The sequence below is a fragment of the Crocuta crocuta genome, unplaced genomic scaffold (genome assembly GCF_008692635.1).
Source record: "Crocuta crocuta isolate KB4526 unplaced genomic scaffold, BGI_CrCroc_1.0 scaffold369, whole genome shotgun sequence".
NCBI lineage: Eukaryota > Metazoa > Chordata > Mammalia > Carnivora > Hyaenidae > Crocuta > Crocuta crocuta.
This window is the reverse complement of record NW_027529441.1, coordinates 4,100,193-4,172,281: the sequence shown is the minus strand read 5'-3', so window position 1 is coordinate 4,172,281 and position 72,089 is coordinate 4,100,193.

Below are 72,089 nucleotides of genomic sequence, written 5' to 3'. Positions count from 1 at the left end.
ACCTTCCATAGCTCTGTAAGTGCTGAGCAGGGATTTTTTTTCTGTTACAAGGGCTTTCCAATTTGATTTAAGTAGATATTTAGAAATACTGGTTGAAAGATGAATGGGTAAAAGCAGGAAAAAAAAAGAAAGGATTAAAAGAACGAAATATGTTTGAATATTTTCCATGATGATATACATTCTTTAATTTTTTTCAGGTTGGAAGGTGGTAATTTTAATTATTATTAATAATAACAAATAATAATATGATAATCACACCCACTCACTAAATCTTAAAAGTTTACAAAAATGCCCTAAGTGGGCTTAGTCACTTTTTTTTTTAAACAAATAGTTTATTGTCAAGTTGGCTTCCATATAACACCCAATGCTCATCCCCACAAGTGCCCTCATCCATGCCCATCTCCCCCCTCCCCCCCACACCCATCAATATACATTCTTTTTTTTAAAAAAGAATTTGAGATTTGAAATAGCCAAACTCATTTGGAATTTCTAATGTAAATAACTTCATCATCATGCTGGATAGTTGAAAAATCAAGGTAGAAAATGACACCTTTTGTTGATACTAATAAAGTTTGGGAAGCATCTTCTTTAGTATACCTTGAAATTATTTTAAAAATAATTTCATGTGGAGAAATGTTTTCAGAATAAATACATAGGTAGACATAACATGTAATAAAATAAAAGTAATTTGCTTCATGTTACTTACTCATGTCCTTAAATTCATGTTCTTAGATTCTTAAATTTTTACTGCAAAACTACCAGATGCAGAAAGCTCATTACAGTATAAAATTGTTTATTATCTGTCCCCATGACCTCTCCTGCTTTAACTTTGACTACACATACATTTTCAGGGAGAATTAATTCCCTTTCGCCTTCCACTTGCTTTCTCTCAACTCATAAGTGCTTTCTATAGCTTCTTTTTAACCTCAAAAACTCAATTTATAAATCACTTCTTCGTATAACTTCTACCAGCTGTCACTTGCACCCTCCCTTCCAGCCCAGCTACCTTAGGTTTACCTTTGTATTGATTCCCACAGGGTATTAGGAAGAACACTCAGGCTGAAGACACCATTCTCCTCTCCTCTTTGCTTTCTCAGCCTTCTTTCTCCAAGGTAGAGATTCTGATGCAGTGTTCAGACCCCAGGACATGTGGTTGGTGTCTAAGCAAGCACTTCCCTCTGGAGAAAGCCGTCTTCTTTCATCTCATTTCCAAGCTCCATACTACATTCTTTGGAGATTGCAAATGGTAGTAGCATTATGACTATAAACAGGGAAGGAAAGAGGCACTACGGACTTCTTGGGCCCAAGTCATAAGCAGTAATTTGATTTCTAGAACAGTTTTACATGGTGCATTCTTCATGAGTCAATTAATGTGGTCTCATTTGCTAATATTCTTGCATATGTAGCTTCTCAAGTATTCAGGGAAAGAGAGAGGGAAACGTGATTCTCAGGGTATATTTAGATTATTTCTTAGGTCTTCTCAGTTAAGGCGAGCTAAATCCATTTACTGCATTATATCAATATGCCTTTCAGTATCACAATTTTTCTTACTTTATTCATAAAAATTTATAAATTATAATTTATAAGTCCAGTATAATTCTAAGGTCTAGCACTGAACCAAGAGCTTAGTGAGTATGCAATAAAAGTTGGTTGAAAAATTGAACAAATAAATAACAATATTCTGTGAATGTAGATGCTTTTAAATAGTGTCATGATCTCTTGTCTTTTTTGGGGGGAGTGTTGGTGGTATTTGATGATTTTCATTTTAGTTAGAATCTTCCCAGAAGAATTTTTGTTTTAGACTTTGTGGCAAGAGTATCTTTATCCTAGCCTATCTTCCAAAGGCAGCCATGTGTTCAAGTAAAGTAACAGAGGTCCTTTCAAACATGAGAAATATTTCAAACATGAGAAATATTATTTTTAAATAGATGGCTTCCATGTAAAGCTGAGTAAGTTTGAAGTACCTGAAATGACTTGTAATTCAAATAATGGGCTATGGGACTTGCATATTATTTCTCTGTGTCCATAATTCTCAGTCTAATGTTTAAACATGTTATAAACAGTTGAATTTTTTTTTAGGTTACATGTCTCTTGGTTGGTTGAGAATGTTTTCTGCTTTTTTTTTAAAATTAAAAAAATTTTTTTTTTTCTGAGAGAGAGAGAGACAGTGTGAGCAGGGGAGGGGCAGAGAGAGAGGGAGACTCAGAATCTGAAACAGCCTCTAGGCTCTGAGCTGGCTGTCGGCACAGAGCCTGATGCGGGGCTCAAACCCACAAACCATGAGATCATGACCTGAGCCGAAGTCAGTTGCTTAACTGACTGAGCCACCCAGGTGCCCCGATTGTTTTCTGCTTTTACTAAACTTTGAAAGTGAACACAGGATTGTGTTGCCGGATTTAGGTTTGGATGAATCTCAGCTCTATGCTATATAAGTTTGTCATGTGTATAATGGACTAGGGATATCTGCTTAATACAGTAATTTGAATAATTAAATTATATTATTGATTACAGTTCTAAAGCATAGTTCCTCAACTATTGTAAACATTTAAAGTGTGCTGTTGCACAATTATCATACTGGTGAATTAGTCACTTGGTAATTAAAAAGCAGGAGTAGTAGATATTTTTCATCAAAATGGAATGCAAATATTGATCTAAATTTTTTTATTATAATGATGAAGATTCAATAAATTAACTGTCACTGAAATTCCTAGGGGAAAACACTTAGGTCTAACTAGAACTTGAATTCTAGCTCTGTCTTCTGGAGGGCAAACAACAAAGGCATACTGCATCTCTGAATCTTTCTTCTTTGTCATTTTCCATGTGACCATTGGAAACCCACCTTAATGTGTAAAAGAAGAATTCAACAAAGAAATCTATAATTCATTTAAAATGAATATACTTTACAGACAAGATTTAAAATCCTATATCTGGATCATATACATCCCTTAACAGTGCTATAAATGCACCTGGGTTCCCTTTACCAAGTACATCTGTATGAAATGAAACTAATGGAGTGATGGTAATTATTGCCCAATCTATACCACTTCCTCTCAAAGCAATGGCCTCTTATGAGGTAAGGTCAATAGATGGAATCAAATTGATCACATAAGTATCTTGGAAAGCTTTTATTTTTCTCTTTACCTAGTCTAAGTCTGACTGCAGTAGCTATAAATGACATTTCCATAGAGCATGTCCATGACCTGTGAGCCTCCAACCCTCTTATACAAGGTGAAGTTCAGAAAGTATACCTCCTCTCTCTTGCTTTCCTGCTATATAACCTTCCTAACACCCACATTGTTTCTGGTTATTTCTCTTCAGCATATCCTAGACTTAACTTGTCAATTGTCTTATTATCACCTTTTCCCCAATTTCTTGGTTGATTTAGGCTGTCCATTACTTTCCATGAGCACAATTAATACTTAGAAGTATTTTCTTGTTTTAAATCAATCAGGAACCTAATATTGACTGGGGTTTTTTTTTTTGTTTTGTTTTTTTGCTTTTTTTTTTCCACCCTAAAAAGCAACTATAACTTTACCTCAAAAACTAGGTACATAGTCTTAGGGGCACCTTGGTGGCTCAGTCGGCTAAGCGTCTGACTTCAGCTCAGGTCATGATCTCATGGTTCATGAGTTTGAGCCCTGCATCAGGCTCTGTGCTGACAGCTTGGAGCCTGGAGCCTGCTTTGGATTCTGTTTCTCCCTCTCTTTCTGCCCCTCCCCCGCTCATGCTCTCTCTCTCTCTCTCTCAAAAGAAAATGAACATTAAATTTTTTTTTTTAATTAGGTACACAGTCTCCATACAAATGGTGTCATTGTTTGGCCCTGTTTTACTAATTCCAATACACAATTAAGTAATAGCTTCTAATTTTTAAAATACATTACCACTTCCAGCCTGCTAATCTCAAGAAACATGCTAATATTTTCCTTCCCTTCAAAAAGTTTAGGGACTCTAAAAATGTTTATTGATTTTAAAGAATCAGTACTAACTACTGTTGTATCAGAGATAAGATATTTAAATGTCCGCTAAGCCCGTTCAAGAGCCTTGTTCTTGTTGAATTTTAGTTCTGTGATTTATGCACATAGTTCCTGCTAAAACTTAGAGATCTAGCAGTCCTGTGTGTCTGTGCTCACGCCTCTATTGTGTGTCTTGGACATATATATCCCTCCTGAGTGCATTATTTTGTTTGCTTCCTTGCTTATACTAAACTATGATGCTCTTGCCACCGAGTCCAAGGCAGCTTAAGATCAAGCCGAGGTTTTAGCAACACATGGACTTGGTAGGGTAAAAGGAAATGGTGAATATGGTGCTAACCTTGCACGTATCAATTCTGCTTATATTCAACTGCCCAAACTTAGCTATAAGGGAACTCAGGAAATTTTGGTCTTTACTCTGTGTTGTCAAAGGCCGAGCTAAGAATAGTTTATTCTCTTCAGAAAAACGAGAACAGATATTGGGTGTGACTATTCCTGCCATCTTCCTTTTTTTTTTTTGGCTACCTCGCCAACTCATCATACCCTTCTTTTCAGTTACAAAATATGTACCTCATCTTCCATGGGAGACCACTCGTAAGTTCTATATAATCACTCAACCAGAGTGAATTCCAGCACTTCACAGTGATGTCAAGTGGAACTGGGGTTGGTTTGGTTGTTCATGGCCAGTAGCCTGAAACCTAAAATACAGGTTATTTCCAAGTGCTCTCTTTTGACACAAAACCAATAGCAAAGAGGAAGTCATACCTGGATAACCAAAATGAACTTCCTGTTTAGAAAAGGGTAGAGTCCAAACGTAGGGTATTCATTGAGCCACAGAAATGATCAAATGCAGCTGGGCACAAACTGAGACAACCTCTGACCTGGCCACACAGTGAACTGCTTGATCAAACTGAGGTTCTGTTCTGTTACAGGTTGAATTGTTTTCCCCTAAAAAAAATATGTTGGAGTTCTATCTCCCAGTACCTTTATTTTGAAATAGAATCATTAAAGATAAGGTCATACTGAAGCAGAGTGGGCCCGTAATCCAATAGATCGGTTTCCTTATAAGAAAAGGAAAGAGACGCAAACATATATACAAGGAGTATGTCATATGGAGACAGAGGATCAGAGTGATGCGTTTGTAATCCAAGGAATGGCAAAGATTGCTACCAAACCACCAGAAGCTCAGAAGAGGTGAGGAAAACTTTTACAGGTTTCAGAGAGAACATAGCCCTGCAAACATCTTGATTTCAGACTGCTAGCCTTCAGACCTGGAGACAATAAATTTCTGTTGTTTTAAGCCACCCAGTTTGTCATACTTTGTTATAGCAGCCCTAGAAAACTAGTACATGTTCTAGGAGAGTTTCCTTTGTATTCTTCAATCTCCATGGCTACATAGGAAGTGAGCATTGGAAAGTACGCCCGTTGGCCCAATTTTTATAGCAAGCTTCCTGATAAATCAAAGGCAGGAGTTCAAGAGCTACTTTGGAAGCTGCATTACTACAGGTTGTGGTCACTCCAGTGATGGCTTAAATGAAAGGCAAGGGCCATGCAGACACCGTTGGCTATTGAGCCTTGCTATGCTGGAGAAAATACAGTTATAGAATTGATGAACAACAGTTGATTTAAAAAAAATTGATGGCATAGTTGTTCACAGTCCTTGGGAGGCAGTGTAGATGTTCCCCGNCTCCAGTGATGGCTTAAATGAAAGGCAAGGGCCATGCAGACACCGTTGGCTATTGAGCCTTGCTATGCTGGAGAAAATACAGTTATAGAATTGATGAACAACAGTTGATTTAAAAAAAATTGATGGCATTTGTTCACAGTCCTTGGGAGGCAGTGTAGATGTTCCCCAAACAGTAATGTTAGGAGCATTGATTAGTAAATATTGAAAATATCACTGTGTTTTAGATGCTTTTACCAATTGCCACAAATTCCCATGGAAATGTCCTAGACTAGTTCTGGAGTTCTCTCTTGTCCAGCAAGAGAACAGGATGCAGGATTAAAAAGGTAAGAGAGGCTAATGTCTGGGAGAAGACAAGAGCTCTGAGTAAGAATCTTTGCTCCATTTTTTATTAGGATCAGAAGACTTACAAGCATGATGTGCGTGCACAGAGAGACCATGAAACTGTGAACATTAACTCATGGGCATGGGAAAAATTGGGGTTTGGAGATATGTGCTGTTAGGGGTTTGGGTCAACATAAACAAAGTTCTGGTGCCTGGTCGAAGGTCCTTTACAGCAAATATGAGGCCCCACCTCTGTTTACCTAAACTTGCCTAGGAGACAAGAAAGGTAGAACATGCTACCTCAGGGTCAACAGGGCACCTTTCTTTTGCTAATTAGCTCTGCTCTGGGCAACCGGTCTGTAGCTCTGTTTACTTGTTTGCCTAATTTGGTCCTTCCTTCCTATGAAAGCAGCTTTCTGCTATTGTACCAAGTTGAGGGACATTTCTGCCTTGAATACCTAATCTTGTTTACCTCATCTTGGATATTTTCATCCTGAGATTCTCTATTCCTATACTTTTGTCTTATATTGGGGGCCTTTGTCTCATTTACCTAATCTTGTTTACTCAAACTTGGGTGTGTACATCCTATGGCTTTCTAATTCTTTATGCCTTGTTAACCCATCAGTTCAGGCTCAGAGAATTCCTAAGCTTATTCCCCACAGAAAAGATGAACACAAGCTCAAGTAAACTATAGAGAGAAGTAACAAGAAATATGATTCTGATACAGAAGATATTCTATACATACAACTTGAAGTAAAAATGAACTGAGAGACCAGTTATCTGCAGCCCACCCAAACTGGAAATCCAACAACTTCTACTATATCATAAACTAAAGCAGGTATAATAGAAGTAACTTTCACTTTAGCGAAAGACAACTCTGGGCCCAATCTTTCTCAGTGTGTCTCTGTTTTGCTTGTTTCAGTGGGCTTACTTTCTTTACACTTTCTTGAGATGCCTCTTCTAAAAAGGCATGTGATTCCTTGCCATCTGGCTTACACTCATAATTTGTACTTGCAATTTTTTTCTTATCTTTCCTCAGCCAGCATTTTTTTCTCTTCTCTATCATTCAGTTAGCAGACAAACATGCTACAATATTTTCTATCTTCTTTAAAAAGTATAAATTAAAAACCTACTTTGCTTCACATTTGTCTCCCCTACCACCCCACTTTGGTCCCCCTCCTTTATAGCATAACTTCTCAACAAAAATAACAAAATGCATATTTCCTGTCTTCCCTTCCTCTCCTCCTGTTCTCTTTTGACCTTGTTCCATGTAGGTTTTGGCATCTACTGCTCTCTTTAACTATTATTTTCATGGTCACGAATGAGATCAAAGCTACCAAATTCCATGGTCAAGTCTTAATCTTTCTCTTACTTTTCCAATCACTAAATTTGGACAGAGTTAACCACCCTTCAGAAGAAATCACCAGTCCTCATTCTTTAAAAGCCTTTACATTGATAAATTCCACATGTAGTTTTCTGCCTGCTTTCTCTCCCATAATCTCTAGATGATTAGAGCCAATACCCCGATATAATTCTGTTTGGGTATGTAATTATCATTTTAATCTTTGTCTGAAATAGAATTCTTCATTCTTGGCACACCACCAAAGAGAAAACTCAACAAAAACAAACAAAATCTTCTTTTTTCCAAGGGTTTCTGTATTGGTCTGGATTTGTTAGAGAAACATAACAATAGGATAGATAGGTAGATAGATGAGTAGATGATAGATAGATAAATCTTATAGCAATTAGCTCACATGATTATGGTGACTTAAAAGTTCTAAGATTTATATGTGGCGAACTAGACACCTATGTCAGCCAATGGTGTAGTTCTAGTCTGAGTAGGAAGGCCTGAGAAGCAAGGGAGCTGGTGATATAAATTGATGGTGTAAACTCTTTTTTTTAAATATTTTATTTATTTTTGAGAGAGAGATAGAGACAGCATGAGCAAGGGAGGGTCAGAGAGAGAGGGAGATACAGAATCCAAAGCAGGCTCCAGGCTCTGAGCTAGTTGTCAGCACAGAGCCCGATGCGGGGTTCGAACCCACAAACCGTGAGATCATGACCTGAGCTGAAGCCGGACGTTTAACTGACTGAGCCACCCAGGCACCCCGATGGTGTAAACTCTTAAGATAGCAGGTTAAGACCCAAGTTGAGCCAATTTTTCAGTTTGAGTTCAAAGGCAGAAAAAGACTGAGATACCAGCGCAAACAGGCAGGAGAAATTCTCTCTCTTTCTCTTTTTTAAAAAAATTAAGTTTACTTATTTATTTTGAGAGAGATGGAGACAGTATGAATGGAGAAGGGGCAGAAAGAGGGAAGACAGAGATTCCCAAGCAGTCTCCACACCAGTAGCATGGAGCCCTAAGTGGGGCTCGAACCTATGAAACCATGAGATTATGACCAGAGCCAAAACCAAACGTCAGATGCTCAACTGACTGAGCCACCCAGGTGCCCCAGAAGTTCTCTCTTATTGAGCCACTTTGCTCTACTCAGATCTTCAGCTGATTGGTTGAGACCTACCCAGATTAGAATTGTTGTTTTTTTTAATGCAGTCTACTAATTCCAATGTTGATCTCCTTCAGAAACATCCTCACAGTCACTCTCAGAATAATTGTTGGTTAAAATATCTAGGTACTCTATGGCCCAGTCAGACTGATGCATAAAGTTAACCATCATAGTTTTAAGCACAGCAAATGGCACTACTAAGCTTCCAGTTATTCGTGTCAAAACACGTGAAGTTAACCTTGACTTTCTTCTTTTTGTACTCCTTGCATGCACTCTATCAAAAATCCTGTGATTTCAATCTTCAAAATAGGTTCAGAATCCAACCACCACTATCTATTTCCCTGTTATTATCCCAGTCTGAATTAACATCATTTGTCACCTAAGATGCTGATATAGACTTCAAACTGGGCTTCTTGCTTCAGCTTCAATTCTTGTCCTTCTAGAACTTATTCTCCACATAGTAGTGAGCTCTCCAAAAGTACAAACCAGGTCATTCCACCTTTAGGAACATATCCCTTCATTGGCCTCCCATAACACAAGGAAGAAAATCCAAAACATCACATTAATTTACAAAGTTCTCCAAAACCTAACCTCTTGCTCACCCTCTGGTCTCACTTCTCTCCATCATGCCTCTTGCTCACCATACTATAGCTGGATTATTGTATGTTTCTTAAATATGCCTTTCCTGGGTGTAAGTTTCACTGAAACATTCTAATAGCAGCCCCCCTTTATTCATTCAGCTTTCTATTCAAATGTCACTTCCCCAAAGAGACTTTCCTGACTATCAGCCCAACTTACACCCTCATCACTCCTTATACCTTCCTGCTTTATATTTCTTCAGAGCATTTAACAATGATTGACTTTTTATCACACGATTAGTAGTTGTGGGCCATTGTTGACTCCATTATTACAATGTAAGGACAAAAAATGAATCTGTCTCTGTTATCTGTGGTATGTGTGCGTGTGCGTGTGTGTGTGTGTGTGTGTGTGTGTGTGTAGTAGGTGCTTAGTATATATTTTTTCCCATAATATGATGTGATGCATTACAAGAGTGGGGAATGGTTCGGATGGCTATCAGCAGAGGCAACTCTATCCCTTTCCCCTAGAAACCAAAGAAATGGGAACAAAACTATTACCACTAATTTATCAATAATGGTATTTCTATTTTGCCTTATAATACACACAAAATTCACCTAAAGTTCTAGAATGACTGGGTCAGGAGGGATTTTGAAATCAGCACTATTTGCTGCCCAAAACAAACCTTTTGACTCTGATTCATATATTGTTACTGGAAGTAAAATCACTGTTTCTTTCTCATTCTTCCGTGTGTGTGTGTGTGTGTGTGTGTGTGTGTGTGTGTGTGTGCACTATGACTCCATTGCTTTATTGGTTTTCCCTTCTACCTGGTCTAGGTCAGAACTACTCCACTCATGTTCAGAAGCTTCAATCACTATAAATTACAAAGTAAAAGAAAGTCTGTCTATTCAGTCCCAGATGACTCCTTGAGACTTAGACAATTTTGAAAAATCCCTAAACAGAAACGTTTAAAGTCTGCATAAAAAGGTATAGGAAACTAATCTATGTGCACCGAATCTGGTCCTTTAAAAAGTCCTGTCACTCATTCTTAGGAGCTTAAAAACATATTTGTCTTATAACTAATGGCATTATAATGACCATTTAAGTATCTTTTCCAAAACCGAAAGCTGCTGCACCATAACCTTGTCTCCACCACTGTAAACAATTGGCCAGTGACAGTTCTATCACAAAAGCAATAAGTAGAAGCACCGTTTCTACCCCCACTTTTGTAACCATCCAAGCCTTCTCAGCTTTTAGTGCCTTCTGTACCTTATTTCCCCAAATCTCCTTCCAATAATCCCATTTATAGCATCAGCCTGGAGGTAATCATCTAAGTCCAATTTCCATCTTTGTGTGACTGCAAACACTATAGTAACAGCCATGTGCCTCCTCTGTCTCCCATAGTATGTCCGGCACCTACCACAATACATGCACAGAGCCGGTGCTTACAAATTATAGAAGACTTCTTACCTGTCTCCTACTTCTCAGTTGCAGAAGACTGAGAGTAAAACCTGGGGGCTAATAAACTGTGACAGGAAATTCTAGAACTTTTGATAGCAATGCCTCCATTAGTTTAAGCACCATAACATGCTATTGAATGTGAGTGTGCTGGAGAAAAGCAATATAAAACACATACATTGAAATTGACCCTAGGGGGCTACCTATTGTGTGCCTTGAGATGGTGCCTGCCCACTAATTTCCAAGGCTGACCTTTGTTACTCTGAGCCCTAGGGGAGATAGCATTTCAAATTTGATCAAAAGCCCAAGGATAAGCCTTATAATCCTTTGCCATTGGGAATAATTACATGGATAAGCATGAGCCCTCCTTTTTACTACAAACTCTTTTAAAAATTGGGAAAAAATTATTATTTTCATATAATTTTGATCCTTAAATGTATTGTTAATGTTTGCTAATTTTACTATGAGTAAATCTACCCTTTGTGTCTCCAGGCTCCTGTCACCTTAGGAATTGTCTGTGTTCCCACCCTTCACCCCAGGAGGGAAGGTCAGAGAATAGCGAGGGGTAATAGCTGATTTAGAGGAAACCCTTAGCCACTTCCTATGTTACTATTCAATTAGCAAGGAAAAGCCAGCTTTAACGTCATCATTTGTGCCTTGACCCAGTGACTGTCCATTAAGCTGCGGAAGGGCAAAGCCTATCAGTAGCTTAGCAACCACCACATTTTCCTTCCCACTTGAGGTGAGCAGCTTTTCAGAAGCAATTCCGGCCCAATTGACGTCCATCTGGCTGAGTAGTTTCCTTCCTCTACTGAAATAGGAAGATCCTACAATTATCCGCTTACCGCTGGTCTAGATGTCAGGGTTTATACTCATTAAAGAAATCTTATCCAATTGGATGCATTTCAAGAAAAGAACACAATTCCCAAATTAGAGAATCTATAAAATATTGTTTCATTGTTCACTATCTTCCCCGCCCCCCATCCATGGTTCTTTAGTCTGCTTGCCCCTTTTTCTACAGGCTGCCTTTCCTTTCCACTTTCTAAGAGAGAGGCAAACAGATGAAAAAGAAGCAATAAAAGTACGTGAATTGAAATATCCCAATTTTTTTTCTTCTGCAGAGAAGTGCAAGATACCCTGAGTTATCTTTATAATACAACGGATGAAGAAAATTTCAAGGCAACATTTGCAGGTAAATGAACTGACCCAAATGGACTAAGGCATTACCCTAAAAGAAGATGACCAGGCATTATTCTAGAAAATACTAGAAATAGCATAGGTTTCAAAGCAGTTGTGCAACTTTTGCAAAGCAGTTAAAGCAAATATATTGAACTAATTCTCACTTTTCAGAAAAAAAGCTTTTGAGAAACATTGATTTAATTTGATCTCAGAAAATGCTGTATTATACCTGAACTTTTTTCCCCCTCATTGGGAGTAAAATGCTGTTCCCTGAAACAGATGGAAAATAAGCTTTTTGTTAGATAACAAACTTCAAAAGCAACAGAATTATTAGAAGATTGTGCTGTGATTTTAAGCATATTCTAAGTTGAGGGGAAAAATTTAGTCTAGTAACTGACCAAAAAAACAAGTTTTGTGTTGACTAGTGATTTGCAAGCAAGCAAATAGAGGTAAGTTTTACCAAACCTCCATACTGTAATGTTGCAGAACTTGTCTGAATTGTCTAACCTGTCAGATCCTGACTCCAGAAAGTAGGCAGCCACATCTTTGCTTACAAATAAGATTTAGAATATATAAACAGTGGTGAACTGTTTGTGAATTGTGGCAGATGTTAAAATGTAGACCCTTCCAAGCAAATTAGTTGAAAAACACTCCATCAAAAACAAAAGTCTTTACTGCGATGTTTTGCTTTTCATTCCTAGAGAAATGGTACCTTGGTCAATTAAAATTTTTCTCCCTACATAAAATATAACAGTGTTTAGTACATGGTCAGATTGTTTGACCTCATTTCCTGCTTCCCTGTTTTATAACAAAATCCCAAAGAACAGGAATGAGAGATGAAGTAAAGTAAAAAACGAGATGACATAAAAGTTGATCATAATTTTAGGCAAATGGGGTTCAATCCATTGACAAGTTAAAATTGTTTGTCTGAGTGAAAGAAAAGAGGAGATTTTATCTACTGGCTTATATCCCTCATTGGTCAAGAATAGCTCCAAAATTGGGCACCTGGGTGGCTCAATTGGTTAAGCATCCAACTTTACGTGAGACTAGGTCATGATCTCACGGTTCATGAGTTTGAGCCCAACATCCCGTCTGTGCTGACAGCTCAGAGCCTGAAGCCTGCTTCAGATTCTGTGTCTCCCTCTCTCTCAATCTCTGTCCCTCCCCAGCTCATACTCTGACTCTCTCTCTCAAAAATAAACATTAAAAAAAAAAGGAATAGCTCCAAAAGATGTTAACTTTACCAAATATCTAGATTTGCTTAAGCACCTGGGCCAAGAAGATTCTCCTCACCCTGTCAGAGAAGCCTGGGAAAGAAACAAAGAGAATCTTAGCAAGGGCAAATCAAGAGGCCTTTACAGTAAACACAAGAAGTGTCCTACACATTCCATCTGTTTTCAACTCTGATCCACCTAATGAGCTCCATTACATCAAATCCATCCCAGACCAATGGGGAAAGGACCAATCACACTCTGTTGTAAAGCCTGAACATTGAAGAGTTAGCAGAATAAACTCTGCTTAGACCTCAGTTGCTTTGCATTTGCTCAGCTGTGATTGCTGCCTTCAGCATTGGAAATAAAAGTATATGGAATGCCCTGGTGAATGCTTTGGGTTCAAAAGGTAATCCTTCTTCCCTCATTTGTAGTAGCAACCCTAGCTCTTTTTGGTATTTGGACTGCATTACCCCCCAGGGATCTATCAACTCCTCTTCCTGTCTGCTCCTTCCCGGTGTGATGTGGCCCAGGTCTACCCTGTGGATCAATGGATCCCCTCTGTGTGGGATGCGGTTTCCTCAACAGGACATTTTGATCTTTTTTATGTGTCATCATACACATAAAAGTCCCCAGTTATTCAATCAAACACTAATCTATGTGTTTTGGGGAAGTTTTTTTTATAGATATGAATAAAGTACATAATTAGTTGGCTTTTTCTTTCAGGTTTTATTTATCTTGAGAGAGAAAAAGAACATATGAGTGAGGGAGGGGCATAAAGAGGGGGAGACAGAGAATCCCAAGCAAGGTCTGTGCTGTCAGTGCCGAGCTGGATATGGGGCTCGATCTCAAGGAACATGGGATCATAACCTAAGCCGATACCTGAGCTGTATGAAGAGTCAGATGCTTAATGGACTGAGACACAGAGGCACCTGAATAATTAGTTGGCTTTAAGTAAGAGAGATTGTTTTAGATAATTTAGGGTGGCCTGAATCAATCACGTGAAATGTCTTATGAGCAGAGCTGAGGTTTTGTTGAGGCAGAAAAAAAATCTGCCTGTGGATAGNATCAATCACGTGAAATGTCTTATGAGCAGAGCTGAGGTTTTGTTGAGGCAGAAAAAAAAAAAATAGCTGCAGATGGTGCTTGGGAGTTCCAGCCTGCTTTTCCTGGTGATCTGCCCTCCAAATTTCTAACTTTTAGACTTGCCTTGCCAGCCCCCACAATTATATAAGCCAATTCATTGCAAACACTCTCTTTCTCTCTCTCCTAGAAACATGTTTTGTTTTTCCTATGGCTTTTGGTTCTCTTAAATCTTGACTAAGCCAAGTTGTGTCTCTTCCTGTCTCTGAATTGCCAACTGCCCTGGTGCATTGTTTTAAAGAATCAGCCTAGGCAAACCTGTGATTTGTCACAATTTGTATTTGGAGCTCTTTCCCATGCTCTATAAATATCATCAGCTTTCATTCCCATCTATCCCACACATTTTGACCTATATTATAGCACATTTTTCACAATTCTTGCCGAGATAATCAGCTCGACATGTAACAGACAGAATGTTAACTAGAAGAACTTCAAGTGTATGTAACAGATTTTCACTAAAAAATTTACTAAACAAGATTTCTAAGGAATAAAATTAAAATGATTGGATGAGGGGCGCCTGGGTGGCTTAGTCGGTTAAGCGTCCGACTTTCGCTTAGGTCATGATCTCGCGGTTCGTGGGTTCGAGCCCCGCGTCGGGCTCTGTGCTGACTGCCAGCTCGGAGCCTGGAGCCTGTTTCAGAGTCTGTGACTCCCTCTCTCTCTGACCCTCCCCTGCTCACGCTGTCTCTCTCTCTCTCTCTCCTAGAAATAAATAAAACATTAAAAAAAATTAAAAAAAAAGTTTAAAATGATTGGATGACAGGCGGTAGGTTTGGTATTTTTATTTTAGCCATTTCTTTTTCCAGATTCAATAAGGAATTAATTAAATATCCCTTTGGAACCAAAACCACTTTAGTGAGTAATGGCACTTCAAACTAAAATTAAGCATTTTAAAATTGAAACATCCCATGGGTTAAATATTTTCTACTGAAATATGATCAGCTACTGGCAAAGCCTAACTGTTTCTCTCCTAAGACCCATAATTAAATGATAGGTCTCAAGCTAATGGTATTGATGTAAATGAAGAATATTTTTATAAATTCTATAGGCCTTTAGTGTCACCAAATGACAGAAAATGGAGTACTTCAAATGTTGCTAATTGATTTAACATGGTCAAGCTATGTATAAGTTGAAATCAGTATGAAGGAATATCTTTTATTAAATCCTAATGTTTTTTATCTATTTACTATAAACAATACATTTATAATTTTTAAATATATACACTTGTATGTTGTCAAAAACCAAACTCTGTGCTTCGGAGCCAAAATGTAAAGGAAAGACGGGAGTTTGGGATAAGAAAGAACAATGGTTTTATCGCTTTGCCGGGCGAAGGATGCTGTAGCAGGTTATGGCCTTCAGAATACCGCAAGGCTTCCTGGAGGAAAGGGTTGGGGCATTTTATAGGGAAATACAGGCTCTAGCTGGTTTCCACAGTAATTATGTATGTGCTGCCAGCCTCATTAGTCCTTTTCAGGGTGGTACCGGCTTCCTGAAACAAAAGGCAAAGAAGGGTGGAGGGAAGGTTTGCAGAACAGAAAGAAAAGGTTACTTTAAAATCCAGCTTTGCTGAAGCATTAGTGTAGCCATTTTGATTTTTGTCCAACTTTATGCTTTCATATATAATCGCCCAAATGAAACTGAATTACTCTCAAAGAACAGAGATAATATCTATATTGGCAACAAACAGTTCTTCATATATTAATGGCTTAACCGAGCAGAAGTTGATGTTTTACTCATGCCCTATTCACCGGGAGGGTTAGCAGGTCACCCAGGCTACATGAGGTCCTGCATGATGGAGGCCTCACCATCTCGAACATGTGGCCTCACTGTAACTTACATCATTTATCTCATCATCTTATAACTATGCCATCTTCAACATACAGACTTGCTATAACCTCAGGGTAGGAGAGAAAATAGAGGATCATGTATAAATTTTCAGTACAGTGTGGTTCATGTCACTCTTACTTATATTTCGTTGGCTAGAAACAGTCACATAACTCGATTCAAGGGGACTATAAAATGACAGTGGGCAATTGGAGTGCTTGTTGAGAACCACTTCCTCTGTTATAGTCTACTCTTCGTTTGAAGACTCTATTTAAAAAAGAAAAGACTATTTTTAACAGTAGTTTTATGTTTACAGCAAAATTGAGAAGAAAGTGTAAAGGTATCCCATGTACTCCCTGCCACCACACACGCACCAGCTCCCCAACTTTCAACATCTCCCTCCAGAATGGTACATTTGTCAAAGCTGATGATCCCACACTGACACATCACGATCATTTGAAGTCCACAGTTTACATCAGGATTTACTCTTGGTGTTGTAAATTTTATGGGTTTTGCAAATACATAATGACATGCATCCATCACTGTATATCATAACAGAACGTATTTACTGTCCTAAAAATCCTCTGTGCTCTGCCTATTCATCCCCCTAACTGATCATTTTAGTCTCCAGTTTTGTCTATTGCAGAAAGTCCTATAGTTGTAGTCTTATAGTATATAGCCTTCTCAGATTGGCTTATTTTAACTAGTAATATGCATTTAAGTTTCTTCCATATCTTTTCATGGCTTAATAGTTCATGTGTGTGTGTGTGTGTGTGTGTGTGTGTGTCTGTCTGTCTGAATAATTCATTTTCTGGATATGCACAGTGTATCCATTCACCTGCTAAAGGATATCTTGGTTGTTTCTAAGTTTGGGAAATTATGAATAAAGTTTCTATAAACATCCATACATATGGGTTTGTATGGACATATGTGTCCAACTTCTTTGGGTAAACATCAAGCTGGTGCAATTGGATCATATGGTAAGAGTATTCTTAGTTTTACCCAAAACCGAGTCTCCAGAGTAGCTATTCAGTTTTGCATTCCCACCTGCCATGAATAAAAGTTCCTGTTACTCTACCTTCTCTCCAGCATTTGATATCATCGGTGATCAGGAATTTGGCTCTTCTAATAGATGTGTAGTAGTACCTTGCTGTTGCTTTAATTTACATTTCCCTGATGACAATGATGTGGAGCCTCTTATCATATGCTTACTTGCTTATATTTCTTCTTTGGTGAGATGTCTGTTAAAGTCTTTGGCCCATTTTTAAATCTAGAGCCTATTCCTACAAATTTCAATATTCCTTTGTTCTCTATTCCCACATGCAGAACTCAAGTAACTCAAGTAACTCAAGTAACTACTTCCAAGGAAGTATCCCCTAGGTCTTACCAGTCATTATCCTCAGCTTAAACTGCAGATTCCTAGTTGATACATAGTAAATTAACAAGTGAATGGAAACTCAAGGTCAAACAATTCAGATAATTACACTATTTTAGTGTCTCTAAGGATAAAAAAAAATATAACAGCTGTAAGATTTCAAGATATATTATGAATAACTGAAGTTATTTATAGGTTTACGGTAAATAAGCAGTAAAATAGACTTCAAGTCTAAAACTTACGCCAATTAAAAGATTTTCAGAATAATTCTTTAGAAAGTTACAATTAATGAAGAATAAATAACCTCAATAATACCAGGAGTTAAGAATAAAATATTAACAAAGGCACCTGGGTGGCTCAGTCGGTTAAGAATAAAATATTAACAGAGTGAGATACAAAAATTATAATAAGTTGGCAGAAATAAGAAATCTCTCCAAGTTCCCTAACACTGATGATATGATGATTAGACTGCAAGATAATATTTAAATTAACTTATTTAGCGTTATTTTTCCTTCATATTCTGACGTTCATGAAATAAAACGTAGCTAGTAAAATAGGCTACTTTATGGTACTTAAAGTTTTTTGTTGCTGTTTGTTTTGGTATCTCAACAATCAAAATGGAATAAATGACTAAATTAACTATTGTTTCCATATACTCACACGACGTGAGCTGTTCAACAGTCATTTTTGTCTGTGGGATTTCTTTAACATTGAAGGTGAGGAAGAATAGCAGGATAACCATTGAGTAATATTCTAAATTAGTAAAATAAATAGCACTGATTCATCTTTTGACTCTTAGAAGCCCTATCTGGAAACAGTGCCATATAATGGAAAATGTACATGAAAACTGCTTTAATTCATTTTTTCACTTTTCTTTTTTTTTTCAGAATGAGAGGGGTTAATAAATCCATCAATAAACACAAATTATCAATTCACCCAAATTACTGAATATAATGCAAATGCATGGTGCATTACTATTTTCAAAGTATTCAATATCCGTGTATAAGAACAAAATGTAAGAAAGATATTATTTTATGCATTTTCAATTAAAATTAGACACTAGTGTTAAAAACAAAATTTAACTGAACAAATTTGAAGATCTAATTGGCTTTGTTAGACAATTCAGGCAGCATTTTGTCTTAAAAGCAGAGGAGAGCCCCAGCAGTTATACAGAATGGAAAGTTTTTATAGGTTTTATGGGAAGGAGGATGGAGTAAGAAAGTTATTAGCAAGAGAAAAGAAAGAATTGCTGAAGGACTGATCATCTTCCCTTTCTGGGAAGGGCAGGAGGTCTTATTATGCATATTACCTCATCTTCCTTTGAAGGATGGGGAAAGTCTTTGGAACAGATTACCTCCCTAAGGCTGATAAGAAACTTCCTGACTGACTGGTTAAGACTACCTTTCTGGGGAAAGTTGAAACTGCCATTAAATTAGGTATTAAGCCTGGGTTTGGTGACTTCCCTTAAGTGATGCCATTTTGGGCCTGTGGCTTCTTTCTAACACTTTTTAACTATTATCACTATATATACACTATATATGTGTGTGTGTGTGTGTGTGTGTATACATATATACACAAACAAATGTACTATATAGAGGTACTTTAGACATATCACTTAGAATTAGAGACTGAATTCAATAAAGACTGAATTTGAACATACTTTGTCCATCTGAAAGTTACGTTGAGATTCCCTAGTATGCTTCTCAACTCTATATTATGTTTCATAAAAAGTACATTTATTTAATATATTTGGTGTTCGTACTGTAGACATCGCTAATCAATTTGATTCTTTGTTAGAAAAGTAAGACTAAGGTTTAGAAACAGCCATGTGTATACCGCTTAACTTCCATCGATTTAACTTCTGTGCAGTTAACTTCTGTCAGCCCATGGGACTGCCCTTTGTACTGACACATGGGAAATGAATGCCAGTGGTTCCAAAGTTGTGTGAATAAAATTAATACTCCAAGGCTGAGTTAAGCCTCGGGATAAAACTCTGTAAGGAGTAAATGCTGCTTACCTGGTTTTACCCCCTATAGGCATGGATAATGGAAATGTAGGTATTTGGTAAGACTTGTGTAGTTCCTTCACACCTTCATACAATTTCCTTGCACAGGATCAAGTATTTATTAACTTTGGAGATCAAAGAGGAATTTTTCTTTTCTTTCCTTTCCCTTTTCCTTTCCTTTTCTTTTCTTTTTCCCTTTTCTTTTCTTTTCTTTTCTTTTCGAGAGAGAGGAGAGAGAGATTGAGAATGAGAACATGAGAGATGGGGATAGAGGATCAGAAGCTGGCACCGAGCTCACAGCAAGTGAGTCCTATGTGGGGCTTGAATTCATGAACTATGAGATCATGACCTGAGATGAACTTGGACACTCAACCAGCAGAATCACTCAGGTGCCCTTCAAAGGGGAATTTATGACCATGACTAAGCACATTTAAGAAAGACTGACCTCCCTATTCTATTTTAAAAAAAAAAAGGAAATAATGAAACAAACTCAAGATAGATAGATCAACACATATATAATGACTAAATAATTTTTTCATATAGTGCTATAATTTCTTATCATAATGCCATAGAGTTTGGTGAAGGGAACAGTCTACATGTTTGGTCAAGATTCTCTACTGTGGATTTCAGTTTGTTCTTGTCCCAGAAAATCTGGTCTGTGGGTCTGTGGTCTGTGCTAGGTTGAGCACATTCCTTTCTTTTTCTTTTCCTTTTCTTCTTCTTCTTTCTCCCTCTTTCTCCCTCTCTCTCTTTCTCCCTTTCTCTCTTCCTTCCCTTCCTTCCTTCCTTCCTTCCTTCCTTCCTTCCTTCCTTCCTTCCTTCCTTCCTTTCTTCCTTCCTTTCTTCCTTTTTCTTTCTTTCTTTCTTTCCTTTTTCTTTCTTTCCAGAGCCTCATCACTGAGATACAATCACTGCATATGTTTGTTCAGAGCTCAGACCAGAAGTGTTCATCCATCACTAACCTGAGAAGCACCCGCTTTGCGCACCTGGCTGAAGCACACTTTTTCTCTGTTTCACGATTGCAGGCACTTTCTTGGTTTACTTTCTACACTGAATGGTGCTTTATGCTAACTTGTAGGTTGTCTTCCTCTTTCTCAGAGGACACCTTATTAGAAAGGTCACTGATGCTTACGCCATCTAAAGCAAATCTCTATTATTAACTGGGTCCTTTGTAAGATTCCTTCATGTCACATCACAGTGAATATTTGTTTTGTTTATGTGATGTGCCTCTGTGTTTTTGTCTATTTTGTCAGTTAGAATTTTGGTACCATGAGGGCAGGGAGTTTTTCTGTCATACTATTATCCCAACACCTAACACTGTCTGACATACACTGTAGGTTCAATAAATCATCTGCTGATTAATTGATTATATCATTGTTGATGTAACTTTATGTAGAAATGTTCAGTGAGCTGGCCAACTTAGTGTGTTGGCATTGTTTGTAAGCCACTCTTGATTTTCTGTGGGACTTTAGTAAATCACAGTGAGGTTTTCAAGGGAGCAGGGGTTTTCCACCATCATATCAATATTGGACTTTTGTTGAAGGCAAATGTAACCTGCCAGGGAATATGATCAAAATGCAATTATCTGAAGGAGTCAAGGTGTACTGCAGACCACTCCAATCACCGCCAGGGGCCACGCCAGTAAAGGGAATCTGGGAAGGGCAGTAATAGTGCTGACTACCATCCATTTGGTTGAATCAATAATATAATTCAAGAGGTAATTTAACAAATACTCATTAACTGTATATCTTCAGGGTACTTTTGAGACTGAGAACTTATGAGTAGTTTAATTAAAGCAAATTGACAGTGATAAAATAAAGAGAAATTAGGTTCTGACCTTTAGTAATAAAAGTGAGTTGGGTTGTGAAATTACTATCAAGGAAAATAAAACCAATTTGGATAGGGAAATGATGCCTGTTTATTAGTCAGTAAATATAACTCCAAATGATTGAAAATGTACCGAGTGCTCAGATATTCTTCAGAAGTGATTTTTGTGTTAAGAATTCATGATATGAAACTTGGAACACTCAAATTTGGCTAATGGCAAGGGACCCACTTCTTTGATGAAGTAATTCAGATCTGGATATTTTCACCATGGAAAAAAAAGTGAACCCTCCAATTTTTCACTATGAAGGAGCCAGTGCTTTGGACATGATGTTCTCTTCTCTTGAAGGAACATATTTTAAATAGTGGAAAATAAACTGCTGCTCTAGATTTGTTTTTAAAATGTTTTAATACTTTGTTTCAATTCTGTATGACATATCTATGGTTAACAGAATATTGGCTGGGGTAAATGATACAACTTAGTGGGTTTAGGGTTGGCAAGGTGAAAGATTTGTTTTTCATTTCTTTGGGAACAAAAGATGAACTGTTGAAATTAGAAATGTTATAATGTGTGCTAAATATAAGGAAAATAATTTTCCCTGAACACATGCATTTCTCTTTTGGTAGACAAATTTTTACCAAGCACGTCTACTGTTTTAATTAAAATCATCTGGCAACCCTCAGTTATAGCTGCCCCAGGAAGAAAAATGATGAAAACTTCATTATTACAAATACCTTCTATGATTTCAAAAGGCTAGGATCCTACATCTTCAAAAGTAGGAAGAAAAAGGAAATGTCAAGTAACATAGTTCTATTAATCTCCTATTATAGTACTTCTCTTGGGGTTAAACTATCTTCTACAGCAGCAGATTTTTATACCATTTTTTCCTGAAGACCACTTTACATTCTTGATAATTTTAAAACACAGAAATACTTAAACAGTACATTCCATTATCAGCTATAAGTGATGACATCCCACATGCAATATAACCTCTGAAAACACTATACACTTGTAAAAGAATGAGAGTGATAAAAAGATATATTGTCTTACTATTATTACTTTATATCTTAACATAATTAAAACCCACACAGTTTTATCCCTCTAGTTCCACAGGGGTTCAAAGACCATACTTTGAGAACAGTAGTTGAACAAAAAAAAGTCTAAGGGATTGATTTCAACTCAGCAAAATTAAACTGTAATTATTATAGAATAACCTAAGAAGCATTATTTGGGGAATAGTATAATACAGTATTATATATCAGTGTATGTGTTCATCTTCTCTCAATATTAGTATATATTTTCTTGCTACATTACTTTTTTATCTTTTGTTGTTAATTGCAAAAGTAAATATTTAATTGAATGAAAGGCTACTTATTTAAAGATAATTATCTCAGCTGTTGGGATATTACTTCATATTTATTAATCACAAATATTAATTCTATGCAATCTCATTTAAACCCCCACTATTTGAAGTTCTAAATTGAGACGTACACTCTGTTTTCAAAAACTTGCAGATCTATTTGAGAAAATAGACAAATAACATAATTAGCTATGAGACAAGCTTGTACTATTAAGACAAACTTGGGGCTCCTTGGTAGCTCAGTCGGTTAATCTTCTGACTTCAGCTCAGGTCTGATCTCACAGTTCATGGGTTAGAGCCCCTTGCTGGGCTCTGTGTTGACAGCTAGCTCAGAGCCTGGAGCCTGCTTCAGATTCTGTATCTCCCTTTCTCTCTGACCCTTCCTTGCTCACGCTGTCTCTCTCTCTCTCTGAAATAAATAAAACATTAAAAAAAAAAAGACAACCTTCTGGAAGGAATAAACTTTTAAATGTGAACTATGTTAATATACAATAAAATGGTTGCAATTCAGTAGTTTTTGCAATTAATTTGCATTGTAATGAATGATCTCAATGACTCAGACTTTCTATGCCCGAATAGACTCATTTATTTTTTATAAGAGAGATTGGAAATAGACAAGAAATTTCCTATTTAAATGTGTTGTCCATGAATGTGTAGATTGTTCAGATAATTATAGAAAAAGTAGAGACATTCTGAAGTGTCCTTTACTTAGGTACAACTGATTTAATTTACAGCCAGAACTGAAAGTCTGCATTCAGACGTTACTCATTCTTCATCAGCATATTACTCAGAAATTCAGGTGATACACACTAAAGTTCATTTGGCAGAGTTCAAAGAATAATTCTCTAAGCCACACCAGAAAATAATGCAATAAATAGTTTCTAAAGAAATGTATCATGAGAAGGAAGTCTCTGGCATTTCTAACAAAGTGTGAAACTATGATATTCCAGTAAGGTTTATGCATGGAGTATTACAGATTGAATTTCAGTCACAACCAGGTCAGAAGATGAGAATTTGGAAGTTAGACAAGTATTTGCTTTAAGATTTGGTTTTGTTTTTCTTAATAAAATTAATATACACCTAGAAACATATCTAAAATAGTTTATATTCTTTAATATCTTTCCCAAGCAGATCAATTCAAGTTTATATAGAATAGAATACATTTGAATCTTTAACAAAACATGGCATGTTATAAATATTCTAAAAAGAAATTCAACATATACTATTTTCGTATATGCATATGTATATGTATATGTAATGGACATCAGTTAAGATCTAGACCATAATCACATTGTACTCTGAATTTACAAAGGTCTTCATTATATGTCTGCAGTGGGACTCAAAACTTTACTGACATGTAACTATTATTTTAATTTTAATATTAAGAGTTTTAATTTCGAAGACACTCAGTTTCAGGAAGATTAAGTGCTTTATCATAATCTACACAGCATCATGACCCCGGTCTTCTGACTTCGTTCTCAGTATATTTTTTACCATAATACCATAGCTTTGTCTAAACAGGGTGACCAATATGCCATCCCTTCTGACTGTCTCATCCCCTTGGCAGATAGAGGATTAAATGATGTAGTTCCATCAGCAGCCTTATCAGAACCAAAGCAAAGAGGAAAGGGAAAAAAAAAAAATCTCACCATCTCTCCCCTGGAAATCTCATTTACTTGCTAAATTACTAGTTACACTAGTAACTTCTGTGTGTGGGGGGGGGGCAAGATTTTTATTCCATAAACACATCAGAAGCTTCTATTGAAAGTGTGGTAGAGGCACACATTTCCACAGTTAAGATGCATTCACATTACAATGAAACAAAGAAACAAAAGATAAATCAATCAGAATAAATTCCTGATAATAGGATAATAGCAGCAGCACCGCCATTTGAGCCAGGAGGCCAAGCCCTTCCAGTATGTCAATAGTTCCTGGCTGAATTAACAGTATCTCACCCCAGGTGAGAATCTGCTTAAGCTAGCCTGAGATTTTTATCATCCAAGAAAATTTCATTCTGGAAGTAAGACAGACTAGATAACTTTGAGATACCCCTAATAAATTACCTTAGACTGCAGATAACCTTTCAAGGCATCACTTAGTCCTCCGACAGACTGCTGTTATTAGTTTGACCATATGAAATTGCCATTATTTTTAGGTTAACACCAGTTTGACAATTTCATATGATTCCACTTAATACCTTCCTTGTATGAGAAACAATCAAATATTTCAATTGAGAATTCAAGTTTTGGGATCCAAAGACTGTCATTTAAAAGGAAGCACACTTGCCCATGTTAACTAGGGCAAGTTAATTAACACCAAGATGGACATGATTATAATAGAGATAGACCTCAAAAAGTTGTTCCGAGGATTGACTGAAACTATAAATATTTTTATTTTTAGCACAGCAGTGGACATCAGAGTATTATTCAACAAATAATAGATACTGTGGGACTAATATTGTTGCTGAGTTCCTACATTTTAACTTTGAACCCTATCTAGCTTTCTCATCTAGAAAGACTTGGTAGGTACAGCTGATAAAGTAAGACAGCACCTCAATTTTTTATCTTATTCTTACACGGTAACCAAATAGCACATTCCATACATGGTATTCAGAGGATGACTACCAGATTGAGTCTGTTTAGTGCTAACACCAGAATTTGGCCATTTTCCTGTACCTGTTAATGCCAAGAAATGTCTGTCCCGTATGTAACTTAGGGAATAGTTCTCCTTTAGCACATGGATACATACACGCTATTTTCTGAATCACTCATAAATAATTTGACTTTTAATTCATACAAAATGATTTCAATATATAAAGTCAGATGTCAAATACAGCACATGTGACTTCTAAAACCTCAGTATACTATTTTCTCTTGGCTCTGGGAAATCAAGATTCTCTATTTATTCCTGCAGTAGCCTCAGAGATTCTTCTGAAACTATTCATTCAAATTTATAAGGACCCTATTACTTTTTTCAGGCACTGGCCTGATTGCTCTGACTGCTAGACCAGTATAGACTGGAAATTCCTTGAGGACAGTCTCTGTATTATTTACCTTTGCATATAGCCTTGCATAATTATCAGCACCCTAGAAATGATTTTACTCTCCAGATTATAAGCAGATAATTACAAAAGTGAGCTTGCAAACTATATGCTTGGTATTTGGAACACAGGGAGAGTTTCCATTTGTTCATTGTAATAGTGAATCACATATTGGGATGTTTTTAAGGCTTGCCGATCAACGGTAACTATTGATCTCCACTGTAGCTAAAATAATACTACTAGGGGAAAAAATCTACCTGCAAGTCTCAATGCTCTTCCAATTATCTTGAGTACTGGATGCCAAACATTTTTGTCTCTAATTTATGATCCTTTTGCTATGTGTGGATACCAATGGTTACCAGGGTTGCTGTAGATAAATGTTCCAATTGCCAAGGAGACTTGGTTGCACCAAAGGAATGATTGTTCAAGAGGAGAATCTCTCAAGTTCTGATGTTAATGTTTTTTTATTTACAGGAGACAGTCTGGTGGCCCAATCTGGGCTGCACAACATGGGAGCCAAGAGCCACATATGTCTATTTATATTAAAGTTTCAATTGAGTAAATTTAAATAAGATTTAAAAAATTCAGTTCCTTGGTCACACTAAATGTATTTCCAGTCCTTATAGCCACATAAGGCTAGGGCCTGGCAAATTGGATAGCATAGTAATTGAGCACTTTCTCATCTCATAACGTTCTCTTGGGCAGCAGTAGTCCAAACAGTTAATGGCAAGAGACCACTTGGTGTGCAGGGAGTAATTTATAACTCACATTATCAGGGAGAATTAGTCCAGGATGGTCATGATCTCAGAAATGCCTTGGCAATTCTCAGCTGTTGGATGCATTAACTCACCTCTCCCACCTGGAAGTGGAATTCTAGCTTTTCTCTACTTGATATATAAATTTTGTGTTACATTAACAAGCAAACATAGATCTCTATTTCCAAAGATGAAAGATAATTATCCTTTTAAGAACTCATTCCTCACATAATTTTTCTTTACATTCTCTAACACTCTTAGGATGAGGTTTTAGAATTTTCATTACATATGAAAGTATTTTATGTGTGTTTATCAATCAATCAAACCAAAATACATAAAACAGAATTATAAGATAAAATCCAGAACTTTACATGATGTTTTTACTCAAAAGGCTGTCCAATCTTGGGACTATTGCATAACTTATTATTATCTTGGCCTTCTGAGGTACAAGTGTAAATTTTGACTTTAAGCAATTTTTTTTCCTGCTGTTATTAGCAGGGCTGCTGTGAGGAAAAATAACTCAACAACTTGAGATTCTGAAATATGAAAAATATAAAATTCATCTTCAAAATGGAAGATCCAATAATGATTTTACTTTTAAAGAAATTATTTCCTAAAATTTAAGACTTCATTATTGCCACATTTGAAAATCAAGACAATCACCCTCCCACCCCCCAACCTTCCCGCCACCTTACTTGGCTCATATTTTCATCTATATATAGAATCTCTCATGTAAGAGGAAATTGTGTCCTATGAGTGACCTCAGGGTTTTGGTAAATCACTTTCCTTCTATGTGAACTCGAAAGCATGCATATAAATAGAAATGTGCATGAGCTTGCAAAGATATTGCTGGCACTCTGCGTTTTCCCTATAAAGTTACATATGCCTGAGGCTAATGTCTAGCTGTATTTCATCCTAAGGTTAGGAGAATTTCATAAAATATTTAGACTGTCATAATAGGACTTTTAAATAGTTAATTTTTCAAAACAGTAGGGACTCTTTGACCATTTCATCATTTTTACCTGAAACTAGAGCAATAATATGACATTTGGTCTGGAAAATGAATCCTGTCCTCTGTCTAAACTTCTCCTTTGAATGGCTTGGATAACATGCATTCTTAGAACTCTAAACTCTCAACTTTTGTGCCTTAATCATCAGTTATCTTAAAAAAAAAAGACGAGTACAGCAATACCCAACTCAACTGACAATCTAGTCATCAGAAAAACATTAAAACAACAACAATAACAACAATAAAAACAACTAAGTCAAAGACTAAGTATCTAGTGTTTATATATACCCTGAAATATTCAACAAAGGTGACATATAATCTTGACTGCATATCACATATCTTCAATGTTCACTTAGGTATAGAATTTCTTCCATCAACATCAACTAAAAAAGAATGTTTAAAAATGTTACTACTTACTGTTAACAAAATTTCCTTGTGGTTTTATTACCTCGAAAATTGGAAGAAAAAATAAACAATTCCTTTGACTACAAAATATTTTCCAGGCTTTTAGTAGCATGAAAGCAAACACATATTAAGATATTTACTTTCTAAGAGATGCTACAAATTTCTTGATTTCATATCGATTCCACAGAAATCTCTACGTTACAAAATGGATAAATAGACCCCCAACATCTAAATGAAAGCTCCATCACACATATTCTCCATTCCTTTCTTCTTTTCTCCCTTCCTTCTTCCCTCCCTCTCTTCCTTCTTTCCTTTCTTCTGTCCTTCCGTGATTCCATGACTAGAATTTAGGACATATTTTATTTCATGTCCTTAAAGAATCAACCCTACAGCTACATCCATTTATTAGCTTTAAATCACTCTTCTGGTAATACACAGAGATCTAATTTCTTTTCTATGTGATTTTTCTTCTCTTTGTCTCTCTCTCTCGACTAAATGTCACTCCCCACTCCAGATAATTAATTTAGGAAATCAACACCACCTGACATTGTACCATGTGCCACAAGAGGCAATGAGTTCCTCGTGCTTGAATGTTATATTTGAACAAATATTAATTTGGGCCAGTCTTGAACTTTAGAAGGTGCAGTGCTCAAATCACATAGGGTTTCAAGTAAATGGTTTTTATATGCTTTTTAAATCATAATTTTCCATTGTAGTATAACATCAGTAAGAGCATTACACTCTTTCCCAATAACTAGATGGAAATTTACATAAATAACCCTTAATGTAGAACAGCATTTATTGCGTAAGGTTATTTTCAGGGATAGATGAAATAATCTATATAAAGCACTTAGCACATCATCTGATATGTAGTGAATATTAGCTATTTGTAATATTATTAGCTAATATCGGTAAATATTTATTTTTCAGTAAATATAAGCTAAAATACAATTTTTATTAATTATTCATTTTATACATGCTAAACTCTAAGGAATAGAGCTCTGTGATACTTTCTAATTTGTTTGTGTGTCTGAAATACATGTGCTCATAACTGCTGGCTAGTTTTTATTTCTAGCTGAGGTTGAATGAGAGGTGCACAGGAGCACAGTAATCTCATGGTATTGAGAAAATCATCCTAATTTCAATGTTAGATAATGAATGAATCAGCTAGTTAATGACATGATCAAACAGACCTGGAAATCCAGTCCTTCACATCACAGCATGCAAACTGATCTGTTTATGGCTGGAAATAATGCACGCATTGTTCTTGAAACCACTCTATCACCACAAAATATTGCTATAGACTAGACAGCTTAATTCTTCTGGACTTGTGTGCTTTGGCTTATGGTGTGGGAAATATAATATGTAATTTAATAAATAGTAATATTAAATCAAAGGAAGAAACTAAGAAACACTTCACATGGTGTTATCTGCTGAATATTAAGTACTGGCATGATCTTTATTATTTTTTTTAATAAAGATAGGTTTGTTTAACTTGTACACTTTACTTATAGACTTTAAAATATGCAGACCATTGATTTGTATTTTAGGAACCTACTATTTGAGAATGTGTTATACCTTTGCATTCCTGTGAATAGTATTAATTATGTGAATGTGAATTTAAAAGAACATCACACACATTTTAAAATTAGGAAGTATGGGGTGCCTGGGTGGCTCAGTCCATTAAACATCCGTCTTCACCATGATCTCGTGGTCTGTGAGTTTAAGCCTCACATTGGGCTCTGTGCTGACAGCTCAGAGCTTGGAGCCCACTTTAGATTCTGTGTCTCCCTCTCTCTCTGTCCTTCCCCACCCTCAAAAATAAACATTAAAAAAATTTTTAATTAGGAAATGTGTCTTAGAGCTCTGTCCTCTTAGAGATTAGCCTACCCAAAACAACATAAGAGTAGTTAATAAAAAGTATAGTAACAGCAAGGATGGGATCTTGCCATTTGTGATAAAATGGATAGATCTTGAGGATATTATGCTAAGGAAATAAATCAGACAAAGATAAATACCATATGATTTCTCTTACATGTGGAATCCAAACAAAACAAAACAAATGAATAAGCAAACAAGCAAAGTACAGAAACAGACCCACAAATACAGGATCCAAACTGATGATGGCCAGAGGAGAATGGGAGTGGGGAGATGGACAAAATAGGCAAAGGAGAGTGAGAAATACAGGCTTTCAGTTATGGAATGAATAAGTCATGAGGATAAAGGTACAGCATAGGAAATATAGTCAATAGCATTGTAATAACCTTGTATGGTGACACACGGTAGCTATACTTGTGGTGAGTATAACATAATGTATAGATTTGTTGTATCACTATGTTGTAAACCTGAAACTAATATAACAGTGTATCAACTATACTTCAATAAAAATATAGTAATAGCCAGTTTTTATTAAGCATTTACTATATGTCAAGCAATGTTCCAAGTGGTTTCCACAAATTATGTTTTGTAACTCTGAAAGTACCCTATAAGGTAAATTTACCTGTGTGTTACATTGACAGGAACATGTAAATGACTATCTCATTATTGGGAAGATCATTGTCTTAACTGATAATCATACAACTATAGAAAATTAAGATTTAAACAAAATATAAAGTGGGGTCTCTACTTGAAACCCTAATGTGAAGCTTGAACCTTCTGTACACCATTTCTGTTAGGTGTTCAAATTTAGTATTCAAATCTGACATAATCATTGCTGCTGGATATGGCTCTCACTCCATTTATGAACACTTTCTGAACACTGTTCCAAAACAGTTTTTTTTAAAGATTTATTTATTTATTTTGAGAGAGAGAGAGAGACCATGTGCAAGAGAATCAGAGAGAGAGAGAAAGAGAGAGAATCTCAAACAAGCTCTGAGCTTGCAGCATGGAGTCTGACTTGGTGCTCAATCTCTCGAACCATGAGATCATGACCTAAGCCAAAATCAACAGTTGGACACTCAACAGACTGAGCCACCCAGGCTCTCCTGGAAAACTGCATTTAAAAAAATTTTTAATGTTTATTTATTTTGAAAGAGAGAGACAGAGTGTGAGTGGGGCAGGGGCAGAGAGAGAGAGAGAGAGGGAGAGACAGAATCTGAAGCAGCTCCAGGCTCTGAGCTGTCAGCAAAGAGCCTGACACAGGGCCCAAACTCACGAACTAACTGTGAGATCATGACTTGAGCCAAAGTTGGTAGCTTAACTGACTTAACCACCCAGGCTCCCCTGGAAAACTCTATTTTAAATTGAACTCACATCTGCATCTTTTTATTTTCTTCAAGTTGTCTTTCCAAGAACCAAGACAAATCACAATTGTTAAGAAATATACACTGCCCTGTTGCATTATCCAAGACTATTCTTCCTCAGACAAAATTTCCCAGCTTTCTCTTATTTCTATGCATATGATCTATGTCAATTTATTCACATTCTTAGTGGCTCTCCTGTAATTTAAGGTGATCAGAAAACCAACTGCAGTGTTTTTAGGGGTGATTATTTTTTTGATGTCTTCCTGTGTTCTATTGCATGAAATAAATGGATAGTATGAAGATAGACTTACTTCATACTGTTCCATAGGGAAACAGAAAAAAATGAGAAACTAATAAATTTTCATAGATGTAAAAAATGGATTATCTTTCTTCATCTTAGAGGCTGATATCTAAAATAGACTGGTGGTCAGATCAGCAGCATAGACTTTTAATTCAACTGCCCAAATTCTTATTATTTCTCTTCTACCCCTCTATGAATTTAGTAACTTACCTTAACTTCTCTGCACTTCATCTATAAAGGGAGGGTCATAACAGCCTCATCCCATAGACTTGCTGTCAGGTGTCAGTGGGCTATTCCATGTAACATCCTTAGTATCATTCTAGCATATAGAAGATATTCAACAAATGTTTTCTATTATTACTAATATTATCAGAATGACAATTGCCATCATGAGCACTGTTTTCAAACTTTAATCTTCCCATAGAGTAGTGTTGATTTTACCATAATTTTGTAATATATCTAAAATGGAGTTGGTTTTTGACAATAATACACTAGCAGAGATTAAAATTATAGATTGTATATAATTAATGTGTACATGTATATGTGTGTATATACAATGTGTATATATTATCATGTATACACATTGTATGTGTAATTTGCCCCCAAATAGCCAAAGCATCAGTAGTTAAGAAACCATTAACCATTTTAAAATATGTTACTCAACATGCCTATCTCAATTAGGAGATTTCTTTTCTTTTTTTGAAGTTTATTTTATTTATTTTGAGGGAGAGAGAGAAAGAGATAGAGAGAAAGCAGAGGCAGGCAGACAAAGAGGAAGAGAGAGAGAATTCCAAGTAGCCTCCATGCTGCCAGCGCAGAGTGCTATGTAGGGCTCAGTCTCATGAACTGTGAGATCATGACCTGAACTGAAATCAAGGGTCTGATGCTTAACCAACCAAGCCACCCAATGCCCTCAATTATGAGATTTCTTTTTTTTAATGTTTATTTATTTTTGAGAGAGAGAATCAGAGCATGAGTGGGCAAGGGGCAGAGAGAGAGGAAGACACATAATCCAAAGCAAGCTCCAGGCTCTGAGCTGACAGAGCCCAAAGCGGGGCTTGAACTCATGAACTGTGAGATCATGACCTGAGCTAAAGTCAGATGCTTAACTGACTGAGCCACTCAGGTGCCCTGGGAGATTTCTAATGAAGTTACAAAATGATTTATGCAGTTAATAATTATTTGTTGAAAGAATTAATTTTAAAGTAATATGTTTCTCCAATCAGAAAATCTCTCCTGTCCCATATATTCAATCAAATAGACAAGTGACCTATTCAATCAAATAGACTACTTCCTCAAACTCTCTTGAATTGATTCCATACTTTATTTCACAACTGTGACAAGGTCAACTTTCATGATATTTTACTGATAATCTAGGAACACTTGATAATCAGTCTCTCTGCAACTTTCTTTTCAATTTAATCCATCCAGAACACTCCCTGCTACAAGAATCATATTACTTAAATGCAAGTTTGAGGATTTGTCATTCCACCTGTTAAGAGCTGCAATGAATCACCAGTGCCCAGCCAATTACCCTCAGTGTGGCCTTCCTCATATAGTCTAATTTACCTATTCAGTGTTACAGTGTATACTTCTATCACTAGCCAATGCATTCTGCTCCCTACTCTATTAACACAATGTGGACTTTGTACTCTCCCTGAATTCCTATTTGATCACATAGGCTAATATTTTCCTCCTCCTCATCTTCATTTACTGCAACTCTTCCAAGTCTCACCTCAAACACCATTTCATCCATAAAGACTTTCTGTTCCTCCAGCTCAACATACTCTCTTGAAACAGACACTAAACCCCAATACTCTGTCAGAAAATGTCTTAGGGCACTTATATTACACAAATATGTATCATGGTCATGGTTATATTTGTCTCCTTCCTATCTCATCATAAGTCCTTTGAATATAGATACTGTGTCCTATTTTTCAGGGTAACTACTCAATATTTAGCCAAGTTTCTTGAAAACTATATTACCTCAATAAATATTTGTTCAGCTGATCATTTCCTAAGTCCTGAAAGGAAACATATGTGTTATGTTTTTGAAAAGTTTTTTTAAGGACAATAAATTTAACTTTTTTCTCTGCAATAAATACATACTAATCTTAAACATTTTTGGAGAATAACTTTGAAGAATTAACAGAAAATCTCTGAAAGTGTAAGCTGATTTTATAGTAGAATTGATTCTGAGATACCTTATTTTTTATATCACATTGACATATTGAAATGTTCAACCCATCACTTACCAAATTTGCTTACACAAAGATCCACAACAGAAATAAAATTCTCATTAAAAAAATTAAAAATAATCGCTTGGTTGGTTGTGTATTGCTTGCAGTGACAGCCAAGTTTTCTTGATATTTATTCATTCAAAATGCAGTTTTCTGGCCAAAAAAACAATAGCCTTAAACACATAATAGATACAACTAACACAGCAGACTGGTTGAAGAAACTTGGGACCTACACACAGAAAATTAATGTGTCAGAGTGAGGTCAGCTCACCAGAGATCTGGTCTGCAACAGACAGCTATTGCTTATTCAGTAATTCTCTCCTCACCTGGCCTTTCATATAAGGATCTGTTTGTCTTTCCAGGGCTGAGAACACAACAGAGAAATTGTGGTTTTATTTAAAGCTGTAGGAAAACTCTAGTCTTTAACTTCACCAGTGTTTAACAAATAGCACTTGAAAATGTATTGAGATGAAGTTTAAATACCAGGAAGACAGTTACCTCCATTAGTTTTTGTCTAATGCAAGAGATAGAGTTTCAGAGATTTTTCCCATGTTGAAGATGTGATTAATTATCCCGTTATTATTTTTTCTTTTTTTTTATGCCAGAGAGGTATAGTCTTTGTTCGCCGTTGAGTCAGTCTAGATTGGCAACTCAACACATAGTGTATAATCTGCATTGAGTTGTACCACTGGCACCATTAATATCATGCAAGTAACCATTGAGTAGCGACTTCCAAGCTGGGGGAGGAGAAAACCTATTAATCTGACCCCCCCCATCACATGCACAGGCAATATTTGACAATGTTTGGAGACATTTTTAATTGTTATAACTGGAGAAATGTTAATGCATTCTAGAAGGTAGAAACCATAGATTCTGATCAGCATCTTACATCTTACAGTGCATAGAATAGTCCTCTACCACAAAAAAAACAAAACAAAACACAACAAAACAAATAAACAAACAAAAATCCCACTGAGACCCAAAATGTCAATAATGCCACATAGAATAATGGTAAAGAGCAAAGACTCTGGAGTCACACTACTTATGTACCCACTCTATCTACATTTTGGACAATTAATTTTTTTAATTTAAGTTTTTTTTTTTGAGAGAGAGGGAGAATGCAAGCACAGGAGGGGCACAGAGAGATGGAGAGAGAATCCCAAGCAAGATCCACATTGCTAGCACAAGAGCCTGTCTCAGGGCTTGAACCCGCAAACCATGAGATCATGGCCTGAGCCAAATTCAGGAGTAGGATGCTTAACCAACTGAGCCACCCAGGCACCCTGGACAATTTATTTAACCTCCTTAAGCTTTATTTTCAACATCTATAAAATAAGGATAATAACATCTAAAGGTTTGTTTTGGTAATTGAATTGCATATTTAATTTAGTACTTAAACCATGTAAATATAGTTCCTGAAACATAATGGATGCTTAACAATGCCACTTTAAAATTATTATGTTCTAATATGATTTTAATATTTATGGTGGGATTCCAATAAATGCCGTGTCCTGATATTGCATTTCTTGAAATTCAATAGTAGTAAATTTGCTTGAACACTGCAACTCATGTCTATCAGAAAAAGAGGATCCTTCTTGATATATTCTTCTATGTGACAGTTTTTCGGTTCTATCTCCTTCTATCGGCATTGATTTTTGATGATCTTTGTGACTGAAAGAATGGTGAAATCAAGCATCACTAGTGGGGCAGGTGGGTGACTTAGTCAATTAAGCATCTGCATTCAGCTCAAGTCAGGTCATGATCTCACAGTTCATGGGTTCAAGCCCCAACTCGCCTCGGAGTCTGGAGCTTGCTTTGAATTCTGTGTCTGCCTTCCTCTGTGCCTCCTCTCTCTCAAAAATAAACATTAAAAAATAAATAAATAAACATTTAAAAAAAACATCATCATTAATGACAAAGCAACAAAAGACCTCTATTGTGGTCTTCAATGGAAGGAACTGTTATCTGCTTTAGATTCATTCTCAAAATCAGATTTTCCTTACTAATCTTCAACTCAGAAATTATTGGTTTCTTAATTATCTCAATACATATACATTCATGGGTTCACTTTAAATACATGTGACTTAGTCTTAATCTGACTTAGTCCAATCTGACTCCTATACTATCTGGTTCCTGATTTCAACTTGAGAATCCTATGAAAGTTATATGTGTCACCTTTTTTTAAAAAATAAATTTTGAAATATAACTTTTGATTTTCAAGATGCATTAAAAGATCTAAAATTTAAAAAGACAGAGGTGGTATAGCTTCATGTAGCAATGTCCCTGAGCCTTCCACAGCAATCCCAAATTAAAATATATATTCTCTAATGATTTTCTAATATATAAAATACGTATTCTCTCTGATTTCCTTTTCTTCTACTACAGTGATAAAAAATATCATTTAGCCAATGAGTGGCCTTGGGAGCAAAAGATAACAACTATTGCCAAAGTCCTTCTGTATCTCCCAGGACAGAATCTAGGACACTTCTAAAGTTGTCTCCCTTCAAATTTCATCCTGGTATCATTGAGCTGTCTACATTGTGTTTTCTCCAAGTGAATTCACTCATCTAGGCTAACTTGAGAAATTATTCCCCACTTGTAGGTTATTTCTGTTTTTGCCGTTATATAGGAGGTGCTAGTTCTTAACCCAAAGTTCCATCATATTCTTCAATCAAGACCTCATTAGTAACACTCCCCTTTTCTGGGTATCAATAGATATTTAACCTTGACACAAACACAGATGAAATCCCCTATTATTTGAAATCATATGGTTAACTATTTAGTGTTTTTAAACTGATCTTAGAAAGAAAAGTTACCAACACTGTATGCTGATATTCACAATGTATATAAAACACTCAATCGGTATTGGGGATGGGGGTTAAAACATAAGGTGGAATTTTGCACCCTGCTTTTGGATTCCAAAAATTTGAATTGAAGTGATAGGAAATGTAAACCAATTTAAACTGAATATCAAGGCTATGTGGTTGGCCCTTTGTGATAGGGAGAAGGTGGTTTCAAACTTGGGAGCTGCTATCAGAGGTATGATAATCTAGAAAATAATATAAGGATTCAAATATGAAATCATATTTTTGTAGGTGGATTAGAGCACACATAGTCAGGGATTTCTAGGATAATTAAGGTTGCCAACATCAAGGACCGTGGATTAATGGGAGAAGAACTCCCAGGGGAAGTCAGCCTTAGCAGAGCTATTTACAGCTATGGCAGGTGACATGTTTGATGTGACAAAATGTGGTGCTGGAGAGTTCCTGCCCATGGTTGGATTAGTGTTCTGGCACCTCTACCTGCCACTTGCTTGGGTTAGTGGAACATGTAAAGCACAAAATTAGGATCCGAGCCTCGAGGAATATTGGTGCAAATGGAGAAACAAGGAATTTTGTAGTATTTGGAGTCCAAAGTATGACTGGACGTAGAGCAGAAACTAAAAGAAGCTAGTAGTTGAAAGATGAAGAAATAGACTATTGGAAAAGTGGTGATCAGGATTACTGATTGTGAAGTCATATTTATACTATGCCTGATACAATTAAGGTATTCTGAGGGAGACTTATAGGTCATATAGTTGACTATGTTGTTCATGCTGCCATTAAAAATATCTATTCAATTTACATGTTAAATTCAAAGAAGAAAGTAGCCTAGACTATTTTGGAGTCTCTTCATTAATGAGGAAAATATTGATTAAGTCTCAGTTCTGTTCTTCCTTTTTTTTTAAGTTTATTTATTTATTTTGAGGGAAATGGTTATGAGCAGGGGACGGGCAGAGAGAGAAAGGGAGAGATTGAGAAACCCAAGCAAACTCCACACTGTCAGCATGGAGCTGAATGTGGGGCTCCAGCTCATAAACTGTAAGATCATAACCTGAGCTGAAATCAAGAGTCAGACACAACTGACTGAGCCCCCCAGGCACCTCTGGTCTATCTTCCTTCTATGGCAATTTCATACAGAGAGCTGAACCACTGGAAGTACATGTAGGTGAGATGTAGGAAAAACCAAAGCACAATTAAAGAAAATTCTCAAAGGGTGTTTTGGAGAAGGGTGGTGACAGTTTAAAGCATTAGTTTGACATGCTTTTCTAGCATTTCCTGTCTTAGTTCTAGGTGCCTTAAATTCAATTGACTTTTCTGTATCTGTGAGTCTGATCTTGGCAAATCAATTCATATGAACAAAACTCAGATTCTCTGGTTGAGTGAAGACTATGACCAATAGCCTATTTGCATAACTTGGAGGCTGATGATGAGCACACTTCATTTATTCAATAGAAGGTCTATGATGTGCCAGGCACTGTTTTGCATACTTGGGATACACAGATGCAGAAGTAAACAAAACTGAAAAACAAAACAAAACAAAGTGACCTTGACTTTATGAAATTTCCATGCTAGTGAGGAGTGGTCACAATAAATTAAAAGCATAAAAAGTAAATTTTGTACTAACTTAGAAAATTCGTACTATGAAAAAATAGAAATGGCCAAGGGGACTTGGGTGCAAAGTCAGGGAGAGAATTGCAATTTCAGATGGTGAAATCTGGGTAGGTCTTATAAAGGTGACTTTCGAGTAAAACTTAACTCATTGAGAGTCGAACATATTTTATCTGCTGGGAACACATAATGAACAAAACAGTCTGAGTCTCAACTGTTTATATTCTCGTGGGGGGAGACTGGCAATAATAATAAATAATGATGTAATGTATCAGGTAATGGAGATATCAAGGGTAGAGAATAACCCGAATGGGGTGCTCTTTTTGATAATGTGGATTGTGAAGATTTTTTTTATAAGGTGATATTTAAGCAACAGACCCTAATTCATATAATTCTTCAGGGTGGAACTCGTGGAAAATAGACCTCTGGCAAATCATATGTTCTAACACTTCATTAGGGAGAGCAATCCCAGGGAAGCGTGTCGAAGGAGAAGGAGAATGAGCCAGGGAAGGAGGGCAAATGAATAGAAATATTTGTTCTTGATCCATCTCCCATTTGTAATCAAGCACTTCAGGGTGTTCCCTCTCCCAGGACTGTCTTCCAAGAGGCTCGTGTACCATGGCACTCATGGGCTCTCCACTGAGAAGACAAGTGGGGGAAGGCCTTTACCTATCAGTTCAGTGTCTCGCTTGTGAAAGTTACACCCTGTGGTGCTTTAATTTCCCAGCACTGCAGGGCTGCTCATGTGTAGGTTCTAAGCTCGTCCCATAGTTTCTCATGATTTACCTATACCAGAGAAGCCAGGGGATGGTGAGAGGGGGACACATAAGACACGTGTGAAACAATTCACTGTGGACTGTGCCCCTGTAAGGTGGAGAGGAAAACCTTCAGGGTTTTTGGCCTCAATGGTGCCGAGGCGCCACGTGCAAGGGTCCATAGACACAAGTGAGGTTGAACCGATTGGATTCAATGCACAAGAAGGCAGCACTGATCTTATTCCAAGAGCAAAAATCTTTTTTTTTTTTTAAAGTTGATTTATTTTTGAGAGAGAGACAGACAGACAGGGTATGAGCAGGAGAGGGGCAGAGGGAGCAAGACACAGAATCCAAAGCAGACTCCAGGTTCTGAGCTGTCAGCACAGAGCCCAATGTGGGGCTTCAAGTCTTGAATCATGAGATCATGATCTGAGTTGAAGTCAGACACTTAACCGAATGAGCCACCCAGGCGCCCAGAGCACAAATCATTCTTAATTAATTTTAGAAAAATTCTCTTAAATCATTTAATAGTTCTTTCTATGAATCATGATTTCCAATATTGTTCCACTTATCACAGTATCTCTCAATCTTAACTAAATTCCAAATTAATGGCCTCTAAAATTTATGATCATGATTGGGAAAAAACCAATAAGGAGTGGATGAGGAAAAGTGTGTAAACATGAACACCTAGAAAAGAAGTGTAATTGTATTTTATTTGAATATTCTTTAAAAGCTAAGAAGACTTTTACTTAAATGAATTTCCTCATACATCATTTTGGCTCCATCAAATGAAGAAAATTGAATTTAAAGTTTTGAACTAATTGAGTAGCGAATCTTTACATCACCATTAAAAATATCTATTTCAGCCTGCATGTTGAGATAAAAGAAGGATATGGTGCATAAGAGGTTTAAATATCTTTATTGTATATTATGAACAATTTGAAATGCATCTGTGTGGGTGTTTCATTCTAAGCACCAGTTATCTGAAGCAAGATAGGCAGGACAGACTTTAATTCAACATGCCAGTGTGAAATTTCACAGCCCTTGTACAGAGGACAGAAGAACAATTGGATATGCCCTATTTTCTTCTCAATGTCTTTTCTGTGTGTAGGTGTTTTGTAGGTATTGTTCATTTGAGTGAAGTCATTCCAAAACACTAAGCCAAACATCTCTAATTTCACCCTTTCCTTGTGGACAATTTTATTAACATGCAATATATGCATGCAAATGTGTGCATGTGTATTTAAAATAAAGAGCTTTTCACAATTCTGTATAGAACCGGGTTTTTCTTACAATATCAAGCTTGCTCATAAACCATCAATTTCTTGTATTGAAACTGGAACTAGATTTTAAAAATGCTTTTTTCATCATGGAGAAGTGGCTCAGATAAAAAAAAATTGCAAATAAGTCTGGATTTTTTTTGATGGAATGTCTATGAAAGTATATGTTAAATGTATCTCTTCGACTCAATCCTGAAGTGATTTCTCCTCTTGCTTGCATTGAGCACTTTCTGCACAGCAAAGAGAAATCAACACCTCTGCAAAAACAAAACAAAAAAAGGAATGTGACAGTACTTTGGCCTCCATTTTAATTATTGATTAAATATAATTATGACTTCTTTCCTAAATTCAGTCTCCCAGGTAAGATGGAATGATGTGTCTTTCTGTTCAACACCATTTTCCATCCCTGAGCAGTAGTTAGACTGTCTTTTTCACCCAGAGAAACAAGAGATAAAATATCACCTGAAAGGTTGTGATATTTCATCTCACAGAATGATGCTTTCTCAGGACAGATATGTAGGTGATAAGGGAGAATTTTCAGGTAGATTTTATGGAAGAAACTTTCCTGAAAGTCTATATATTCCTCTGTTTTGAAAACTACTAGCAAAAATAAAATGTGCTGGTCTTTTATTCAGCCACTGTAATGAAATCAATAATGTTTGTACAATAAAATTAGAAAAAGAAAGTGAAATTTGGGGGGTAGCAAAATTAGTTTATTTCTTCTTGTCCTTGTATTGACAGACCTTGTTATATTCAATCAGCAAGCTACTGGTAATATAAATAGAAACAACATTGGTGCCATCAAACTATTGGAAGATTTATTCAGCTCTAACCACTGAATTCTGTGTGATTTTAATGTTAGTCATAAGCAGTTTCTTAAAACTTTTAGGCTTGAGTTGTAGAAATTATCAGCACCTTCTCATGAAAATGCTAGCATCAATTCCACTTGTCAAATCCCCACAATATTCATCATATTTGGTAGATTCTGTTTCATAAATATCTCATACTGCTGTCTTCTTCCTTTCCATAACACTCTCTTCATATAACAGATGACCATTTTTCTCCTATAGCCTCCTAACTGATAATATATCCACAATATGACCAAGGTAGATTTGTCCAAAGCAGATTTGTGGATTTCAGTGGCTCACCATTGCATATAATAGGGGTCAGAATGCCTTTATGGCTTTTTCACTCATCCTAACCTCCCCTGCATCCACATGAAATGCACGCATTGTCATTTCCTGAACACCCATGCTCTTTTCCTCTTTTCCTTAGCTCTTTTTCTTTCTTCTACTGAAAATACTCTTCTGATTTTTTTGCCTTCCAACCTTTTTGTCTTTCATTGTGTGTGTGTGTGTGTGTGTGTGTGTGTGTGTTTGTATCACAGGCTTCTGTGACTCTCTTCTACACACCCCAAAGAATCAGTCATGTCCTTCTATGTACTTCTATAGAATTTTCTCTCTTTCTTTCCCGTGTGCAGGTTATGTAAACTACTTGAGGCTGTCAGCAACTCATTCATTCACTCAACTTATAATTAACAAGAGCCCACTTTGTTCCAGACACTCTATGTCATGTTGAGGATGTAACAGTGAACTCAACAAGACACAATCTATACATTTTTGAGGAGTAGTGGATCTCCAACCTCAGAAGGCATATTAATCACCGGAGGCACTTTCCCAAAATGTAGATCTCTGAGATACACCATCTGATATTCTGACCTGACAGCTTGGGCTATGGTCCAAGAATGTGCCTCTTTGTTACTCACTCTAGGAGGCCCTAGTGCATGTGCCTCACTTATACAACATGAGAGATATGGCAATAGACTTTTGGGCTTGTTAGGGATGATACGTATCTTGGCTTATTTCATTTAATTTTATTGTTTTATTTTTACTCCTGTATTCCCAGCAAGCAAGTTAATAACTGATACTTTGTATGTGCTTAATAAATATTTCTGACTAAATGAAACTTTTGTGGAATTGACAACCTAGTGGGGAACGTGGAAGATTATACAGCCTGCTCAATACTTGGTAGTTAGGGAGAAAGTGCCCACTGGAAGGGATAAGGTGGTGTCTAGCACACAACAGTCACAATAAATGTGTTGCTGAGTGAACAAATAAACTTTGTACATCATTGGAGTCCATGCCAAATATTAACACACACAATAGCTGGGAGATAGGGAATGCTAAATGTACTAACTAAGTATTTACTAAGTGAATAAACATAGTTTCCTTAAGTCACTACAGGACATCATAAACTTCAGATAACTATCTTTCAATAAATCATAAATTTTAATTGGGTTGTGATTCTTATTTTGTAAGTAAAAACTACTTAAGTACAGATAAGCACATATTTCTTCAGTTTCTCTAGGCTTGCTACAGTCTAAACTCCATGTGTCCTGTTCATATTTAAATGCCTTCAAGACCACAGTCATTTCTATGAAGCAATTTTTATAATCAAAAGAAATAGACTTAATAATATTTCAATACGGGGAAACTTATTTGTGTCATTTTTGTAAAGTAGGCAATTTTCCTCATTATTAGTTCCTCATAAAATTCCATTTTAATCACTATGTGTTTTAATCAGAAAAGATAGAGTTTTTAATCCTTTTTATGCATTAAATAATTGAAGTCATGCTCTAATCTAGATGACAAGATATTGTTCCTTGTACATGCTATAGGGAGCTTTGTAATAACTGCCTTTCGTCAAATGCTGTTATTTTAAAGGGTACAACCCTATGCAATCAGTTACCAAATTATAAGTTTAAAGTCTATTTCCTAAAGCTTCTGGATATTTTACGAGGCAGAAGGGAATCTTGACAGTGACTTTCCTGAGTCAGTTCCTGTTTGCTGCCCAGCAATGCAAAGCACTTACTTCCTCTAGTGGCTGAGTCTGTTGCCTACAAAACAGGGTTTATTTTTCTCCTGGGTCATTTGATATTAACTAAAGATAAAAGCAATAGATGATAGGTTGCTTTAAACTGGAAGGATTCTCTTCTTATGAAAGGAATTTTTTTAACTCTAGTAGAAAAGACTATGAAAGTATAAAAGAGATGGTTTTAATGTTATTTTTGAAAATAATGTAAAATATGAGAGCCTATCCTACGTGTATAAAAACACAAGGCAAAGACTCTTTAAGGTCTACGCAATCCTTAAGGCATGGTTGCTGTTTGTAAATTACTCCCTGATTTAGTGGCTTATGTTGAGATGGGTTTCAAATATTTATTAAAACTGTATCTGCTGAGGGGCCACATATCTTACCAGACTTAATGACAGCAACTAGCACAATGTAGTACCACGACACAGAGACTCAAAATAAGTCAATTAAGAACTCAGAAAAATATAACCGTGTGTATCAGAATTAATGAATTATCCAATTAACATTTCAGAAATAAGGAAAGCATGGATTGTTCAATAATGGGGTGATGAGGATTAGCTGGACCCTTGGGTTGGGAGGAAATGACAGGCAAGTTGTATCCCTGTTTCATAAGTTTTACAAAAAATAAATTACCATCGGATTAAACCTCTAAACATAAAAACTGAAACCATATGCAAACTAGCAGGATTTGCTTAATAATGATACTAGACACCAAGCTGAGAAAGGATTATAGTTCAACACACTGAAATGTTTAAAAATATCTGCTGTTCCTGCTTCAGATTCTGTATCTCCCTCTCTCTCTGACCCTCCCCTGCTCATGCTGTATCTCTCTCTCTCACTTTCTCTCTCTCAGAAATAAATAAAACATTAAAGTTATTTTAAAAAAATCTGCTGTTAAAGCATATTACATCAAGTAAGGAGGCAAAAGTCAAGAATGGGAAGGGTTTTGTAATACGTACAAATAAAATGGAAGTATCTTTAATATGGATAAATGCCTTTTTAAGTTATTAAGTAAGATGCAAATCATCACTAAAAAGGGGAAAGAACATGAACCAATAAGTTACACAGGAAAGAAGAGAAATAATCAATATACTTTTATGAATCATCAATATTGGTAATAATCCAAGGATCTCACACTGTAAGTTATTTTTCAACAACAAGATCACCAAGGATTAAAATGGGAAGAATTTTCTATTGTTTGTAAGAGTAAGGAAAAGTGATGGGGTGCCTGGGTGACTGAGTTGGTAAACGTCCAACTTTGGCTCAGGTCATGATCTCACCATGATCTCACAGTTCGTGAGTTCTAGCCCTGCATGGGGCTCTGCCTGACAGTGTGGATCCTGCCTGGGATTCTCTTTCTCCTTCTCCCTCTCTCTTTCTCTGCCTCTCCCCCACCTTCCTATTCTCTCTCTCTCAAAATAAATAAACTTAAAAAAAGAGTAAGGATAAATGTATATTCAAGTATAATGTTAATGAGGGAATAAATCATTTCAATTTTTTAGGAGAGCCATTCAAAAATACTTATGGGACATTTTAACTATCAATATCCCTTTCTCTAGCAATTCAACTTAAAAGCTAGGTTGGCAGATTTTTAATGATTACAATCAATTATAATAAGTTCTATAATGGGGATTACAGACACTATGTTATTGATATCCCAAAGAGAGAGTATACAGTTTTATTTTTGGAGACTCAAACAAGGAAAATCATTTATTTGGAGGTGGATAAAAAACTTGACATGGGTGCTTTTCGGTATTTAGCTAAATAAATCTAAAACACACAAAAACTTATACACAGATATTTATAGCAGTTTTATTTACAATTGTAAAACTTGGAAACAACCAAGAGGTCCTTCAGTAGGTGAATGGTTAAACTGTGGTGAATCCAGACAATGGAATATTATCTAGAACTAAAAAAGGTTATCAAGCCACAAAAAGACATGGAGGAAATATAGCTGCTAAATAAAAGAAGTCCACTGGGGAAGGCTACTTACTGTATGATTTCAATAACATGACATTCTGTAAAAGACAAAACTATGGAGACAAAGATGACTGGTGGTTTCTTGGGGTTTGGGAGAGGGTGGGGTATGTAGGCAGAGCGCAGAGAGTTTTTAGGGTAGTGAAACTACTCTGTATGGTACCGTGATGGTGGATACGTGTCATTATACATTGCTCAAACCCATAAAATGTACAACCAAATAGAAGTATGAATATAAAATTTGGACTTGGAGTGATTATGTTAGGTCAGTGTAAATTTACCAATGATAACAAATGTACCAGTGTGGTGGCAGATGATGATAATGAGGGAATATATATATATATATATAGGAGCAAGGGATATATGGGCAATCTCTGTACCTTCCTCACAAGTTTGCTGTAAACCTAAAAAAACTTCTTTAAAATTAAACTCTATTTTTAAAAACATAATGTGGTATTTAGGGATATGTGAGTTTGGTTTTTACAGGGTCAGAGTTCTGGAGTGCTAGGGAAAAGATGGAGAGGAGAATAGTTTGGGACTGGGACAGACATAAGGAAATGTTAAAAGGAAGAGAGAGATGATGATATGGTAGAGATAGATAAACATAGAGCATTGACAAAATCAGGATGATGTATCCAATTCAATAGTCTTTAGAAGTAGACCAGGCACTCTTTCCTGATAGAATTAAAATCCAACATAGAAGGAAGCTCTAGAGTGGTTATTACATAGAATCTGGCATGTTTTCTGCCTCTTGGTCTATAGAAAATGATGTATGTGGTTTGTGTCTGTTGGTGGCATAGGGAAAATAGACCTGATATCCATGATTCTTTACATTGGGAGAAACAGGTTGGAGAGAAGGAGTTGAGGCACCCTGGGCAAAGCTAAGTGCCATTTGGTTGACACTTTTTGGGTCCATTCAGAAGATTTTTTCCAAGAACTGATGGTAGAATGATCATCTTACTCTTCTTAATGTGAACTAATGGTTGGCAGCTATTGGTACCAGTTGGATGAGTAGTATTACTCAAAACACTACACTGGTTGAACAGAATGACTCAAATAATACAATAACCTCAACAATATGAACACAATGCTATCATAGGATACTACACACACACACACACACACACACACACACACACCAGAAGAGAAAACTTTTACTGCTTGAAAGAATTGTTTTGTTTTATGAATCCTAGCTAGTTGCAAAACACATTTCAATCAACACTTGCTATAGTCAAAAAAGCATGCTTCAAAATGCTTCAGAATAGCATGTTTGTGAAATAAATGTGGGTGATCTCCTAAAGCAATAATGTGCAGGAAATGTATGCATTATTACTTAATTTTCAAAACCAAAAATTAATATACTCCATATATTCATGCTAGGAAATCAATAATACAAAAGAAATCAAAGAAGTATATTTGATCATGTGTAATGTCATAGAACGAAAAGCAATAATGATGATACACCATTATATGCAAAATAGGTAGCCTATATTTTATTCATTCATCAAAAAAAGATTGTTATGCTGTGATACATATTCTGACCTTAAGGAAAATATCTTGAAAAGAAAGAGAAATTATTGCTTTTTAAAAATATTATATAACTTATTTCTAAATATAGAGATTCCAGAAAAACATTTAATTTTTGAAAGAATAAATGGAATAATTAGCAAGGGAGAGAACAATCAGAATAATAAGAAAAACCACATAGAGGAACAAATATAGCAGAGAAATGCTTCATTTATAAGTTAAAATAATTTGTTTTTATTTCTTTATTTGGATTTATGTCCTAAGATTTTCAATACTGGGATATTTACTTTGCAGGAAAGAAAAGGGGAGAAATGTGCCACAGCTTTTTACTTTTTGCACTACTTACTTGAAACACTCTCATTTTCTGCTTTGACTCTCAGTGCTCTGTGTATGTACGTACACAATTTATCATAAGCACATGTATATGTTTACAGATCATATGGCTTCACAAATCATTCTTAAGTGTAACCTTAGTTTCAAAGATGCAGAATTTAAAGATAGATGTTTTTATTAGTCAGTAGTACTTAGAAAAATAGTAAAATCTTAATATTCAACATATTGTAAGTTTGACAAGTGTAATTTCCTCTAAACATTCAAAGGAGCTATAAATAATTCTCAAATCACTTTGATTATTCACAAGACATTTTCTTCTCCAAGACAGGAAAACAGTTTATAGATTTTTATCTTGTAATTTGCTGTTTGAAGCTTAAAATTGTTGATGGAAGGGAAAATAATGTCTAATAGGTACTACTGCTACACCACGAATTATTTTATGCTAAATAATGGAATCAAACGCTCCCTTAAAAATTTAAGAGCCAAGCAGCATAAATGTGATAATCCTGCCGTTCATTAATTTTGTCATAAAATTTTGTCATAAATAATAATAATTAGTTTTCTTCTCAATGACTATGCCTTTAAAGAAAAACTAAAACTAAACCATCCATTATCTGTTATTACTGTTTCATTGACTATAGTTCCTATGCTATGGCTTTTATTCTCATCACTCATTCATTCCACAACTGGAAGCCTGTATCTCCCTCTTCTCTTCATGCATTTAGCCCATTCTCCTCTCCTCTGGCAACTATCAGTTTGTTCTCTGTATTTATAGGTCTGATTCTGTGTTTTGTTTGCTTATTCATTTCTTTGTTGTGTTTTTTTTAGATTCCACAGATGAGTGAAATTATATGATATTTGTCTTTCTCTGTCTGACTTATTTCACTTAGCATAGTATCGTCAGGTCCATCCATGTTGTCACAAATGGCAATCCCATCCTTTTTTATGGATGAATATGTAATATTCCATTGTGTGTATATATCATATCTCCTTTATCCATTCATCTGCTGAAGGACACGAAGTTGCTTCCATATCTTGGCTACTGTAAATCATACTGCTATATACATAAGGGTACATAATTCTTTTGATTAGTGTTTCCTTCTGGGGGAGGCATAAATACCTAATCGTGTAATTATTGGATCATATAGTATTTCTATTTTTAATTTTTGGGGGAACCACCATACTGTTTTCCACAGTGAAATTACCAATTTACATTTCCCCGAACAATGCACGACGATCGCTTTAACTCCAGTCACATAAAAACTTTTTAAAAGAAATAAAAAAGATAACTGTGTTAGATAATGACTGTGTTAATTATTCTGATTGTGGTAATAATTTTACAAAGTATAAATACATCAAATCATTATACTGTATACTTTAAATATATAAATGTAATTTTGTTAATTATGCCTCAATAAATCTGGGAAAATAAGTTAAATAAATAGGGGTGCCTGGGTGGCTCAGCTGGGTAAGCGTCCGACTTTGGCTCTGGTCATGATCTCGCAGTCTGTGGGTTTGAGCCTTACTTTGGGCTCTGGGCTGACACCTCAGAGCCTGGAGCCTGATTCAGATTCTGAATCTCCCTCTTTCTCTGCGCCACTTTCGCTCCCTCCACTCATGCTCTGTCTTTCTCCATCTCTCAAAAATGAATAAACATTTAAAACTTTTTAAAAATAAATAAAAATAGGGGCGCCTGGGTGGCTTAGTCGGTTAAGCGTCCGACTTTCGCTTAGGTCATGATCTCGCGGTTCGTGGATTCGAGCCCCGCCTCGGGCTCTGTGCTGACAGCTAGCTCGGAGCCTGGAGCCTGCTTCAGAGTCTGTGTCTCCTTCTCTCTCTGACCCTCCCCTGGTCGCGCTGTCTCTCTCTCTCCTAGAAATAAATAAAACATTAAAAAAAATTAAAAAAATAAAAAAAATAAAAATAAAGGTTTAATTTACTTCACTTTCAAAAATTCATTATTTGTAATTTTGCCTTAAATAATAATTAATTTTCTTCTCAATTGCTATGCCTCTAGAGAAAACCAGAAGTTACTTATTTGACATTATGCACATTAAATACCTAATTTTAATATTTTGAATCGGTTGTTTAAATTTGTAGACACATTTTCCAACAGAAAAGATGGAGAATATAAACACTTAGTGCTGTTACAAATAAGTGCTCAAACCTTATTCATTATTTCTTACATTCCTGTGTTTAAATTGCTAAATCCATTGATATTTTCTTGCAGACCTATAGTTGGTTTTGGCACATTTTCTTCAATCATATTTTTTCCCCTAATGTCTGCAAAACCCATCTGAAAAACTAGAAACCCACAGACTTGTGGGGACTTTTTGGTTTATGAAATTAAGAATGTCCACAGAGAAAAATTTTAAGTCAACTTTCTGAGTCAAAAGTTCAACCCTCAGCCAATTTTCTGAATTTTATTCATCTGTAAGCCAACTACCCATTACATATATTTCTCATTCCTATTATCTAAATGTCTTAGAATAATTGATACAGTAAATCTTAATGTATCATAAATGTGAAAATAAGTAAATTATTCACATAATAATGTTTTATTTCTTCATAGAAAAACTCCAAGTAACCAATGCTTCCATCAGATTTGTCTAACAACAATTAAAAATTGAATTTTTCATCTTCTACTCACACAATTGCTTTTTCCTATATTATTAATTGTATTCTATCCCCAAAAGAAGATCTGACTTTCACTTTGTATTTTTCTTGCTGTCTACATCTAACCATTAGCTAGGTCCTTGCAGATCTATGTTCAAAGATTCAAATAATCTCATTTCTCTTTCTGTCCCATCTTATCTTAGACCCTTATGAGAGATGACTTGTCATTATTATAAAAATAGGTTCCTAAACCTTCTCCCCCTATCTCCATAACTTGCTCTTGTAATCCATTCTACCTTACTAGGGTCATTCTTCTCCAGACCACTCTTCTTTCCAACGCTCAAACAACTCAATGACAATCAGAAGCCAGAGGTACAAGCAACTGCATATTGGGCCCTAGCCCATGTGTTTATAATTAAGCAGGATATTTTAAGGAAGCCTAAGGCACCAACATCACCACATAAACTACATTCAGACAAATTGGTTTACTTTTCCTGGCATCACTCTTGAAATACTCGCTGCTCTGTTTCTATTGGAGTCACAATTGTTAACCTCAGATTTATCTTAGATGTACACGTGAAGCTTTTGAAAACACGTGTCTCTATGTCAAAACCTAGATACTGTGAATCTGTCATTCTTGGGGGTGCCCAGATTTAAATGTTTATTAATAAACACCATGAATGTCCATGTTTCTTTTTATATGGAATGTTCTTCCTCTTATCACCAAATGTTCAAATTCTACTCCTCAAGCCGTATCTCAAATGTTAAATGGTATAGTTTCTTCTATTATAAATCTCCTCACCCCCATTAGGAAAGGACACTTGGTCCTCTGCAGTTCTACAGGATTTGATATAGTATGGACATCTCTCACACACCGTAATTCTTTCCACTTTATATGCCACGTGCCTTAGTTCATTTTCTCACTACCCAGTTTTTTGAAGACAAACTTGGCTCCGTTATATTTATTTTTTGGTCTAAAAATCTTTACAATTAGAAGACTTGAAATGATTACTTTATGGGGTGAATATATCCCAAAAAGTGCAATGTGTTTCTGGCAAATATTTTCCTAGCTGAGGTTAAAAAAAAAAAGGTGGCTTAGACTGAATCAATCAATTTTAATATATTGATTAGATAAAAAATAATGTACCATCTCATGCTCCACGATGCCTTTGCTCGCTTCAGTGCCAGCATTATATCAGCTAGAAAATTAGTTAGCTATCCTTGCATATTGAGAGTGCTACCTCGTTTTGGTGAGGCAACGGATTTTCCCCTTCACCCTCCTGTACCCCCACCCATGTCCTGGAAAATACTAGAAAATAATTATCTTTGCTACTGACTAAGCCGGAAGCAGACTAGGACTGGTGACTGAGAAAATGAGATTATGTGCAAATGAAATGAAATGATTCTACCTCAGACTACTATCCATCTTTACCACCAATTTAATGGAAACCTGTTAAACCTGGCAGACAAGCCAGCAGGTTTATTTTATGTATTGTGTCCTTCTTGACATTAATGATTTCTTCTTTGTAGTTGAGCCATTGAAGTAGCTGTAAACTCTCAGGCTTGAAGTCTCAAGGTGAGCGGTAAAAATTAGAGTCTTCATTAACTGTAGGCAATGCTAAGGAAGAAAGATTACTTCTTTCCAAATGCTCTGGAAATGTATATTGATGATTACTTCTCAGTTATGATCTCTTTATCTGAACACAGCAGTTCATTCTACCTTACTTTGACCCCTCCTCATGACTCTGCCCTATGCTTTTGAATCACAGAAAATTTAGGGGAAGCTTTTCCTCCATTTTGATTGTAAGGAAATGTACCATCTCCCATGCAACCCTGAACTTGGAAAAGCTCCGATTTTGTATTATTTATTTATTTTTTTCCACCATCATACAGTTTACTCAGAGGTAAATTGATGGTGTGGGCAAAACGTTTAAACAAACATCTGAGAGGAAGTCATGGTGAAGGCAAGGAGAAAGTTCCATGCCTGAAGATGTCGACAATGTAGAGGTAAAACTGCACACTTACTCCCCACGGTGCAAGAAGAATCATGTGGCTTAATGTAAGGGAATAGCTATTGCCAAGATACACCTAAAACTAATCTAGTGGTTCTGTGGTTCGGCAGAATATTTCCTAATTCAACAGGGGAAATTTACAGAATGTTAAAATAACCTCGTCCAAACCCTCTAAGCATACCTATATCGCATATTTGTGTATTTTTTAAATAAAATGAGTGAAACGTTCAAACATCTTTAAAAACAAATCTCTCTTTCATTGTTAGTAATTAACATCTCATTTCCAAAGAGATTGTTCACATTTTTAAAAAATCAGGGTTGTATTCTGAATCCTTTGTTTTGGTAACACCCATTTAAATATAACCTTTGACATTTTACTTGAAGATTGAATAAATACTTGTTACTGAGTAAAATTTGTTTTGCAGGATAGATTACAACAACACAGTATGAATTTACTTGGAACGGGCTTTAAAAACTGTAAATAATATGAAACAAAAGCAAAACCAGAAATAATTGGGCCCATTGTTCTTCATAATTTTCTTTTAGAGTCACTTTATATAACCAAGGCATTTCTCTAGAAAACAAATACAGCTGAACACTCAAGTCATGCACACTTAGGATATCCACAGATCTTCTCACACTTCTTAGTACCAATATGCTATGAAAAAGTAAAGGTAATTCAACACTACTTTATTTCTTTTACGTGGCTAGGATTGTTATGGGCTGAACCTTTGCATCCCCCCAGATTTCATATCTTGAAAACTCATACCTTCAGTGTGATGGTAGTAGGAAGTGAGAGCTTTGGGAAGTAATCAGGTCATGAGGATTGAACCCACACAAATGAGATTAGCATCCTTTTTAATAATTTTTTAATGTTTATTTATTTTTGAGAGAAAGAGAGAGAGAGAGAGAGAGCAGGGGAGGGGCAGAGAGAGATGGAGACACAGAATCCGAAAGCAGACTCCAGGCTTTGAGATGTCAGCACAGAACTCGATGCGGGGGCTCAAACCCATGAGCCGTGAAATCATGACCTGAGCCGAAGTCAGGCACTTAGCTGACTGAGCCACCCAGGTGCCCCGGCATCCTTACCAAATACAAAAGAGCTTGCTGCTCTCTCTCACTGTTCTCCACCATATAAGGATACAATTAGAAGACAGCCATCTGCAAACCAGGAAATTGGCATTCATCAAGACCAACCAGCACTGAGGCCTAGGGCTGGCTTCGATTGAGTCGACTGAGTGTCTGACTTCGGCTCAGGTGGTGTGCTATCAGCACAGAGCCCACTTGGGGTCCTCTGTCCCCCCACCCCCACCCCTCCCTCACCGGTTCTCTCTCTGTCTCTGTCTTAAAATAAATAAATGAACTTGGAAAAAAAAAAACACCAGAAAATAAACAAACAAAACCAAAACCACCAACCAGCACACCAATCTTGGACTTCCAGCCTCTGAAACTGTGAGAAATAACTTGTTCACACCACCCAGCATATGGTATTTGGTTTTAGCAGCCCTCATCGACTGAGACAAGCATATCTCTACTTGCCAATTTTCCCGTTCAATCCTGCCACTCTGTATTGTTTATCGATAACAGTTCTCTTTATGTTACAATAATAAATAATTGAACATAGGTATTAGAGAAATAAATCCAGGTATTAACATATCTCTAACCTCTCATTCAATTTTATACTTTTCCAATCTGCCAAATGGTACAGATTCCTGTGCAGCCTAGTTCAGCATTGAAGAGGGGAGGAGGAGGAGGAGGAAAGGGGGAGAAATGATCTCACTGAACAGGCACACTTGAAATCTGGCTTTCTTACTTACTCTGAATGCACTAGCTCTCTAAATGCTAAGATGTTCTGTCAGAGAAAATCTCAACTAGGCATTTCTTTTCTCTCTCTCTTTTTTTTTTCTTTTAGGTTTCTTCATTTAGTTTGAGAGAGAGAGGAGGGTGGAGTGGCAGAGAGAAGACAGGGAGACAGAAGATCCAAAGTGGGCTGTGACTCACAAATCGAGCCATGAGATCAACCCGACCCAAAGTCGGATGCCTAACTGACTGAGCCACCTGGTGCCCCTCTATTGGGCCTTTCTAACAGCAATTGTCCAGCATGGCTGATGCTACCTCTCACTGATGACTCTCTACCTTGGTTTATACATTTAACACTTAACTCCCAGTGTATTTGATGCACAGGTGACCTTCCCCTAAAGGGAGCTGTCACTGTATGGAGTTTATTTTAAAATAGCTTAGAGCCAAATACCTCCCAGTGGACCCACACTGACCTATAGGACCCATGGATTTTGCTGGAAGTGTTATTCACTCCTCTAGAAGTGCACTATTTACTTTGCCAGAGAGCAGTAAATCAGATACTAACAATCCCTACTTTCTTTCAATCCATGGGGTTAGGATTTAAAGCATCTGCTCCAGTTACCTATTCTTCTATAATAAACTATTCCAAACTTAATGGTATAAAACAACAGTCTTTTTATGTTCCCATATTCTGTGGGTAAGGAATTTGAAAAGGGCACAGTGAGGGTGGCGTTTCTCTGCTCCACAATATTTGAAGTCCCCAAAGCAATGAATTGAATGGCTCGGGTCACTGGAATCACCTAGGAGGAGGGCTTTAAAAATCCCAATGCCCAGGCCATACCTAACCCAAACCAATAAGTCACAAGGACGGGAGCCTGGCACCCATATTTTTTAAAGTTCACCAGATGATTCTAAGGAGCAGCCAAGATTGACAGCCAGTGTCATGGAGCCAGTCCATTCTTATCACTGTCCTTGCTAATAGTTCTCCTGGTTATATTCTTAGGTCTTCTGAGATTCAGAATCTGTCATCTCATTCAGTTTCAAAAAAACCTAATCTTTGGAGTGTTGATTAGAATATTTTAAATATATTGAATGTTCTGAAGGAGAACTATCATTGAATATTCTGAAGGAGAACTATCACTTTTATAATATTAAGATGTTGTATCCAAGGACCTCTCATTTTTCTTAGATTATTTTCATATCTTTCAGTGTTATTTTATTGTATTTTGAGTATTTACTTAAATAATATTTGTTAAGCTTATTTCTAAGTGTTTCATTTTAACAGTTTTCAATATTATAAATGAGATTTTCCCCATTTATGTTTTTAATTGCTTGTTTGGGATACATATTTAGACTATAGATTCTTAAACATTTCTGTAACTGAAAACCATTGTGAATTTTGTTATGGTTGATATTTCATTAATATGGCTTTTCTAGTAAAAAAATTATATCATCTGTAAATAAAAATGTTTTATTTTGTTTCCAATATTTATACTTCCTTTTATATTCTTATTTCATTGGTTCAACATATAGAAAATATTAAATAGGGGTGCCTGGGTGGCTCAGTCAGTTAAGCATCTGACTCCTAATTTCGGCGCAGGTCATGATCTCACAGTTCATGAGTTCAAGCCCTGCACTGGGTTCTCTGCTGACAGAGTGAAGCCTACATGGGACTCTTGCTCTCCCTCTCTCTCTGCCCTGTCCGCACTTGCACACCCATGTACATGCGCTCTCACTCAAAATAAATGAGTGAAATTTAAAAAAAGACAACATTAGTCATTTCAAAACCTGGAAAAAAATTGATTACTTAATGTGATGCATTTTTGTCCTACTATTTTAGAAAATATTTAAAAGGATGTGGTTAATGATAAGTTTAATACTTGTACCTTCTTGAAAGATCTGTAATTAGTAGTTAACCATTAGCCTGATGAAGAAATTGGAGACTGAGAGACGAGACTCTCAAAGATATCGCTGTCAGAGGATAGAAGCCATGAAAGCTTGGAAAATACTCAATGATGAAACACATGATGTTGAGAATAAGTCTTCTAGAAACTTATTCCAAAGCAATTAAGATATAATACAGACAAGAATGGGATAGAACAATATCGACAATGTTTTGAATCCATGCATGCAAGTTGCTTTCTGCCTTTACGAAAAGTTTCCCCAAAACAGTAATTTTTGAACTTGAGCCCATGCCAGAAGCACATGGAGGTCTTCCTAGCATGTAGATTCCTAAGTCCCATCCTTAGAGTTTCTGATTCGGTAGGTCTGAGCATGCCTCCTGTACAGGTCTTCACACAGCCTTTGGGGGAGAATGGTGATTTTACCACGATTCAGCAAGGGATTGAGGGAGGCTCTTCCGTCACACTGGGAATGTGTTGTTCTCTTCTAGGTTCTGACTCTTTGTCCCTACACACAAAACCCAGGTCTTACGTATCTTCCCACATCTGTTTCCACTTCCTGTGTCTGTTACGTTAGAATTAAACAGTATTTAATGACATGGTAGTTTTCAGTGAAGACATATATAACCTGTATAGTTAGGGACACAAATGGTGAAGAGGATGGGGTTAATTTAAAGAGAACATGATTGGATAAGAACCAACCAGAGACAAAACGGTGGTGTGTGTGTGTGTGTGTGTGTGCGCGCGCGCGCGCGCGCACGTGTGTGTTTGTGTATTAGCTTCACCGTTATTAAAACTTCTTACTTTTCCATTCACAAGATGTATCTAAATTGAAAGTCTAATTTAAACTAATTTAAAAGTTTTCACTGGGGGGGGGAGTTTGCTTATCTATGAATCTAAATTGGCAATTCTAACTGAGCAATGAACTGTGATTTATAAAGAGTGGAAAGTGCACTGATGTTATTTTCATTGGAAGATGACTATCAGGTTCCAAATTTTAATATATGTTTTCCAGTCTGTTACTGTTTCCACGTCTTTTTTCCTTAATCAGCTATATAGTATCACCTGGTTTCCATTTAACTAAGGACGACTTTTTAAATATGTCACAGCTGTGTTAGAACTACCAATGAAAAATTACACTTACTCTTTGACTTTTAACTCTGATATGTGCTGTGACTTAAGCAGAATTTACAAATATTTTGGAAGACAGCCTTCATGCTTTCCTTCTTAAGCAGATAGGTATGGTATTTTATTTCCTGATGTTTATCAACAGCTTTCTATCATATGTCCCCCAGTGCCATACTTAGGAGCTAAGTGATTGGTAGATGGGAGTAACACTATCATCATGGAAAAAAGAAAAGCCAAACACCTTGAACTTGTTTCCTATGAATTTCAACAGCAGAAGGCACTTTCACTTGGCAAACTTTCCAGTTTATGTTGTTGAAATGCTCCTTTCTTTACCTTCTCCCACAGGAGGGCACTCCTAGATTCCTGCTCCAGCTTATGTCCAGCAATTCATTTTAACAGTGACATTAATAACAGATTAAAAAATATTCAAACTAAATGTTCATAAATGTTACCCGAGAATTCATTTTTCTTTAATCCTTCCAACGAGCGACATTCAAGCTTTGCTTTTTAAAAAGAAGGGACTTTTATCTATGACTACCATGATTAGTAGAGGATGGATATGTGAAGTATGCATTTTGCATGAATACATATACATATGTTCACATATATATGTAATTGAATTAGTTCTTTTTTGTTTTTTCCAAATAAATAAAGACAGACAACAGAGAATAGGTGAAATTGTACAGGAAACAAATATGCACAATGATCTAAACCACAGTTACACAGTTCAGTAATATTACACATGTTTAAATGTTTGATATTTTAAAAAGCAAACATAGAGAAGTAAATAAGTAAATAATTTTAAAATGGCTTTTAAAGTGCTTCAAGTATATTTCATTTGCTGTTTGGATACAAGCCATTTACGATTTTCTTTTTCTCTCCTGATGTTATTTTTGGCAAAGAACACTGTGTTGAATTATTTCCTTTATTTATGTACAGAGAAACAGCATACGTGTGGGTGAGAGATTGATTTCTTGGTGCTATAGATTGTTTTACAATAGCTTTGGTTTCATTTATCTCTCTTTAAATACGTTACCTTTGACAATAAATGAATAAAACTGCTATTTCCTTCCTTCTCTAAAAGCAACCATCCTCTCTTGCTCATAAAAAATAAATAAGAGAACACTCAACTTGCATTTCAAAAGTTCTGAATATTTCATCAATATAAATTGAAGAGTACCTTTGTAAATATGCCTTCTTCTGCTGGTTTCAATAAGTATCTACTTGAAACTTTTTGATTTTTCTTTCTTTTTGGCATATTGACATGAATTTCATTTGCCAACTCAAACTTTAGGACCATTTAGCTACTAGCGTGTCATGTTTTTATATTTTTTGCTCTGTGTGTATATCTATGAACAATCAATATCACTTAATGTTTTCTAATTTACATCTTTAGTTTTATAAAATTAATTATGCAGTTCACATTTTCAATGAACTTTGTTTTGTATCCTTCTACCTATTAGCAATACATACATCCATAAATATGGTTTATTCATTTTAACTATTGTAGCTTACATGATGGGTTTTATTTTGAAGATATGTCTTGGTAAGTATATGCGGAAATTTCCCTGTACTATATTTCCATATTTCAAATTCTAGGCAGGTTCAGCTTTGCTAAACACTTCTGAATGGCTGTCCCACATAACTGTACAAATGCACACTCCCACTCATTCTTTCCAACTTCCTTCTTTCCCTACCTCCTCTCAATCTGTGATATTAACAGATGGCAGCAATTTCAAAAATATAAAAGCAGATCAATATACTATAATGACTTGGGAAAATGCCCAGGATATACTTTACTTTGGATGAAAAAAAAGTAAAGCGCAATGTCAATTCAAAATGTTTAATATGACCTAATTTGGGACACAATATGTAATAAACATGTGTAGTAACAAACTGCAAGATTAAGTTGATGCATATCAAATGGATAGGATCATGTAGAACCATTACCTCAGGAACATGAACTTGAAGTGCAAGAAGGGAATGACTAAATTTTTACTTGTGATATTTTGTATTCCTAGACTTATGATCCACAAGTAATGCTTGGTAATTGCAAAGTGAAGTTACTGGATCTTGCCAGGTAAAAAAATAAAGGAGAACACAAAGAACACTCTGAAGTCCTTGTACATAAAATATGCCCAGGGGCAGCCTTGTTAATTTCGAGAATAATCAGGCTTCTAAGAGGATGGTGGGGGGTCACCAGGGGCACCCTGCAGAGCTGTGCAATTTGTGCACTGCACAATTCTGGGGACATCACCAATACAGACTATTTGGGTGATAACCTCTGACAGCTATGTCACATGTCACCAGACTAGTGGTGAGTTGACAGCAAAAAAAAAAAAAAGATTCTGGAATCTCTGAGAAATTATTTTATTTGCTATAGATCTAAATGGAAAAACAGTCTCAACTGGAGTTTCTGAGCCACCAGATCTTTGTTCAGACGTCATGAAAACTAGAGATGATAGTGCTGAAAAAACAGCAAGTCACCACTTGGCATTGGGCTAGTCACCTGGACACCCTCAGATTCCCATCTTGGCTACATATTCTCATTTCACTCAGTTCCAAGGCACTGGATTTCTAGGCAACCCTGTTTTCTCACATGTTATGGAGTTGGGATTCTATAGAGAATAAAATGCAATTGTCTGAGTTGCAGCAGATGCAGAAGTTGATGCTCTGATGGACAAACTACATTAGCCCTCATATCGGGGCTGCAATGCAGATGGTTGTTGGCCAGGCTGTTTTGCTTAGAGAGGCAGCTGCATTTAGATATGCTGTGAGGTTATCATACTTTTTTCACATGCTTTACTTTTTAAAAATTAACTAGATTTTGATTGAAATAATGTCACTTTAGTTCTGGGATTTAGTATCGAGTCTGTTAATAAAAATCAATCTTATAGAGGGGTATTCTTAATTTCAAAACATAAAACATAATCCTGTCATGTGAACCCATGCATAGAAATGTACTTTTTAAACAAATTGTTTTAAGATTTATTTATTTTTGAGAGAGAGACAGAGTGCAAGCAGGGAAAGGACAGAGAGAGAGAAGGAGACAAGAATCCCAAGCAGACTCCTGGCTCTGAGCTGTCAGCACAGAGCCTGATGCAGGGCTTGAACTCACCAACCGTGCAGTTCTGACCTGAACCGAAGTCGATGCTTAACCGACTGAGCCACCCAGGCACCTCTAGAATGTACTTTTTAATCTGAAAATGTATTGGTTCTTTGCAAAAAGATTAAATTTCCTTTTTGTCTTTAAAAGTGATCGTGGAGTATTGGCACAGATTGTCTTATCAATATTGGCATCTAAGGATTCTTTATTCACTGCAGAAGCTTAAATCATTAAAGTTGATAAATATGAATTTGCTTTTAAAATGTATGTGCATGTTGTATTAATCTTCAGCACTATAGTCTTGCTAGGTTTTAAAATTTGAGAGAGCTCACAAATACATTCTAAAAAATAGAATGCCATGTACTTTGATTTTGATTTGAATATTTACCTTGGCCTTAATTTTGGCAGAAAAAAATTGGTGAATAGTTAACTATAAGTATTGTAGTGTTTATATAGTTGATTCTAATATATATGGATTTTATATGGGGAGGATAAAGAAAACACATATGAATCTGCTTTTATTACATAATTGTATTTGCATACTTCAAAATGTTATTCACCAAATTCATATTGGTCACAGGAGGAACTTTCTTCATATAAAATTTGTCACAACACATGATATGTCACAGGAAAGCTATTACGAAAAATATGGAAAAGAAAACTTTCTTTAAAGTGAATTTCTTAAAGTGTCAATTTAGAAATCCAGAAGCAATGACCATTTCCAGCAATATATTAGCTTTTAAATCTATTATGAGAATAGGAGCATAATATCAGTGTGTGCGTATCAATTTAATATTTATATGTTTATGATCAATTTTACTATTCATGCAATTTTTTTCTACGCTTGAAAGTTGTTTGAAATGATCAAAATGAAATTTAAATAAGTATATTTACATATCTACATATATATTTACTACTTATTTGCTAGTGATTTGCAATTTTTTCATCCATTTTAATGCGATTTTGGAATTTTAAACATGCTTACAACTCTTAGTTACTTACAATGCCAAAATGCTGACCTTCTGACCTATACAGTAATACTTATTCCCCTGAACTATGGGAGAAACTTTTGAAAAGTTCTAAGAAGAAAACTTGACCTGGACTTGACTGGTTCTCTGAAGAGAGTAGAATGCAGAATGGAAGGAAGAATGGTATGTGATAGTGAGAAAAAAGAAGGTGGGTTGATAGTGATATAGAACCTAATCTTATCAAAAAGAAGGGAGTGGGTCTTAAATTTGACATCAAGGGGATTTGACGTGACGTGGAAAGGAAGTCAAAACCACTGATGTGACATTGGAATGATAAAACGTGGGAAAAGGAAATGCTTTCCTTAGAGTCCTGAAAATGACTTTTTAAGTGGGTCATTATATTGGGATTAGCTTCTCACAAAAAAGTCTCTGTTACTGCCCCACCCTGTCTGATCTGGTCATTGCTATCCCTTGGTAATTTTTCTCATCACTAAATTTCAAAACATTCACATATGTCTGCATTTGCCACCCTTAGAATCCTCCCAATAATTGCAGGTTCCCATGAAAAGTAACTCAGAAGGAATTAAGAGACAAAGCATAGCCAATTCTTCATAAAACCAGTTGCCTGGGTTTTGTAGACCCACCCAGATTGTTCTTCAGTCCTGGGAAGAAGGAGTGTTGCTTATTTTCATGGATAGGGTACATTGCAGTTAGCCTGTTAATACACGATTCTCCTCAATTAAAAATGGTTACATTTATTTGGAAAAAATGTGAGATGAAATTTCCTTTCATTTAAGTCCATTTATCTTCTTATAACACCAAAATAAATGGTTCTCATCTACAGTCTCAAAAGTGATATGCTAACGTGTCATTTTCTGCTTTGCAGCTGTAATTAATTTAAGCCAGAGAGAACTACTATAGTGTTTATATAATAAATGATGTTTCTCTGTGTTATCTCCATTTTTGTAAGAAAAGTTATTAAATCCATTTTAGTGGATCTGATGACTTTCCTTTTTCTTTTTTTTTCAATTCTTTTAATGTTTTATTTATTTCTGAGAGAGAGAGAGAGAGAGAGAGAGGGAGCATGAACAGGGGAGGGTCAGAAAGAGAGGGAGATACAGAATCTGAAACAGGCCCCAGGCTCTGAGCTGGCAGTCAGCACAGAACCCCATGCGGGGCTCGAATCCACGAACTGTGAGATCATGACCTGAGCCGAAGTCAGGCGCTTAACTGACTGAGCCACCCAGGCACCCCAACTTTCCCTTTTCTAAGACTCTGAAGCTCCTGATAAATTATTGAGTAAATTATGCTTCATAAATTAAATCATTTCAATCCAAATTTTGTCCCCCCCACACACAATTCATATAACTTGGTATTAAGTTGAATTTTGCTATTTTTTTCTATTTTATTTAAGCCAACAGATTTAATTGGGAATGTCATTTAAGGACACTTTTCTGTTTATATTAATTAATCCAATGTGTTACATAATTCTATGTGGTTGTCCATAATATATTTCTGAACACTTTTTAAATCATGTTGGAAATGTTAAGTTCCACAATGCTTTTCCTCTGGAAAATGTTTTCTCCTGGGAGATTTTAATCGCTTTCAGAAATATTCCAGAGATTAAAAATGTGGCAAGCCCAAAGCAAATTATTTTCTGATCTGAGATAGCCTGAAACATAACTCATGTATAGAAAAGGTGTCAATCACTGTACTTTAAAATTAAATTAGAGGGGCGCCTGGGTGGCTTAGTCGGTTAAGCGTCGGACTTTCGCTTAGGTCATGATCTCGCGGTTCGTGGGTTCAGGCCCCGCGTCGGGCTCTGTGCTGACTGCCAGCTCAGAGCATGGAGCCTGTTTCAGTCTGTGACTCCCTCTCTCTCTGACCCTCCCCTGCTCACGCTGTCTCTCTCTCTCCTAGAAATAAAAAAATAAATAAATAAATAAAATTAAATTAAATTAGAAATTTTAATCAATTTGTATTAATACTTTGTGCAAGCCGTCATCAGCTATACCTGTTTTAACAGCACCATTATCTGGTGCTTATTGCCTTTTCTCTACATTGTTCAGCCAGAGAATCTCAACTATTATGATTCAGAATTCCGTGGGGCTTGCAAAATGCATATTTCCACCACCCTCTCAGAGATTCTAAATCAGTAGCTCCAGGGTAAGGTTTGGAAATGCATCATTTTACTGAATATTGTGGATGACTTTAACATAAGTTATGAAGATACACTAGCAAAGGACCATGGGTTTTAGATAGTCTCTTAGGCAAAAATATACATAAATGTATTTTCCATTTATCACCTCACTCAAATGTAAGCTCCATAGGTGTGGTAAAGGAGACTTTTTATCATGTTCATTGTTTTATCCTCAAAACCTAAGACCTGATCTATTTTAGCTGCCTAATAAATTATTGCTCCAAACAAAACAAAATAAAACAAAAAAACAAAAAACCCAATGTGAATGATAAAAAAAAAAAAAATGCGACTGTTTCTCTTTCTCTGCTATTGACAACTACTAGTGGTATGAATTCTATGGACCACAGTGAGTTATTTGGAGAAAATCTCTCAAAATTGTTGCTTGATTTATTAATGTGCTTCAAACCATTGGATCACCGTCTAAACAGCACTACCATTAGTGCCCTAAGAACACTGTGATAGACTTAAAAATACTTTTTGCAGTTCAAGGGATTATGGATAGTGTTTCCTGGGGAACAGAGTCCCAGATGTGATTTTCTCCAGCATGTACTTCATTCACAGAATCTGTGGAGGATGTAGAGCACGTAAGGAGAGATTGTAAAAGGCTAAGTTGAGAAAGCCTTGCCAACAGCCTTTTCAGGAAGTTACTAGCTCTTCTTGTTTGTGTGCAGAGAACCCACCTAGAGAGGTGGAAAGGAGCAGGAAAGTGTGTGGGCTGAGGCTCTAAGCCTTCAAGTGTAAGCTTCACTGTCAGTTAGACTTATTTACAAATCATAAGTTCAAAAATAAAATTATTGGGGCACCTGGGTGGATCAGTTCATTAAGCATCCAACTTCAGCTCAGGTCATGGTCTCGTCGCTGAATTCGAGCCCTGCACAGGGGTCTGTGCTGACAGCTCTGAGCCTGGAACCTGCTTCTGATCCGGTCTCCCTCTCCCTCTGCCCCTCCCTTGCTCTCTCTCTCTCTCTCAGAAATAAATACACATTAAAAAATTTTCAAAGATAAAATTATTAAGAATTTCTCTGATATATGGCAACTGCAGAGCAATAAACCCCAAGAACAAGGCTCTTGTTAGCACAGGGATCTCTGTGCCAGGCATGCTCACACACTCCTGAAGGTTAATGTTTCCTACATCCCATTGTGCGTGCCCAAGGGTGTCTTTTAAACCTTCACAAAACAGTTCTAAATTAGCTTGTGTGCAGCAGCAGCAGCATACACCATTCTACGGCCAACCTACAGATGATAAACAGACAGCTGTTAATGGGAGGTCCATACTCCACAGACTCCACAGTGAACAGCTAATAGGGCTCATCTAGGTTGCCTTGAAAGGAGGTGAGTGATCTGTAGCTACTGTTGAACTGTCCTGGTGGTGACCAGGCTGTCACAGAGCTGCTGCCACTGGACAAGGGAATAACCAACATTCTCTGCACACTGACTTCCCTCTTTTCATGACCTCCACTTCCTGTAAGCTCGTCTGTCAGCCCTGATTGCGGGGGGCAGGTAGCATGGGATTGTCACATTCTTCTTCTCTTCTATTTCCAACTTCATGTTAATAGATTTTCAGTGTGCTTCTAATTTTCCCTTTCTTCTTAAATGCTTGTTTCACAAGTAATAAAAAAAAAATGAACAGTGTTTGTTCTCTTGTTATTCTTACTGTAACAACCCTAGCTCTCCTTGAGGCAGTGTGGGGAAAAATATAAATAAGGAGGTTGGAAAAATAGGCAAAGATCAGTATAGTGAGAGGTAATCATATTAAACATATATGGCACATGAAGTATATTCTCCAAAAAGGATGAAGTATATTCTCTCACTGCAAAGATTTTTTGATATGACGCACAAAGAAGCATTTTGGACCAAAGTATATTTCTTTTGCTGAGACGCAGTTAGAGAAATTTTCAGGATGACGAACAACAGGGAAATCATAAAATTTGGGGCCTTAACTTACAAAAAGCAATGAAAAAGGACTCAAATGTATGAGGAGATGTTCAAGCAAACTCATAACGTGATAAACTCAAATTAAACTCTACCCTGATATACCATTTCTCACCTATCAGAGGCAAAAATTCAAAAATGTGAAACCATACATTGATGGGAGATTGTTGTTTTTATTGAATTATTGAAGTATTATTATAATTTCTTTATTATGTTTATTTATTTTGAGAGAGAGAAACAGAGCATGAATAGGGGTGGGGGGAGTGAGGGAGACAGAATCCAAAGCAGGCTCCCGGCTCTGAGCTGTTAGCACAGAGCCCAACTGNTTATTAATTAAATTAATAATAATTAATTTAGTTAATTAATATTTTATTTATCTTAATATAAATTTAATTTATATATTTAATTTATATATACTTATAAAATTACATACTATGATTATATACATAATTTTTAATATATATACTTTATATATATATATAATGGTTCCTATGTTTAAATTGTATTTTGATTTTGGTCCACATAAACTAAGTCTTTTAAAATAATATACAGGTTTTCCCTTAACAATTATTTTATTTCCTTTTCTCCAAATGCTATTTTAACTCACACTTGTTGTCACTGGATCCTCTGGGTCATCTGTTGCCATGGGGTGACAGCTGAGCCTGAAAACCCATCAGCTCCTTCCAAATCTCTGAATCGTGGGCCAGAACCAGCATGTGACATAGAAACAATGGTTATACACATGCTGCGTAAACAGTTCCCACAATTACATAAAGGCAAATTATTATTTAAAAAATCTCATAAGCTATATCATTCCTAGAAGTTCTGTTTTCTGATACAATACTGATTGATGCAGGCCTAGACGAATCTATAAAATTCACCTAATTCACTATCCAATTCAAGTCACATCCTACCCAAACAATCTCGTGGAAATGAACTATAAAACAAAGTTTTAAAGACCTTGGAAAAGATATATGTATGCATGTGTATATTGGTGTCAATTTGTTTTTTTGGCTGAAATTATTGCATGCTAATGATAATACAGATTTCCACCAGCAATTGTGACGTTTTCCCCATGATTTTGCAACTTTGAATTTGACCACCATTCATCCATTTAAAAATTTTCCCCAACATGTGTTTAAACTCTTTCAATATTATCAAATTTATTTTATGAAGCTAGATTTATCCTGATACTAAAGCCAGAGATAGAAAATGAAAACAAAATTTATAGATTGATAACTTTCACAAATAAATACGAAAAAATCCTTTCTAAGATATTAGAAAATTGATTTTTAGCAATATATAAAAATAATTATATGGCATGGCCAAGTGGAATTTAATGAAGGGGTGCAAGACAGGTTCACTATCCAAAAATCAATCAATGGAACAGAATAAAGAACCCAGAAACAGATCTGCCCAAATATGCACAACTGATTTACATGAATGTGCAAAAGCAGTTCAATGAAGGAAGAAATGGTTCTGGAGCAATTGGATACCAGCAACTCTGGAAACACATTGGAAGCTTCTTTACAAAACTAAACATGAAACTGCCATTCAACCTAGCATCTGCACTCTTCGGTTTGTCTTCCAGAGAAATTAAAGCTCAGGTACTCACACAAACCTATACACAGATGTTTATCGTAGTTTTGCTTATGACAAACAGAAACCGGAAGGGTGAACTGAGCTACATCCATCCATGGAAAACAATTCAGGAAAAAAAGTGTGAATACATTAGTGATACAGCAGCCTGCATGTATCTCCATAGATTTAAGCTGTGTGGAAAATAAATCACAAAAGGTTACATCCTGTATGATTCCATTTACATAATATCCTTGAAGTGACAAAAGTCTAAAGATGAAGATCTGATTCATGATTGCCAGAGGGAAAGAAGGAGGGTGTAATGGAAGTGAGTGTGAATATAAAAGGGCAACAAAAAGACATCTTGTAAAGATGAAAACATTCTGTATTTTGACTATACCTATATCAATATTCTAGTAGTAATATTGTATTACAGCTTCACAAAATGTTATCCTTGGGGAAAAAAGTATATGTAGTAGCTCATAGTAGCTCTTTGTATGATTTCTTACAACTGAATATGAATCTACAATTATCTCCAATGTTTGATTTAAAAAAATCATGCTATCTTACATGAAAAAGGGGACATGATGGTGGATAATACATTGTAGCTTATATTAAAGAAACAGAAAGAAATGGAACTTACAGAGATAGGACAATTACTGTTAGTGTACCACATGTCTATAGGAGCCCACTACGCTGTGCATATACTTTGCATTTTAAGGAACAAGAATGTGTTTCTTTCATCACCTTTCTTACAATTAGAGCATTTTTATTTTAAACCTCTATTAAGTTGTATTTCCTTGAACCATATTTGGATTTAACATGAGAACTATCTTAGGATTACTACATACAACCAAACAACTCATTTTATGAGAAAGTCTTGTAATCCTTCAACTATAAAATGGTACTTTTCTGTTTCAAATCTGACTGCACGTCAGAAAGAAAAGTTTAAAACACTTCAGTCAAGTTGGGGTAAAGACTGATTTTCTTGTAATTATGCAGTGTATTTACTTTTTAATTTTTGGAGGGAAAGAGAGAGTGTGAGCAGGGGAGGAAGCAGAGGGAAAGAGAAAGGAGAGAGAAAGAGAGATAGAGAGAGTATATCTCAAGCAGGCTCTACACTCAGGACAGAGCCAGATGCCAGGCATGGAGAATAATTCTGGAGTAACCACCCAAGCCAAAATCAAGGGGTGGGCACTCAACCGAATGAACCACCCAAGCGCTCCTGCAGTGTAGTTTTTAACTGCCGTTAGCTTTCTCCTTCCTCATCACCACTGCAGTGTGATGGAGGCAATCTTCCCAAACAAGTGGGTTTGGAATCCCCAGCTTTAACAGCCTTTATTTTTCTTTCCTTCCTTCCTTCCTTCCTTCCTTCCTTCCTTCCTTCCTTCCTTCCTTCCTTCCTACCTTCCTACCTTCCTTCCTTCCTTCCTTCCTTCTCTCATTCATTCTTTCGTTCTTTCGTTCTTTTTCTTTTTTGAGAGAGAACAAGAACATGTGCAACTGAAGTGGCGGGGGCAGAGAGTGAGAGAACAAGAAAGAGAGAGAGAGAAAGAGAGATTGAATCTTAAGCAGACTCCATGCCGGGAATCGAGCCCGACATGAAGGCTCGATCCCACAACCCTGGGATCAGGACCTGAGACAAAACCAAGAGTAGGTCGCTCAACCAAGTTAACCACCCAAACACCCCAACAAACTTATTACTAAGAGTAACTGACTAGTTCCTGTTTTGTATACTCAGGACCATCCTTCACATCTTATTGTCACTCCTGCATCAGGCCTCACCTAATAAAATCCATTGTAACAAAAAGAATAAAAAACCAACGAAGTAAGGCAAATATTTCACAATAAGAGCATGCATAAAATGACAAAGCTCACTTACTTTCTCCTTACTGTAATGGAACCCCAATGCATTACATAGATTGATGATCGTTTTTTTAATTTATTTTTTATTTTTTATTTATTTCTAGGAGAGAGAGAGAGAGAGAGACAGCGTGAGCAGGGGAGGGTCAGAGAGACAGGGAGTCACAGACTGAAACAGGCTCCAGGCTCTGAGCTGGCAGTCAGCACAGAGCCTGACGCGGGGCTCGAACCCATGAACCTCGAGATCATGACCTGAACGAAAGTCGGACGCTTAACTGACTAAGCCACCCAGGCGCCCGGATGATCGTTTTTATAGGATTTGAATTTGAGTCCGGACTCGAATACCGTAGGACTGTATGTGCTTTTTTGTACATGAAGAACTGCAATCAACAAATATTATGAAATGCTGGTTTTTAGTGACAGGATTTCTGAATTTACAACAGATTTTGTCAATTGAAAAACTTTGAACAGTGCAAATGAATTTTCCAAACAATGTGTATGCCTCCAAACTGGTATCTCAGGGCACCTCAATGTATCTAAATGAAGACATGACATTAGAATTTTTTTTTATTATTTAATGAAATTGGAGTTTCTGAAATAGCTATACTTTTTATTGACATATCTTCCACATGGTTCCTATGGTTCAAGATGTGTCAATAATTTTTGCAAGTATGTGTTAACTCACTTTAAATAATAAAAGTACATGTTCCTTACTCCAGAAAATCGAACCTATTCTTACACCTCGAGGGACCAAAATGTGTAATTATACTTTCAAAACTAATTTTAAACAATATTAGTGTTTTAATGTAGAGATATTTCTGAATGCAGAAATAAGCACTGAGGCCGCAAATCAGAGCTCACTTGAAATATCTTGAGCTACACATTCTATTAAATACAGAGCTGACGGCCAAAATAGAGAATATCAGTGTCATCTCATTAAGTGATAAGAGTGTTAAGACGTTAAAGGAAGCCAATATATTCTGTAGCGTAAATTACAGGTGTTGGTGTCAGAACTCCAATCCTAAACCCATCACTGCTGTAACTTGGGAGAAATTACTCAACATCTCTAAGCCCTGAGCTCTTTAGCCATACATTTATAGTAGTGACCTCACAGTTACTAGAAGATATAATAAGCGAATTCATTTAAAACACTTATTACTGCCTAGCACTGACCAGTTGCTAAGATGTATAAGAATAAGAGGAATATGGCTGGCCTCTCTATCTGAAAATTCTATTTGCCTCTTGACCATGGGCTGGCATAGAAGTCAGTCAGTTCATTTTTGATTCATTATTAGAACCACCTTTCGTTGCTGGTTAAGAAACAGGATCTCTGTAAGAAACCCACTTTAAGTTTAGAAGTAGAGAAAGAGGCAAAGAAGGATACATTAAGGGATAGGTGTAAAAATATACATTGATATTCAACATCAAAACCCTAAGGGCATAATTTCCATTGCTTGCAATGATGCTAAAATGGAGTTAATAATGGGGATATAACACATGTGCTAGAGTCAATCTCATTCATTACGCATAATTTTGTCAATTTACCACCACCTGCTAAACCCTTTACTATGGAGTTGGTTAAGGGAGATCACTTTGAAAGCACAGAAAATTGGGTTCTTTTTATAACTGCTCTCCATGAATAAAACACCTTTAAATTTTGGAATCCCTTCCTTCCTGCCAATTAGTGCCAGCTCTAGTTAGAACCGCCTCCACACAGAATCATTAGCCAGCTATGCATAACACTTTGCCCTTAGCCATCAAAAAGATCAAGCCTCTGAACAAATGAGTACAGGACTTACCTTGAGAGCCAGTTATTGAAACTTGGATGTCAACCAAACCCCAAATATGCCAGCTATGGACTTTGCTTTATTTACCAAGAATGTATCATCTTGATCCAATCATTTTCCAAAGGGATTCTGGGGTGAAACTCAGAGGCAGGAAAATATTTTCCTCCTAAAACAAAACAAAACAAAAAAATAGATTTGACACTGAGGGAGAAACATAAGTTGAATCCTTTCCCAAGTGATAAGGCACAGTTTGGAGAAGAGACTATGCTACCCATTCTGTGGTGTTCAATGCTGGAAGATGACAGAGTGACATATTTTAGCTCCCACCTTCCCAAAATAAGTGCAGAGAGTTATGGTAAAAGGAAGACTTGAACCACTGTCATCAGGCCATCTTTGGATTCATCAACCCATCAATTCTCATTCTTACTTACAATTCGTATAAACTCCACATATTTTAAGATGTGCAAATATAAATAAGCTATAGACGTAAATAACATGCCTGATAGCCATTACCAAGAGAAAAAGTAGACATATTTCTGAAGTAATTAATTAATTAATTAATTTAATTGAGAGAGAGAGAGAGCATGAATGGGGAGGGGCTGAGGGAGAGGGAGGGGGAATCTTAAGCAGGCTCCATGATCAGCACAGTGTCCCATGTGGGGCTAATTCCCACAACCAACCCTGAGATCATGAATCAGGCACTCAGCCAACTAAGCCAACCAGGTGTCTCCCCTTTAATTTTTTTTTGAAAGAGAAAGCTGAAGCATTTTTATTTATGCATTTATTTTTATTAATGTTTATTATTTATTTTTGAGAGAGACAGAGACAGAGCATGGGCAGGGAGAGAGGGAGATGCAGAATCTGAAGCAGGCTCCAGGCTCTGAACTGTCAGCACAAAGATCGACATGGGGTTCGAACTCACAATCCATTATCAAGTTGGATGCTTGATGAACTGAGCTACCCAAGTAGCTACTGAAGCATTTTTAACTTCTTTCCATTTGATGTAGTATACTAAAATCTTGGAAAATCTGACATGGTGAACTGAGCAGCTCAATTCTGTGCATTAATGGGAAACAAGACCAAAGTTGNTTTGCCACGAGAGAAAGTGGGAAGGAAGAAGATGAGCCTTGAAGCAGAAAAGTAGAACCAGTCAATAAATAAAGGGCTACTCGAAAGTTACTTGAGTTTTAGGATTTGCCAAGAAATTTAATGCAAATAAATTTAGCTGAAATTGGGAACACAACAAAAATATTTGAACTAAAGCAGTTAAAGAACATGAATGCCAAAATAATTCATTCAATGCTTATAAAGACACAAATTAGCACTAAGTATATTTTGGTAAAACTGCCTAGGGTTATATGTTTAACATTTTAGTATTGATATTATCAGTCAACAAAATCAATAACTGAAAATAGGTCTTGAAAATAATTCAATAATTCTTTTCACATAAAAATTACTTATGATAAAGTTTATCTGTGTTATATTATCATATAAACAGGTTGAGATGAAAAACCATTACTACAAAAACATTCTAAATAGTTTATCATGGTATTGCTATTGAATAGATCAATGAACAAATGATCTTCCAAAGCCTGTTGAAAGGAAATTCCTGATTTCCAGTTTGAAAGGTATTTTTTAACTGACAAATAGATGTTTTTCACCACCATTATCTCACTAAAGGTGATAATATGGTTTGATGTATTCTGTTGTCTGTTCAAGGACCATTTTTGAAACTTTTCAACTGGTATCTGAAAGTCTACCTATTCAGGATAAGGCAGACACAGATTTAAGGTAGGCTGCCATGTTATTTTGGTTCTTATTTATTTTCTTGGATAATTTTTTACTCTCTCCTCAATAGTGTTTGTTTCCCCAAAGGCGTTTACAACTTTGTGACAGCCTTCATTCTGCCCTCTCTTCCCACGGGATACCAAGTGTCCTTCATTGTATGTTAGATCCCAATTGAACAATAGGAAAACAAGACTTGTTTCAGACACAAAGATTAGCAAGAAGCTGCAGACCTTGAGGAGAAGCTTAACCAAATATCTCTCAGGCAATCTAAATGTACATTAAATATTACTATCCGTTGTTAGTTACTAATCTTGGGAAATTGAGGATTTAAAATATAAAGTCTTAACATGTTCAAATTAGAACTGCTTGATGAACCATAACTGGCTCTTTCAATAAACACTTTTTTGTTTTTTTTAATTTGAAAGAGGGAGAGACATGAAATACTAAGTATAAAGTGTCTTAAGGATATTATTATTAAATGGTTTATTACAAGGGTTATTTTTGGAATTTTTTCCTTGAAAAGTATTAGATAAATAAAAGTAACATATGAACAAAGAAAAATTATATCTAATGGTTCTGTTGTTAAAGCTTGATTGAAGATCTTTGCATATATTCGTTCAAAGATTTTCAACCAATCCTGGTATTGACAAGTGTTTGACATCTTCATATTTCTGATCTTTTTTCTTGGTTGTTGATAGAGGTGGTGCTGTTTTTAGCAGCCTTAACCTGGAGTCTGAAGTAAAACATAAACTGTGCTAATTGATAATGAGTGAAATAGGTGATTGGTGGAAAAAGCATTTATT